The 72,089-nt window shown below is 37.0% G+C and overlaps 5 protein-coding genes and 1 pseudogene across 6 annotated transcripts; 3 read left to right on the top strand and 3 right to left on the bottom strand.

Moving 5' to 3' along the window:
• The first annotated feature begins 29,068 nt into the window (after positions 1-29,068).
• Positions 29,069-34,697, top strand: LOC116163047. 2 transcript variants are annotated; one of them, XM_031476982.1, is made up of 8 exons: positions 29,069-31,084; positions 31,137-31,337; positions 31,393-31,605; positions 31,779-31,826; positions 31,881-31,982; positions 32,047-32,130; positions 32,181-32,398; positions 32,456-34,697. In XM_031476982.1, the coding sequence occupies exons 2-8, from the start codon at positions 31,229-31,231 to the stop codon at positions 32,741-32,743; spliced, it is 1,062 nt and encodes a 353-aa protein (XP_031332842.1). In that variant the 5' UTR covers positions 29,069-31,084; positions 31,137-31,228; the 3' UTR covers positions 32,744-34,697. The 2 variants fall into 2 exon arrangements, with proteins under 2 accessions (XP_031332842.1, XP_031332781.1); XM_031476921.1 differs by having other exon boundaries at positions 29,069-31,337.
• A 3,300-nt stretch (positions 34,698-37,997) lies between these two features.
• LOC116160697 lies at positions 37,998-39,742 on the top strand. Its single transcript, XM_031473958.1, has 2 exons — positions 37,998-38,125; positions 39,052-39,742. Exons 1-2 carry the CDS (start codon positions 38,069-38,071, stop codon positions 39,658-39,660), a joined length of 666 nt encoding a protein of 221 aa, XP_031329818.1. The 5' UTR covers positions 37,998-38,068; the 3' UTR covers positions 39,661-39,742.
• Positions 38,125-40,003, bottom strand: LOC116160696 (putative nuclease HARBI1). The gene is made up of 2 exons (XM_031473957.1): positions 39,748-40,003; positions 38,125-38,978 (listed from the first exon to the last, which is right to left on the bottom strand). Exons 1-2 carry the CDS (start codon positions 39,994-39,996, stop codon positions 38,202-38,204), a joined length of 1,026 nt encoding a protein of 341 aa, XP_031329817.1. The 5' UTR covers positions 39,997-40,003; the 3' UTR covers positions 38,125-38,201.
• Positions 40,004-52,872: 12,869 nt separating this feature from the next.
• On the top strand, positions 52,873-55,911 carry LOC116158825 (annotated as a pseudogene).
• LOC116158835 lies at positions 55,094-55,915 on the bottom strand. The gene is made up of 2 exons (XM_031471686.1): positions 55,704-55,915; positions 55,094-55,553 (listed from the first exon to the last, which is right to left on the bottom strand). Exons 1-2 carry the CDS (start codon positions 55,884-55,886, stop codon positions 55,365-55,367), a joined length of 372 nt encoding a protein of 123 aa, XP_031327546.1. The 5' UTR covers positions 55,887-55,915; the 3' UTR covers positions 55,094-55,364.
• A 12,471-nt stretch (positions 55,916-68,386) lies between these two features.
• LOC116163817 (general transcription factor II-I repeat domain-containing protein 2-like) lies at positions 68,387-69,202 on the bottom strand. The gene has a single exon (XM_031477950.1). The coding sequence runs from the start codon at positions 69,200-69,202 to the stop codon at positions 68,387-68,389; it is 816 nt and encodes a 271-aa protein (XP_031333810.1).
• Positions 69,203-72,089: the final 2,887 nt, after the last annotated feature.

The raw sequence follows: 72,089 nt of genomic DNA, 5'->3' as shown, positions 1-72,089 counted from the left end.
CTACGTTTGTTTCAATGAATACTAGAATTTATTCCCGCCTCCTGCATCCGAAGAAAGTAATCGAATGAAAGTGAAGTTACCACACTTGACATCTGTCATTAATGGGGTGGTTGAAAGGACTTCCAAATCAAATTTTGAACGATAGTAGGATATTCTTCTATTCTCTCGCGCCATCTCCCTCTGGGGAGTATTAAAAATTTGTTAACCAACTTTCAGTTGTAATATTTTATTTAGGTTAAAGCGGCAATTAGTTATCGCCTCCTTAGTTTTTAGGAATCAAAATGTACGTTCATTTTCTGTACTGTACATGTAACGGAATGCGCCGCTTAGTGTCTGCTGAATTCCCAATTTTAAGTGAAACCTCAGTGGAAAGTAACACCCTAGTCGTGTAATCATAAAAATGTGTACTCAAATTACAAATCATTCCTGGAGAAGTGTAAAAAACTGGAAAAAATTTTATTTGGTGAGTTTTCAAAATTTATATGTCACTTTTCATGACTCTAAAATTAAAGAAAGCTGATCGTCTTGGGTCAAAAACCAGTAGACAACGTTGAGGAGCCCTGGAGACAAAGTGGCACTGTACATGCAAAGTGTGTTTGTTTTGACTGCGTTTACATTTTAGTCCCTTATTTTCTTGTAGTTATAGCTTTTTCACTTAGTTTTCTAAAACTTGAGTTAAAAAAATATATTGCCAGAAGTAGGGTTTAAAATTAAAATTATTGTTAGTGTTTCGAACGACGCCGACGTTTCGAATTACTAGTTCGTTTTTGAGAGCATTTTCGGGATACCGCATACCGACTGACAGCGTGCCGTAGCCACCGGTGTTCCACGTGTCTCCAGTTACTTACTAATTGCTATAACCTCGGTTCTAACTTAAAAGTAAAGTATAAAATAAATCGTGTAGGTGCCGTAGTGCGCCTACCTTATGAAACTATACTATATAATAACTATATAAATAATAATAATGTTATTGTTTGCATTTGGATTTCTGCGGATTTTAACTGCTTTTAGGGGAATTTCGAGTCCAGATATTCGTTGCAATAGTTAGTCTTCACTTTGAAGATACCAAACGGCCTTCAAATTTTCTATACTTAAGCGCACCGGAACTTGCTTATTTTAAACAGCGCACCCAATGTCATACACCTATGTTTAGCAATTTTTGACATATTTTTATTTTTATGTCAAAAATGACGTTTGCAGCGCAAACCATAATTGTCAATTTGGACAATTTGTGCTGTATGAAAGGGTGTTATTATTTAATGGAATGGTTTCCTTTAAGAAGAGGTTCCGCTTTAGTCCACTATGTTGATATTTTGTAAGTGTGTCTTATTAAGCCCAAAAAAATAAGGGAAAAGTAGAAAGTAATCAAATTCCGGTGTAACCAGAAATTCCACCAACTTCAAAATATTTTAAATGAATTCCTCTTCTCGACATTAGTATATTGTTAAATTTTCAAAATATTCAGAGGTGTGCTTTTCGAGCTATAGATAGCCCGCATGCGTGTTGGGACACCCTGTATATACCGCCAGTGGTTCCAGATAATTTCTTTATTTTGAATTGCGATCCTATTCACCATAATGAATTTCTTTGTTACATTTCTCCAGTTAAGCAACCAAATAGAATGCATATTATATCGTTATGAAATTTTTCACTTTTACTTGTAATTAGTATAACTAGAGCAAGATTTGTATTCTCTCTTTCTCTTTGCTGTTGAAACACGTACGATTTACTAAAATATTATTGTGGGTAGAAACGCGGCATCCCCCCCCCCCCTTCGAAACCCCACTTTGGGTCGGCAACATACGAGCGATGGTCCTAATTTCGACATGAGATACCATTCCTTTTAAGATGACTGCTGTGCTATAACTTTATTTCAGGAGCTGTTAACATCAGAAGTGGGATGTACTTAATGCTACCTTTAAAACAGTTCTTAATACTGTAAAGAAAATGAAGAAGCGTCCGCAGTGGGTCTGGGAAATTCAAAATATTGATCGTAAATTCAGCTGTTAGAAGAAAAATCCTAATATTGACTTAAAATTTCTCAATTTATTTAAGTCGGTAGCCTCGATCAACTTACGAAAATTCCAAAGAATTTATTCCGAAACTTTTGCTTGACACCTGAAATAAATCTTGGCACGAAAAGAAAAATCTGACTTAAAAACTCTTACCCGGGTCACACAATGGATTCGAACAAACACACAATTAATTGATTGATAATGACAAAAATGCATTCTAAGACAAATGAGAAAAACAATAACAAAAGCCCTTACAAAGCTTGTTTGGACAGATTACCCCGCACGGTCTACCAATAAAATAATACATCTTAATTTACTTACAATTTTGTTTAAATAATCTCAATAATCTGGTCGTCAAACCTTTGCGAAATAAGTCGCAATAAACTCACACAAACGCTTCTGAAATTCACGGAATTAGATGACAAACAAATCTGGCTTGATGAATAAAAAGAACAAATGTTCGGTGGCTGTTCGGGCGGTCGACACTTTTAACATTTAATAAGAAGAGAAGCTCAACAAAAGCTTTTTCAACTGAACAAAACCTTTTCGGTACTCGAGCAATACGCGTTAAACTGATGTGATGTGATGTACACGCTTTTTTACCATTGTTTTCTCGTTATCACCAGTATTTAAGGAAGCACCCTTTCCACCAACAAATAAACTTTTAGAATTTTCAAATATCAACACCAGCTTCTTTACCTCTTAACAGCAATAAAATATTTAAATAGTTGGTTAAATGTTATTATGCAAACGTAAATGACGAGAACTTATTTTCCTCCTAATAATGTTAATGCTATGACCGGGAAAAAATACGGTAGGTAGTCCCGATATCCCTGTTCCATTCTTTTGCAAATGAACCGCGCACTATCGTCGAAACCAAAAATATCGGTGCGCACGGACTCTTTGTACCAAGCCCTTTCAAATGAGTCCCATATCGTTCAAATCGGTTCAGTCGTAAAGAAGTAGTACGTGTGACGGGCGGACGGAAGTGCAGCCAATAGCGATTTTTCAGTTTGAGGAAAATATTACTAGACCTATCGAAAAGTAATAATGTAATGTGATTTATAAATTCGGGTTCGATTTATATCAATATTTATTAAACAAAACTAAAACACTATAAAAACTGTACAATTTGTATCGACTATTTATATCACACACTTCGCAATTTATATTTCCGCGCTCTATATTTCATCCGTACTCGATCTCGTTCGGTAGTAGACTGCCGCGATGTTCGGTCCGCAACCATTTATACACGCAAGCAATGTAAGTCCAGAACATTCGCGTAATTACCAGATACGTTGCAAACATTCCCACTATCGCGCGCCTAGCAAATTCCAGAGCGCCAAAGGCGACGTCATGTCTGGAGCGTTTCCGTTACAATAAGTTTGTAGGTGTTGAATTTAGGAAGACATTTGAAATATGTTTGAGAACTTGATAAAAAATTTTGATTTTAATTTTATAGCTCGATAAAAAATGATAATTAAAATCTTTGTGCCTCCTACATAAAATTTTGAGGTTTTAAGTTTCGGCAGATATTAAAAATAGGTTTCCCAACAAATTTTCCAAAAAAATAATTGCAAAAATAAGTTTAAAAAAAACAAAGAAACATTTTACAGAATATTGATTTAAGAATAATTTTTTTTAATTTTCCAAAAATTTTTTGAAAATAAAACCCAATTGTAATCATCTTAAGATAGTACTCAAATGGTACTACAGAGTAGGTACTGCTGTACTGGCTACCTTCACGCACGCAGAATAAAAGAATATAAATGAGATGGCGGTTATGTCTACCTCTACAGCAACCCCCTTCCCCCAATTTGAATTGCGTTTAATTATGAAACGGTATAAGTACAAAACTGTTCAATACAGGAACAAAAAATCACAATACTAGAACAAAATCTTGCTTTGATAAGAATATTTAGAAAAGTGGAGGGGCTTGTATGTCCCCCCCCCCCTCATTTGATTTTCATTACATTTTTAGGAACAAAACTTTCTAATAAAAGAACAAAACAGAACAACATTCTTTCTTGAAAATAGTAGTAAAATAAAAATTTGGAGGGGGAGCGTGTTATCGACCCCTCCCCCCAAATTCAAATTTGCTCTTATCTGACGCTTAGAACAAAATTTTTATTATTATAGGTACGTGAACAATACTTTAGATCAGTCATAATCATTTTTTCTGGTAATGGGGGGGGGGGAGGCTGTTTAATGAATGTAACTGAACAATAAATTAGTTTTTCTGTGAAATATCCTCGGAAATATCATTTATTAGTAATAATAAAGAACAAAATAAGACAGTCATTAAATTATAAAGTCTATTTGTACATCACGTAAAAGAGTAAACAAGTTAAAAAGTCCTTATGCAAACATAAATCTTCATTAATAAAAAAATTAGGATTGCAAATGCGTTAAACCAAATTTTTGACACTGCGCATTCGCAAAACCAAAAAATATGGGTATGCACGGAATCCTTGGCCCAAGCCCTTTCAAATGAGCCCTATATCGCCAAAATCGGTTCAGTGGTTTAGAAGGAGTACGTGTGACGGACAGACGGACGGGCGTCAAAGTGCAGCCAATAGCGATTTTTCAGTTTGAGGAAAATACTCTAAAAAACTACAACTTCAGTTTTTTGATTATTTTTATTTTGCTTTTTTATTAACTTTGGTATGTACGCAAATGTGGGGATCAAATCAATATAATTTTCTTAATGAGTATGTATACCCCTTTTGATTAAAGTGCCCATACGGTAGCGATTTGTGAGAATGAATGTACTATACTGCTTGTACCTCCTGTATAATACGAATTAATGTATGTACCTACCTGTCTTATCTATCAATAGTATCATACGTCGTTTGTAACTCTAGAATCCTTCTTTTATCCCCTAATTCAAACACCCATGGGCGAGCCCATGGGCCATGGGACCGTACAAAAACCTAGCCTATACAATATAACATTTATTTTTATTTTGATATTATACGTTGGCGCTACAATATCCCCAAACGATAGTAACGGCAACGGGTGTGCAAATTTAGGAAAAATTCAAGAGCTACATCCTGGAAATTTAATCATATTCGAATGAGTAATCAATCACGTTGAGCTCAGTGGCGGATTTAAATTTTTTGCGCCCCTAGGCACACCGAAAGATATGCGCCCCAAAATAATCTTTAAATTGCAATAAATTTTAAGATGGTAATAAAAATCAAATTATAACTTGAAATTTTTAAAACTAATATTTAAAAAAATACAGTATACGTAAGATTAAGTTTTCACACACTTCAAAACTTGCATTGTCGATTATCGTTCTTACAGTTTGTTTAAACTATATCTACCAATCCAATTTATTTCATAATTTTCATTAAAGATTTTTTCCATTTGTATAGGGGACTTATTTTAAAACTTAAAATGTTACCTAAAATAAATATAGTGCAAAAAAATGCCGCCCCTAGGCACGTGCCTAGTGTGCCTGTATGTAAATCCGCCACTGGTTGAGCTATATATCGTGATCACGTTTTTCTTTTCCTTTCATCGCATTAATATTACGGTGTTTTAAAAGCGAAGAAGAAGAAATGCCAGCAAAGATTACCGCATTTTTAATCCGATTAAGAAAAATTCAAATACTTTCTCGTTTGTTAAACTTTATCGTCATTAATATTACATGTCTCTGGTATAGGTAAATATGTGTATATAATTGAACCGCATTTATAGGTATAAATGCAGTTAGTCCAGCATTCGTTAACGAGAATAGCGGAATGTTCGTTTTATGAAACATTACTTTTACATTCTTCCCAAACGGGTTTCTAATCGGGTTAAATATGAAGATGATAATATAACTCATTAGCATAATTGTCACTGCTCTCCAAAAAGCTTTTTTATCTTAAATCTCGTAACGTCTGGGCCGGCACATAAGAAAAACATTAATGGATGACAGGTTTTGTGGTAAAATTTGCAATTCAACCATTGACATGTGATAAAAAAAACGAGAATCGCCGACTACAACTTAATAACGAAAATGTGAACGAACCGTAATGGCACTAATAGAATGGAAATACATAAATTTACACCTGCTCGCCCGTGCGACAAAACACACAAAAATGCTTCCATTTTTACCTGTTTCGCCTTCTTCCGTTCTCACCTGTTATTGTCACGAATTTGTTATAAACGTGTCGGTGGATGCCGACGTGTAATTATTACGGGAAGAAATGTACAAATAGCCTTTCTATTGGCGGAATCCTATTAAATTCTTTTCAACTGTAAAATTGTGAAATTTTCTACTACACGACCGCGTAGAAAGGAGTCTGGGTTACACGCTGGCGCCGAAAAAAAGACACAAAAGCAGGTAATCAAGTATGTGTTTGCAAATACCGCTACATTTATGACATCGTTAGGCATCGAGGGTAGAAACCTTTCTTTTGGGATCGAGAGGACAACGGCGGCTTTTGTCACCTGAAACTCCGTACCGAACTTAGAAGTCTTACATTTTTGGATTAGAGCAGCATTGACAGTTTCGGGGGGTGGGTTTACGCATATCTGAGTACGGCAAAGCATTAGAGCGGACAAAATAAGGGCGGCGAATTTATCAAGATTCACGAATATAAAAATCTTTTCAAAAAACTACTTCGAAATCACTCAATACAGCGAGCAATACAGTTTACATCTTCTTATTAGCGTACTTTCCTCAAAGTGAAAAATCGCTATTGGCTGCACTTTGACGTCCGCCCGCCCGTCTGTCTGTCACACGTACTTCTTCTAAACCACTGAACCAATTTTGGCGATATAGGGCACATTTGAAAGGGCTTGGTCCAAGGATTCCGTCAGGGCCGTAGCCAGACTGTATAATCAGGACAGGCTCACAAACATTCAGGACAGGCGGCCTATTCCTGAACTATGACAAATGAAGCAAGCATACATAAACGTGTGTTTTCTATGCCACTGGTTCAAGATTACGTCGAAATGGCGTTACAAACGTATACAAACTTGTTCCAATGATATCGAGAATATGCCTCCAGACTGAAATCTGAAATGTAGGTAATGGCATTTCTAGTTTTCAAAAAAACACTACTGGCTTTATTTTCATAAGCACTTATTTTATTTTGCAAATAACCACTCGGCTGGCCTAAATTAACAAAAAATTCAAAATTTACTAGGTTTGTGAACACACGTGGAATTTTTTTTAAATAATGAATAATAATCTAAAATGAAACCCTGAATTTCTCAGAGTGACCTATTACTACATTAAATGTACCCTGGAACGAATTTAATGCTCATCAAACAGCACAGACGATAGCAGATATCAAATGTCACTTACTTTTACACACTTGTTCTTTCACGGTAAGCAATCGCAATCCTCTACCTTTTATATTTAATAACATGCTCGAGAAAAATACATCAAAATAAAGTAGTACTTCGCATTTTTTAAATTTAAAAGTTTTTAATCACCGATTCTTAACCAGATTAAATTTTCTCAATCGTCCTCGTAATAGAAGTTAAAATTTTTCAGAGATTTTCGTAAGTAAAAAAGATGTCATTTTGCAGTTTGCGCATGCGCACATTTGATTTTTTACTACGTGTTTCCCTTTGCGAATTACATTTCTAGTTTTCGATTTTTACTAAATGTGATATGTTTTTCTTTACTAGAAGCATCTATGGTTACAAATTCGAAGAAATATTGTCATAAATAATGAAGTTGGGACTGCGCAGAATCTAATGTTTACAATATGAGATATGTTTGCCTTCGTTGAAAAATGCGCTAAGAGATCAAAGCTTCACCAAATATTTGTGATAAACCACCGACTTCACGAGACGCCCTCGGCCATTTGAGATGTTGATATATCGTAATTCTATACCGATAGACAGTGCAGCGTTGCGGGTTTTAAAAAACATGTTATACATAGATATGTTCGTTTAATTGATAACCGCAACATCGTCAATAGTAATAATTATATATTTTAGCACACTAGTAAATTACAATAGGAAATTCGGAAATCTGGCTAGGGCAGGCTTAAAATTTTTCAGGGGAGGCTCAGCCTGCCCTGGCGTACCTCTGGCTACGGCCCTGGATTCCGTGCATACCCATATTTTTTGGTGTTGCGCATGCGCAGTGTCAAAAATTTGGTTTAACGCATGCGCGATGCTAACTTTTTTATTTATGAAGGTATTTAAATGAAACTTTATATATAAACACTACGAATATAAGTAAAATTAACGACGTTTTCAAAATGTTGTTTTGCGCATGCGCAATGCCACCTTGCTTATTTATGGAGCGATTTAAATCAACTTTTATACATAGGCGTTTGGAATAAAGACAAATCTAACACCAGTTGCAAAATTTAGTTTTGAGCATGCGCAATGGCAACTTCCTTATTGACTGAAGCATTTAAATGATATTTAATACATAGGTACTTGGAATACAACCAAATCTAACACCAGTTTTAAAATTTGGTTTTGCGCATGCGCCATGGCAACTTTCTTTTTTATGAAAGCAGGTAAACGGAATATCATATGTAGGCACCTTGCATGAAACTAAAACTGATACCGGTTTCAAAATTACTGTTAACGCATGCTGGTATGTTTTATTTATGAGGGTATTCAATACAATTTCTAATGTAGACAATGCGCAATGCTATTTACGAAATCATTAAAAAGCGTTTCATGAAGAGAATGAGAAAATAAATAAATACGCTTTCATCATTTATGTTTGCATAAGTACTTTTTAACTTGTTTTTAGATTCTTACTGCTTCATACAACCTTACAAAACAACACTTCAACAATTTGAATTTATATGAAAATATAAAAATACCTAATTTACTTAATAATTCATTGTCTAATTGTGTAACTGTCGATTCTCATACTGGTATATATTTAGGTACTGCAAGATCCATACAAATTTTTGTGTCTTAACTTGGTACTAACTCATCTCATCTCAAAAAAGTGCACATACTGTGAAATGGATTTGCGCTTGTGCAGAACCAACTTGTTTATTTATAGAGCAATTTTTGTGAAATTTTGATATTATGTCCTTCTAATAAAAGCGAATATGATTTACTTGATCTACAGTTATTTACAGTAGAGAAATCCCTGAAGCGCACGGACTGTTCTGCTGATATGACTTCATAGGTTGACGAACAAAAAAACCAAATGGATGGAAACTTCTGGACCTCGTAAAGGAATGCAGTTTGGGTTTTTTGCGCGATTGCACAAAATTACGTAATCCGTCGAGAGACGAAAATGTCATTGAAAATAAGTTATCTGCGGGAGGCGCCGGACGTGGTGCAATGTACTTTAAGTCCACTTCCTAAATTCTTTTTTCGGAACTTTTATTTACACTGAAAAAGTTCAAGACTTTCATTTGCTCGTTTACAATTCACTTGTACATTTCGGAATTTTAGTAGTTACATGTCGAACTCTGCGCAAAATGGTTAGTTAGAATTTTTAATTATCAAAATACGAGGGGAGATTGGCAAGTAAGATCTCTCAATTTTTATTTGTAATTCAGGACGCAATATAAATTAATAATAATCGGGCTAAAAATGAAGTCAATTTATTTAAGTTTCAAAGAAAATTCTCATGTTTCAACATCACCGTTTATACACTTCTCCAAACGTGAAATCCATTTTTTTCATTCCGTTGACGAAATATTCTACGTTTTCATCGTCTGTTGAAAAAATGTTCTTTTAATTCGGAGAAAAGTCAAAAGTCTGATGGGGCCAGGTCTGGGCTGTACGGATGGTGGAGACGAAGAGAGTTTCAGCGAGCCACACCACTCCATTGTCTGTCAACTGCAGAGTTGGTGCGGTTAATCTCGAGCGCCACCAGAAGTTGTTAATCATCATGGTCGGCGGAGTGATTTCGGAAGCCACAGATGATTCAGTCGGAGAAACGGTCAACTCGGGAACCGGACGGATACTCACCGGTCGACCACTGGCGGATAATCTACAACAGAATCACGGCACGCGGAAAAGAACAATTTCCCAAAGCGAGAGCGGAAAAACTATTCAGATTTACAGGGAAACAAAAACAAAAGAAACTAAATCCCCCCTTACAATCAATGGAAATTAAAGTATTAAGTCACCTACCTCAAAATCAGACGGTATAACGCAAAAGATACAAAAATATCATAAATGAAAATATGCGCTAAAAATGACACGCAACCTCGCACGCAGCACATTTCAATCAAGCGACGTTTGCTGCAACACTTCAATTAGCTACCGGTAATTGGCTGTGTTAACATTTCTACATTTAGAAAACTCCCGTAATACGTTCTTGCGAATTTCGGATCAATCATAAGGTTCCGTTATCTTCGTGCACTTCGGCGTTTTTATCCTGATTTTCATTTAACAATAAACGGAATTGAAATCACGAATTATTAATTTTTTGTTATCTTCCAAATGACGAGCGCTTTCGGATGCTGCAAAAGTCATTTAAATATCCCCACGGGAACGGTTACAAAACTTCTCAATTATATACGGTATCCTGTTTTTACTATCATACGATGCAACAAGTTAATGCAATTAATTCTACACTCTATTGCCAACTCCCTGAAGATAAATAAATATGTATGTCCAGATATTACAGTTTCTAGAAATGTAGCGCCCGGTTGAGTTCATTTATATTTATACAGTGCGCTCACTAGGTTTGGTAGATAAAGTTCCAACTCTCGTATTTTATTTTCAAGGTAAACAAAGATCAATGACTTCTTGCATTTTTTTGGTACAATATATCTCATTTTCAAACAAAGGTCAATGAACCCAACTTTTTTTTGGTATCATATTTCACCAGGAACAATTATGAAACGCAAAAAACGGCACATTTTGGACCTTCGACTTGTAGAAATTGGATACCCTTGTCATAACCCAACCAAATAGGCGAGCAAATAGGTTTGTAAGGAATAATAGTATAATAATAATAACATTTATTGATTATTAAGTAATCAAAAGGACAAGATTCGACAAAGCTGGTTTTCAATCCTCCCTTTACTCACTCTATTTTTGATATTCAACCATCTAATCTAGGAAAATTATCTAAAAGATAACCGTTCGATAGAATTCAGCAATGTTGAAATCTCACGCGCATCTTGACCCGTTTCGAAAAGGGTTGTGACCTTGAGTCCTCCGCGCATATACAGGGTGTCCCATTTTCGATACTTGTAATTGTTAGTGGTCTCATAAAAGTAACGTAGGCGGTAGGACCGTAGAAGTAGCGGTAAAATCAAAATTAGAAAGTTTTCGCGCGTTTAAGAGATATGGAAAAATCAAAAAATTGTCCATTTGAGAATGACACTATATTTTCTTAAAAAGTGAGGTTACAAGGGATGCAGAAAATTGTTTCATACAAAAGTTTCTTTATAATGATTGTTGAATAATCTGCCGTTTTTAGAATAAGCAAACAGGATCAGGAAAAAAATTTATCTCACCTATCCTAATTTTTTTAAATGGGAAACCCTATAGATTGTCATCTAAAAAGATAGAATATTAAATTCTCTTTTCTAAAGTATAAAACACAAAAATTAAATAAAGATGAAAAAATATTCAAAAACCTTTTCGAATTTTTTTGAATCACTGCAATCTGTTTTGAATATTCTATTTTTGAAAAGAGAATATAATATGCTTCTTTTTAGATTAAAATACATAAAATGAGGTGAGGTCCGATAACTTTTTTGCCTGATCCCGTATAATTCTAAAACTGGCAGATGATTCAAGAATCATTATAAAGAAACTTTTGTGTAAAAAAAATCTTCTGTATCTTTTTTAATGTAGGGTTATTATGAAACAGGCATTTGTTGAATTTGCCATTTTCAGTTTGACCCTGTATACATACCGAGATACATCCCAAATTTCAGTTGCTTGATTACGCGGTTGATTTTGAGTCAATTGTTAAACGACATCCCGTAGTCGCTCTGCGTCGAATTTTTATTTGTGTTAAAAAATGGAGAATCAACCTTAAGAACGGCCACGGAATTTTATGAATGCTTCTGCAAGGCCAGAATTCTGCGAAAAAGGCGGTTGGCAATACTTGGCCAAAAAGTTCCCGTGCCGCAAAACCCTTCGTACTCTTCCGATTTGGCTTCGTGTGACTTTTTCGCCTGCATCGCTGCTTCCACCAGTGGAAATTTGAATGGAGTGATACACAGTAGGGACTCCTTCCCTACTCTATATCTACGAAGGGGTCGGTTTCATGTTTCATAATTTTGACAATAATAGCTATTTATATATCAAGTACAAAAACTGGGTCTTTATGGACGAGTCGTTTATTTAGCCGAGCGAGCTTGCGAGCGAGGCGCAAATAAACAAGGCGAGTCCCCATAAAGCCTATTTATGGACGCGATGTATACAAAGCTTTATGTACGACTGCACCAACCCTTAAAAATGAAAATGTCATGGAATTCAATAAACGATAAAATACAGATACAGATGTCAAGCATTTGTCAAGTATTTCTAAAATACTTGAATTTACGTTGGATCGACACCTAAGTACGATTGTCACATTATGACAGACGACCGTTTTACTTTATCATTATAGACTAGGCCATAATATTGCAAATGATGGCCAGTTCTGTTAGTTAATAGCGAAACATTATATATCACGATTTTTTGGCTATAGTTCCCGATTTTCTAATTTCAAACAGAAATCAACATAAGCATTTTGAATTAATTATCAAAACTTTGTTTGTTTCAGAAAATGGACGTTCCAATGAAATATTTAACTAAGCTTTTTATAACAGTTTAATATATTACACTGTTAACAACCATTTGTACGTTTGATTATTTACCTCTCACTTGAAACATAAGCTATGCAAATGCATCGTCATTAAAGATTTTTCCTGAATGACTTTTTAAATACAACTCGGTGTCGAAATATTGCGAGATTTATGATACCAAACGATGCGAGAAACGTCACATTTTCAGCTGCCAACGATTACAAATGCCCAATTGCATGGCACCGACCGGAACGTATTATAAATATATCGACTGTATTTTTACCAAGAAAGACCGGAAATTTTCTAAATTGATGTCTTTGAGGCAAACATAACTTTTATGGTTATGTGTTGTCAGTAATAGAGGATCAGTGTCTTTGGTTTATTTATATATTAACAACCTCGCCGTGTAAAAGTATAGGCAGGCATTTCTATACTTAAAACGAAAATATTTCAAATATTTTCGGAAATCTAACGGAGAAGTATTTCCAGTTTAATTATCGGCTATCGCGGTTGTGTAAACTGTACGACCTTCTTTGCGCTCTCTATTTTTATTAGATTTCCTTTTGATAAACGGCCTTAGGAGAAACTGTTTATGTGAGAAATAAACTTCCTAATCATTATTAATGAATAGAAGTGCATTTAAGTAGGCACCATGGGGTACCCCCTTCTAAGATAACGTCGGTTGGTTTCGTCATTTTTATACGTCCGTTACTTATTAGTATAATTAATAGAACAATTAATATATCTTAGTGTAGATCAAAGGTATGCACCAGAGAATGCAGTCATTTCCTTTTATCACGAACTGTTATGAATAATAAAATAAATTTTAAGACTGTCGCGACGTTATACCAACGATTTATTGTTGTCATAAGGCATTTCTACAACTTGAAATAAACAAGACCAGCTATTAATGTCGTATTTTGAAAATGGCGGCGCGTAACATTTTTATTACCACTGCGTATAACCCGAACATGAGTATGCTCAAGGAAAGGGGCCATAAAAAATACGAATAAGTTCAAACATTCTCTAAGGTTGCCTCGGTAATCAATTAATTGGAGACTAATTGACGGTTCAATTAATAAAATGTTACTGTTACCAAAAGCAATAATACTTACTTGGATACTTTGCAATTGCAACTTTTTACACGTTGTTGTGATCGCGATCTTCCACTTTTCTGTCGAAAGTGGCAAGATGATGAATATTTCGCTTGATGTTCTGCACAAATTTCAGAATTATTGTTTGCCATTTAATAATAATAACCATAGAAGATATGACGATGGTCAAATTGCAGAAGAATTGCGCAATTAAAAAGTTATAATCTTACCGTAAAGAAAACCGGAAAATTCCGATTACTTCCGAAGATATACCAGACAAACTGAAATTTGCCGATTTCGTTGTTATTTTATTTAAACAAATACACAAAAAAGTAAAAAAAAAACACTTCTCATTGCCACTATTTGATTGATTTCTACAAGACACCGTTGAAAGATTTTCAATACAACGTTTCCTCTTTTTCTGTTTTTGCTATTTTCCTTTTTTCTGTAATCGTTATTTAGTTTTCTCTGTTTCTATCTTAGTCTGATATTGCTTTCGTACTTTTATTGGTTCTTTTTACGACTTTCTTGCTATATCTGCATTTTCTTTTCTCCTCATTTCCATATCTGAACTTCGCCACTCAATTTTTTCCCTCTGTTGTTGCAATATATCTCGACCCCTTCTTGTTATTTCTTATTTTTGCGTTTGCGTTGTGAAATATCGTTATGTAAAGATGCAATCGTACTATGGGCGTAAAAGGCCTAACCTGATTTGTTTGAACAAAAAACGCCTACACAATCCACAAAACACCTGTCCAGCTAGCTCAAATTAATCAAAATTCAAACTTAGAATTTTTATAATTTCTCCTCGTACACTTCCGGAATCTGCTACAAAGAGAAATCCCAATGTTGATTTAAATTAATAATTTGGGAGACCCAGTGACCTTTATTAGCTTCGGAAAATTTCAAAGAATCGACACCTAAAATCAATCTTGGATACGAAAAGAAAAATCTGACATGAACACTATCCGGATCCCACAATGGGTTCGAATAAACATACGATTAATTGATTGGCATCAAACAAAAATTTATTCTGATACACATTAAATGAAAGGAAAAATTGAAACCAAATTCTTAGAAGAAAGCTTGTTTAAACAAATTACCCCGCACGTAGGCGTTCGATTATTAAAAATTTAAAGAATCTTAAAATTGCTTAGTTTTTTTCTCTTTTAAATAATCGTAATAATCTGGTCGTGAACGGTTTGCGACTTATATAAAACACACAAAAACACTCGCCGACAGCTTTAGGAAACTTATCTTTATCTTTAAAAAACTGGACTCGATAACTCGAACTAGCTTTATAAACAATATTCTCGGTGGCTGCTCTGAAGGTAGAAACTTTGAACTTTCACTAAGCAGACAAATGTTGACTCCCACTCCTTGTAACTTTTTGTCCCCAATTACGCCGAAAATAGTCCGCACATCATTGACCACCTGCATCTCGGCTCGGAGTATCAGCTCCAGAACCCCTGCGTTAATTAAATTTCATCCGATAAACTCCTTATCGCAAACACCTAAATAAAACCTTTTATAAAAAACACGCAAATTGACCAGATGTTTCTTGCTTAATTAATGAGTCTTATCTAAATCGAAGAATTAACACAAATGATACAATTTAAACACAAAAATTATGCAATTACAACTAAAACCAAAAGGAAAAAATAACACTGAGGCACAAATTCAAGTAAAATGAACGAATGAGGAATCAGCGTGGCGCAGTGGCACATCAAGAGGTGCAATTAACTGAATATGAATAGTGTGGATACGTCATCTCTCGCCTTCTTAGCTGCCGGTTCCTGTACGTTATAGTTTGCCTCGATATTAAAGCAACGGCAGAGTAACTGAAGGAGACTCCGAAATCTATAAATAAAAATGGATTGTCGAAATGTATGTACGCGAATAACTGCAGAACGACTGCCCAAATTTGATAATTTTTTATTGTTGTTTGTTATTATCAGATTTACGGAAAGATGTAAGAAAATATTACCTACTCTGAATGACTTAAAAAAACAATTTTTCTTATTTTGGTCATTTTAAATCGTATTATAACTAATAGATAGCGTCAAGGCGAGATTTACTACGGCTCTAGAAGAACTCGCACAATCGACTCCAAGTGAGAGGCGAAAAAATAGATGGTCAAACGTATCAATTAGGTATGCCCGCGAAGGTTACCGATAAAGTAAAACACTTTCCGAAATTCCCACGTGACGGGAATAGGAAAAAAACAGGATGACCAGAAATTTTCAAAAGCATCTGTCAATTCCAAAAAAAAATCAGTACTTGCATTCTCAAAAATGTGTAAACTCCTACAGTAAGTACGTGTTACTAGCACGATTAGCCGTGATTTTTTGAAATCGGATTTCCTAAAAATGAAAAAGGTACAATGGAAAGTAATTTTCCAACAGTGAGGTACATTGAATTTTGAAAAAGGTACATTCGATAGGTACTGGGAACTTAAACAAATTCATAAAAACCGGAAACGTACAGCACACACCAAGTTCAACATGGGCCCACCTCTATGATTCTTATTGTAGCGAATCTTCTAGAAATCCCGATAGATGCGAGGCGACATAAAAGATTAGTCATCGGCGTGGGCCGACATGGGTGACATGTTTGTTCGAGAAAATTCTAGAATGTTCGGAAACTTTCGAGAACTTTCGGGAAAGATGGACATGTGCAATATAAGCAAATCGAATTATGCGTCAGGGAGTTGCCGAAGTGAAATATTAGTGATAAATGGTTCGCCCTCGTGTTAGGTTATACATTAATCCATTTCAAAATGTTATAAATTGACTGTTAATTAATAGTAAATAAATAAATCACGTAATTAAATAACTATTTCAGTTTTGTTGTACACTGCATGTGTACAATTTATACCTGTTTGGCGACAAGAATGAGAGATTCATCCCAGAATCGACTTTCGTTATTAGAAATATCAAAACCCTGGCGCTGATCGAATGTAAAGAAATAATTTTTGTGTATCGCTTTTTTAGTCAGTTTTATTAGTTAATTTATTAAATAATAATTAATTTATAATCATGAATAAATGTTTTATGTTTATTGCCATCGTATGTGACTTTAATGTAGGTATATTCTCAATTTTAATATACTATTATTGGCATAACACGGATATGTAATTAGCATAAGAGTTTATTTCCAATATCCATTACCGATTTTATGTTTGATTGAAAGATAAGAACAGTCTAATTTATTCATTTTGTTTCAGGTATGTGCTCAAGCAGTATACCCGTTACGTTTACGGCAAGTACCCTAAGGTTAGTACTTGATCTTGGTGGTTTATGTATATGCACAGCCGTACAGGTTGCTTGCGGTTTTCTTGGTGAGCTGCTCATCAATTTTATTGGTGTTGCATTTAAATAATATTCTGGAAACATGAGTTGGCACTTTTGTAGGGTAATTAACCAAGGCTTATGTTTAAGAAATCACGCCCTATGATTTACCCAATTTCCAACTCGCATCAGATTGTAAGTACTAGGTAATTACGAAATTGTAATTCAAAGAGCATTCATTCATCGTTAAATTCTACGTACTAATTCAATTGTTCTTTGATTAATGAATTATTTGTAATGCAACGCACTGATAGTAATGAACCTTGATCTCATCACACAATTTCCATTCTAAAATAAGAATTTTCACTACTCGTTCTAATAATACATCCATATATAAAAATAATGACGTAAATAGTAGTAAGGCAAATGGACAGTTTTTTTTTATTTAAATATTTCCGATGGAGTTCATTAACTTGTTCGGGTTTCTATTTTTTAGTTTTAATTTTTGTGTGCGAGGATAAAATATAATTTCCGTGTGGTGATGGCGCCAAGATTCGGCACCTTAAAATTTATAGTCTGGTGCTTATGTTGCTAACGCGAAGGGTATTATTTATTTCGAGATAGTTTACCGTGTTTTGATATATTGAAACTAGAGCAGGTGGCGTGGGGCGAGGGATAATATATACCCACTTTACTGATTTTAGTTAATTTATGGTCTGATAGATTTAATTTAAATTTTTGAAGTTGTAGATATTGTTACGACAGTTTCCGGACTATTTTAAAACGAATTGCCTTGTATATAATCAGAATCACCGACAGAATTAATGGGCTCTCGACGATGCTTCAACTGCATCAGGATAATCAGGATGCTAGTTCTACGATAATTTCTTCTTTCCTTATTTCGGGTGAGGTACTTGAGTGTCATTAATTATCATTGCGCCAAATTGGAACCTATATTTGATTAAATAAAGCATAAATTCACATGTCAATTTATTTTTAATATTTTGCTCCTATAAAAGGTAATTAATTCAACTTGCATAGAAAAATATACTCCTTTAAAACTTTTTGGGGCTGCATTACTGAACGTAAGTTGTAACATTTATAAATAAAATTCAGTTTTCTGATTTTGTGGTAGAGGGGACCAAAGAAACATTTTTTTTTCCAATAAATCGGGGGTGGAAATGCTTCGTCGAGAAACTACCCTTAAAAAGTTTCCAAAATTGCATTTCTTTTTTAAGCTTACTTATTAGGCGATCATTACTTTTGTCAATGATCGTACGTCCGATCTATTAAAGGTAAACGTAGTCAGAGATATATTAATATCAAAATAGTCCAGTCTTTCATTTCGCGGGAGTAGATTACTTTGGATTTTGACCATGCCAAGTGAGATAAAATCGATCAACGGTCAAGAGATACTGAGTTGTATTTTCCTGTCTTACCACAAGAGCAATTCACTTGTAAATTGCTGAAACACTCCAACGACATGATCGACGCCTTAATCCGCTTCATCGACATCAGAGGAAATCCTGCTGAAATATGGAGCGACAACAGGAAATTTTTTGTCGGTGCAGAAAGAGAAATTACGTGAAAAATTAAATAAATTTAGTCAGTTCAACATCTCTAATTTTCTAACAGGTAATTTTACATCATATGGGAGAAAGCTGGGAACGGATGGTAGGACTCGTCAAAAAAATGTTAAACGAGCAACTTGAAGGAGTGGATCCCAAAGGAGAACACCCCAAGAATATTTTTTTTTCAGAAGTTATCGGTATCCTCAACTCCCGCTCGCTCACTTATACCTCAAAGTCACCGGATGACAACGGTGTCATTACCCCAAATCATCTGCTGAACAGTCTATGTGTAGAGGGCCCAAACAAGTGGAAAATCGTGAAATATTTGTGCATTTAATTTACCCAAAATCGTCCTGAAACCTTCATTTTCATGCCTACTTTATGACAGGAAATTTTAGTTTCCATGACAGGGTCAGAGCAGACTTCATTTCCTGCCGCTTGTCACTTTTCTGGCCGCACCTGTCACTTTACCGGCCGCATTTTTGACATTTCCAAATGTCTATAATGACTCCTGTCATCACTGACAGATTGACATTAATCAAAGGTTATATATACAAATTGAAATTTTATATTAAAATACGATTTTGGGTAAAATTTAATACAAAATCCGTCAGTAAAATGACATTACCTGACTTGGAAATTAAAGGGCTCGGCTCCAGAGGGGCCTCGCACTTCAATAATTCCTTGCCAGTAATGTATCATTTTCTTGACTTTTATGTAAATAACTATTTATTAATTGTTTCCTATTGGTTTGTAACGGGTTAAGTGCTTATTTTTCCTCGAAATGAATGAACATTATTTGAATAGTGAGCTAGCAAACATTCATTTTGACTTATGGTTTATATAAAATAATTTTCCCAAAAACGGGAGGAATTTAAACAACTTTAGTGTAGAAATAGTAGCCGCTTCTAATTTATAGCCTGACTGACCGCATCGACATTTAAAAATAATTTTACAAAGCATCAACGCAATAAACTAATATTCAACAAATCTTTTACGACTTGACCATTATTAATTCTCACATTCAGAAATCCACGAAATTATTAAAAGAATAAACACATCTATTTTCCCATCCCTACGTGTGATGGTTTTTTTTACATTAGTGTAGAATCTGCAGTTATAAAATAATTTTCGGAATTACATAAATTTTTATAATGACGAATGGCTGGCTATCATTTTATAATTTATTCTCCAATTTCAGTCTATAAAATTCCTGTCAGAATTATTTTTATAATTTAATAAAAAGTGATAACTATTTAAACGTGTATAATGGAGATATAAAATATTTTATAGTCTGGGATCTCACTTTTTTTCATTAAAAATTATGTTAGGGATATAATTTTGAAACGTTAAACGAAATTATTGTTCACCTGCTATGTTAGAGGTATATCAATTTATTACTTCACGATTCGAACTTTGGATGCTGAGAGAAAATTGACCTACTATTTTTCATCGGTTTGTAAAATTCGGTTAGAAGAAAATTTTCCGACCACCCTAATAATAAAGTAAATAAATATAAATCACATACACAAAACATGATTGCAGGTTAAAGGCAAGTTGCAAAACAACGAAATGGTTGGGGTACAGGCAGGTAACAAAACAAGGTAGCTATACAAACACTCAGGTGACATACTCTTTTGTTACAAATAACATGGAAAATTACATGGCCTTGGAGGGCAAACGGAACATGTGGAAGTGAATCGCAACTCATGTCGCGCATAGATTATAAAGTATAAACCGAAAGGTTTTGTATTAGCAGAGTCTCACCCCGAGACAGGTAACAATGGGCCCTCGTTCGGGATTTCCCAGCCTATAGTTAAGAGTCGAGAACAGTCCCGGCATTAGGTGTCGTAACTACAGATATTTACCTCCTCCGTGACCGTCTCTTCAACGCGTACACATACACACAGAAAACAATTCAATAACTTCCACAAATTTAAAAGAATGATCAAAGTTTATTTAATATAAAATTTCCATTCCTCGAATTGTATTTCCCTCCAACTTGTTATATTTTTATTTTTTCCTCATTATTTTTTGTTTTTATTTCCCCGGATTTGGTCTTCGTATTCTTTTTGTTTCTCAATCTTTTTCTTTTGTACTTTTCTGTTCCCGCACCTATTTCTCCTCTATTTACTCTCTTCTTTCTTTCTCCATCATTTCTTTAATCTCTTTCTCTCCCCTTCCCTTCAGTTATTTATTTTCACCTTATTACCGGCTTTATGGCTTAATGGTAGAGTGGTGGGGTATAAAGTCGGGTGTTCGAACCTGGGTTGAGGTGAATTTTTCATCTGTGGCAGAGATGGAAATTACCTTAGACCAGCAGCATTCTGCCGGCTACTCCGAATTAGGTTTTCCTGCAGTTTTGCTAATTCGTAAGGTAAATTCCGGAGTAGTATAGAACAAATTAAGACCTTCTGCAGAGGCACCTCTAAAAAGCATTATGCGGGTCACTCTGTAATTGGGCGCAAGCCTGTTGAGGGCCCAGCACAAGAGAGGGATAATAAATAAATAAATAAATAAATTTCTTTTTTAATACCTTCTTTATATTGTAACGGAAATGCTCCAGAATTCTCTGGAATTTTCTACGCGTATTCGAGAATGTACTGGACTTACATTGCTTGCGTGTATAAATGGTTGCGGACCGAACATCGCGGCAGTCTACTACGGAACGAGTACGTATGAAACATCGAGCGCGAAAATCTGAAATAAATTGCGAAGTGTGTGTGATATAATAATCGATATAAATTGTACGGTTTTTATAGTGTTTTAGTTTTGTTTAATAAATATTGATATAAATCGAACCCGAATTTATAAATCACGTTACATTGGTGTCAGAAGTGGGATTAATTAAATTAATTAAAAGTAAGACTAAATTAAGTGCTTCTGCTTGTGTATGCCTGTAACAAGATCTGCTGCAGCTAAAATGGAAGAAACGATGCTCAATTTGCTCCAGCAAATCCAAAATGGTCAACAGGTGTTGCAACGAGAAAATGAAGAAAATTCTAGAAATATTCAAGAGAAGTTCGAGAAGTTGGAAGAAAATTCTAGAAAGATTAATGAAGAAAATTCTAGAAATTTTGCAGAGAAGTTCGAGAAAATGGAAGAAAATTCTAGAAAGATTAATGAAGAAAATTCTAGAAATATTCAAGAGAAGTTCGAGAAAATGGAAGAAAATTCTAGAAAGATTATCGAAGAAGTCTCTAAATCAATTGAAGAAAAAGTTGAAGATAGAATTACGGAAGTTTCCAAAACATTTAAAGCATCATTCGTTGAGATTGAGCACAAGTATGAAGAGCTGCGCGAGCAATTCTTGCGACTGACTACGAAAAAGCGTACTAGTAGTGCCCCAGATGAATTACTGATGGACCGTCTTCTTGAGGTGCCACAGCCTACTCATTACAAGAAGGTTGACCCAGAAACAAATACAAGAGTAGAAGGCGACGTTCAGCAAGCCCGAGTAAAGCCACCTACTTTTGATGGTAAGATTCCTTGGACCACGTACGTTCGACAGTTTGAGGCAGCGGCTGCGGCAAATAAATGGACTCTTCAAGACAAAACTACAGGCCTGATTCTTGCTCTGAGAGGAGATGCTCTGGATGTGTTGCGGACCATCCCCGAGGATCAACAGAACTTCCAACAAATAGTAGCGCGACTCGAAATGCGATATGGCATTAAACACCTTCAGCAAGTTTACTATGCCCAAGTCAAGAACCGAATGCAGAAACCTGGAGAAAGTTTGCAGGAACTTGAAGCGGACATCGCTAGACTGATTTGATTGGCATATCCTACGGCACCGGAGAGCTTTCTTGATCAACATGCTGTACAAACATTTATCGATGCCGTTCGTGATGGAGATGCCCAGCAGGCTTTGAGACTGGCTAGGCACGACAAAATTGAGAAAGCTTTGGCCCATGCGTTAGAATTCCAAGCCGCCAAGATAGCTAGTCATGGAAGTGCGCGAGTACGTATGGTGGAACCTCGCATTGAGAGCCGGGTAAGAACCATCGAAGAGGAAGGTGGCTCTGAAAGTTTTGAAGAAAAGGTCAGTAAAGAAGTGGAAGAAAAGGTCAGTAAAGTAATGGAAGAAAAGATCAATAAAGCAATACAGTCACTGGCAAAGAAACGTGAACCACGGCGAGATTGGACACGTTCGCCGCAACTGCCAAAAACCATTGCAGCAGTCGGAAAACTAAGAAAGGTCGACAGGAAGGGGCTATCCCCGACCTGCAGAAACAAAACCCCAATCTTCACTGTAAACATTACGTCGTCTGGAAAAGTTCACAATAATGCAGACGCTTTGTTAAGAAGACCGTGCAAGGACAACTGCACACATTGTTCTAAAATAGAAGACAAGATTGGCCATCTGCGACGAACAACTGTAGAGAGTGAGGAATGGAAGCCAAGCGAAATCAAAACGGCCCAAGAAAACGACCCAAGTATAAAAACTGTTCTGAATTGGATGCGCCACGGACAAAGACCAGGCTGGCAAGACATTAGTGCCACAAGTCCTGAAGTAAAGAGTTATTGGGGCCAATGGAATAGCCTGACTCTGAAAGACAACCTGTTGTATAGGACCCTTGAAAGTGAAGATGGCACCGAATCGACGCTGCAATTAGTAGTACCTAGAAGCAAAGTGTCGGAAGTATTGCGAAAATTGCATGACGGCGCTTCCGGAGGACACTTTGGTATTACGAAAACGTTGCAAAGGGTACGTGAGCGATTCTATTGGGTCAACCGTAAAGAAGATGTCCGGCGATGGTGTCAAAAATGTGAGTTGTGTGCTACTGGAAACGGCCCAGTTTCCAAGAAGAAGGCACCCATGAGGCAGTATAACGTTGGTAGTCCGATGGAACGAGTTGCTATCGATATCGCAGGACCGTTTCCCGAGACAGATGGCGGAAATAAATATATCCTAGTCGCTATGGATTATTTCACAAAGTGGACTGAAGCTTACGCCATTCCAAACCAAGAGGCAGCAACAGTTGCAGAAGTGTTGGTAAAGGAGTTCTTTACACGTTTTGGTGTTCCTATAGAAATCCATTCAGACCAAGGAAGGAACTTTGAATCGGCTTTGTTCCAAGATGTTTGTCGATTGGTAGGAGCCAATAAAACCAGAACAACACCTTTGCATCCTCAGTCAGATGGAATGGTGGAGAGAATGAATCGAACGATGGGTAAATATCTTTCAAAAGTCGTGGCAGAACATCAGAAAAATTGGGACCAGTACCTCCACCTGTTCCTTATGGCATATCGATCAGCCGTCAACGAGACCACGGGTCAGACTCCTGCCTGCCTTATGTTGGGTCGTGAACTACGCCTTCCATGTGACCTCGAGTTTGGGCGTAAACCCCATGAAGAATATGTCGCAGGTGAAAATTATGTTGACCAACTAAAGGCGAAGATGAATGACATTCACGACTTGGCTAGAAGTCATATTCAGATTGCCAGCGATCGCATGAAAAATCAATACAACCTCCGCTCGGCCAATGAAACTTTTGAAGCTGGAGATCTGGTATGGCTGCACAATCCACAGAGACGAAGAGGTCTTTCTCCCAAGCTACAAAGACAATGGGAAGGTCCATATGAGGTGATCAAGAAAATAAATGACGTGATATATCGTATCAGAATGAACCACCGGAAACCGAAAGTTGTCCACATTAATCGACTCGCACGATATGCCGGATCCAACAACCACGAAGAAGTTAGAGGTATTCGAGAAGAGGAACGCAGCTTTGGGACCGAGCCAAACTTTAACGATTTTATGTCAAATTACGCCCAGCGGAAGAAAGCTCGATTTGGCGTTACTCAGGAAATTTGTCAAAATATTTTTGAGCTTCCGGTTAACGTTTCCATCGCCCATTGTGTCGCCGAAGACCTTCGCATGGGTAGAGGTATAGCTTCCGTATTCCGGAAAAGATTTGGAAGAATAGACGAGTTGATAAAGCAAAGACCACGAGTGGGTAAAGTACTGCGCTTGGAAGATAGTCAACGCTCTTTGTTCTACTTGGTTTCAAAGAAAACGTCAGAAGGCAAACCCACCTATGAAAACCTCTGGTCTGCTTTAAAAAAACTTAAAGAAACTCATGGCATACTATGACATAAATAGCTTGGCGATCCCGAAGATTGGATGTGGTTTAGATGGGTTGGACTGGAAGATAGTGCGAACCATGATCGAAGTGATTTTTAGAAACACTAGCGTTCGAATTACAGTATGCTGTTTCAACCCACAGGGGACGACCCTCCGCAAAACTGTGGACTGTTACTTTTTCAAGAAAGGTGTTTGTCGAGCAGGCTCTGACTGCAGATTCCGACACGAGGCATTAAAAAGTAATACTAACGCAGTTTCTGAACGAGACGTCCAGAATTAAGAAGGGGGCAGTGTAACGGAAATGCTGCAGACATGACGTCGCCTTTGGCGTTCTGGAATTTTCTACGCGTATTCGAGAATGTACTGGACTTACATTGCTTGCGTGTATAAAGGGTTGCGGACCGAACATCGCGGCAGTCTACTATCGAACGAGATCGAGCACGGAAATATAAATTGCGAAGTGTGTGTGATATAATAATCGATATAAATTGTACGGTTTTTATAGTGTATTAGTTTTTGTTTAATAAATATTGATATAAATCGAACCCGAATTTTATAAATAACGTTACAATATTTAATAAAGTACGCCGTACTGACGATTGCTTAACACTACAGAATGATTTGAATATCTTGCAATCCTGATGTCAAAAGAATAAACTTTTTTTGAACATTAATAAATGTAAAGTGATGACTTTGTCTAGAAAACTTGTTGAGCGTCCTTTCGTTTATACAATTGAATGACATACCTTTAATTAGCGTCAACACCACTTGTGATCTTGGAATCTTTTTTGACAAGAGATTAACTTTTTCCGTGCACATAATGCACGTAATTTATTTCAAATATGAATTTATTACCTAATTCAGTATTACAAGTCACAAAAATAAATTTATAAAACAGCATTAATTTTCAATTTCAGATTGATTGTTGCTCGGCTTCGGTTAGGATAGAAATTTATGTTCTTCGTTTATGTCGACCACCATTTCAATCAGCAGCTGTGCGTAGGCAGATTTTTATTACGGTGGAGACACCATGGTGGGTGGCATTTTTTGTAAGAGGGTTTCTTCTTAAAACAACTAAAATAAAATTGAAGTGTAAGAAGTGTGCAGTTCCAAAATTAACATACAAAAATCAATTTCGTAATGGTTTTGTACCGTTATAAGGAAAATTTATTGGACCTGACCAATTACACTATAGTGACAGTTGATGGCTTATTATACGTGTCAATATGCGTCTGACAATGTCATTGACACCCTCACACAACAGTCAATAAAGAAGAAACCTGAAAAAACACTTAAATAAGACCAAGAGAAGTTTGTAGTAAACATCACTGATTACTACACTTGATGAAAATGGTTGGTATACCTCACAATGGGTTAGCTCGATTAGGAATGGTAAATACGCGAAATCTCCCCACGCATCCAAAATTTAATGACAGTTAAAGTTGACAGGTAGTACTGATGAAAAAACACGACATGTTTCGGAACGCACCTCGTTCCATTATCAAGTGTTACATAAAATTATCATTACATAAGTAATTGCTAAAAAACATTAAAATTAGACCTAACTCAAACATAAGTAAAACTTACCCAGAGGAAAAACAGATTAAAATTAAGTTGACGACACGTTTAACTTCCAAACATATTAATTAAGGTTGTTGTGTCTGAAGGACGACAAACAATCCTTTTTACATAATTTTGATTAAAAGGGGGGGGGGGCCCAAAGCGGACCACAGCTTAACAGGAAGAAACGTCTAACAACCTGGTGTTTTTTTTGTAAGACGGGTTATGTGAAAGTTTGAAAATTACACTAGAAAAGGCGGCAGTACCAACTTAAATACCAACTAAGATAAACAAATACCTAGATCTAACAATTCTTAAATTTCGTACACAACAAATCCGGAGGGAAGTCTATGATTTCATTGAGTAAACCAGGGTCGTTCTTGTACTTAAATCTGCGTAATTTTGACTATGGAATCGAGTATTTAGATCGCTTAAAGTTCAAGGTTATAAGGTGTTTTGATGCGAACATAGTAAATGACTCATTTGGTGTCCGCTGTAACATAAATGAGTGTCGATTGTAACATGTTACAACCGACACCATCGTAAAATCTTACACGAATTTTTATCAATTTTATTGTTTTAAGCGATTTGGAAACATGAAACCGAGGCAAAGAAAAACTAATAGAGGTAATGTTCCCCAAGAAGTTTATGCATCAGAAGCTGCAAATAAAGTTATAAATGACAATATATCCGTAAGAGCTGCATCAAGGCAATATGACATTTGTCACGCTTCCCTACATCGTTACGTTAAATCTTTAAGAAATAATACGCAGCCGCACGTTGGGTACTCGGCCCATAACAAGGTGTTTTCTGTACATCAGGAAGAAAAATTAGGCAGGTACGTGCAAAATGCAGCCAATTTGTATTTTGGTTAGTGCTCGTTTATTAAGAGGGGCGTTCGTTTCCTTGTTTCAAGACCTTCGCGGAGACGAAAAGAAATTTTTTAATTATTTCAGAATGAGTACGTCATCATTTGATGAACTGGAAGGAAAGCTTCATGACAGCATAAAAAGCCAAGATACTAGATGTAGACTGTCAATACCTCCGATTGAAATGTTAGCTGTTACTCTCAGGTAAGCATTACCTAAATAATAATTGTAAAATAAGTCATGTTTATATTAATGAAATGTTTAATATAATTAATATAATTTAATGACCAAGTGAAAATTGTTAAATAAAAGTAATTCTTAGCATGTTTTGAAAATTGAACATAAGATTGTCATAAGTCAAATTACCGTGGGTAGTCAAGTCATTACTGAATACGTCCATGGAGTCTCCACAATTTGAGGATATTGAAGAACTTCCATAAGGGGAAAGCATACCCTCACCTGACGAAAAATTTGATTGATGGATGTGATGCCCTGTAGTGGGAAATGTATTTATATATGTAGAAGGGTATGTTGTACCTGCTGCGTTAAATTGGCCTGTTTGGGGGTAGGACGAAATGGCCGAAGCATTTGTCACTTGACTCTTGAGATTCTGCAGAGGGAATCGGTGCTATAGGGACCTGAACGACCGGATTACCAAAATGTAAAGTATTTTCATGGGCTCCACTCTTAATGGCTCTGTACCGACTTATCAGTTTCATGACTTCGCATCTGAATTCTAGCTTGTGGTCCAGAGCCAAAGTTTTACTGCAGGAATGATGGAATTAAAAAATGACTTATCTTCATCCGGTAGTTGTTGTTCTGTAGGAGTTGGCGCCTGAACTTGTGGTTTATTCATGAAATTTAATAGTGATCTTTCTATGATCCGTCGCCGTTTAGATGCTGGTATTTTTTCAAAGTTACGTGAAGGATCATCGGGCGTCTGATCAATAAAATTATCAGAATTGTTGTTTTGCATAGATGTGTTACCAATATTGTGATCTTCAGTTTCTCCCTCGTTCTCGCCGCTGTTTTCTGTAGGTACCGGTTCTGTCGTTGTTTTAAGAAAAGACCGCTGTCGTGCATACAGATAACGTCTTCCTGACCCCCCTCCCTGTCCTGATTTATCTTTCTTTCTTTCAGTTTTCTTGTAGTTGTGTAGGATATTCTTCCACCGCTTCATTAGTTTTTTCCCTCAAACAGACACAAATAATAATGAATAAAATGAAGAGATATACAAATGACAGTCACAGTTTTATTTTCAGATACTTGGGCAGTGGATGCACAATGATTAACCTTCATTATCAGTATAGACTTGGACACTCAACTATATGCAAAATTGTCAGAAAAGTTTGTGAGGCAGTGTGGAAAGTCTTAGTGAAAGAGTGTATACCGGAATTTTCGGAGCAAAGATAATAATAATAATAATAATGTATAGCGTTGGCTATTGTGCCCATCAATAGGTATGTTGGTAAGTACGAATTACATACTATCCCCAGATGTCCAATGTAGGTGTGTGATTTTAATTTTTTGTTTTTTTTTTTACATACATAACTTCACCAGACACAGACACTAATCGTTACTTGATTTTAATCCGTGCGATTAGTTAACCAGGCTAGACCTGAGTTCTCACAAGAAACACCGACAATAATAATAATATTTAATTGCCCAACAGAACAAAAATTATTCCAATTATAGGACAATATTATGTAATACTACAGACGGCACATCAAAATAACATAAATTAAGCTACCAATACATATATATATATATATATATATATATATATATATATATAAATTGATTCAAAACCCATTAAAATCAACAATCATATTTAATACAATTATAACTAAGAGTATCTAATGCAAAATAAATGGATCAATGCAACTTAGTAAGTTGTTTAAAGCAGAACTGAAAATATCCTTATTTCCGCAAAATTTATTATATATTCTAGATGAATTAAAAATCGGCGACATAAATAACACATTAGTTCTTGGTAGTGGGAGATGAAATGGTAAACTATTGCGAGAATGGTAAGGCGGTACAAAAAAGTTAATTTGGTACAGTAAGTCAGGAGCATCAGTCCTGTCATGCAGGATGTTAAATAGAAATGCTATGTTACATTTTAACCTTCTAGCCTCTAAACTAGCGACATGAAACTGGTTTAACAATGCAATACGGGAAAGATGGTTGGAAACTGCTCAGGGATTTCAAAAGGAGACAAATTTCCCAAATTGCTTAGAGGCGTTAGACGGGAAGCATGTGCGTATTGTGAAACCGAACTTTGCTGGATCCCAGTTTTTCAACTACAAAAAATTTCACTCGGTAGTGCTGTTTGTTGTTGCCGATGCATACTACCGGTTCAGTTATATTGAGGTGGGATCTTGTGGACGAGAATCAGATAGCACCATATTTGAAAAGTCCAAATTAAACACTATGTTGGAAAACACTGAAGCTTACATTCCCAACGAATCACCACTACCTGGTACCGAGGGGCCAGTAATGCGGAATGCCTTACACTGTGTTGAGTGTTCTGGCAGTGTAGTTGAAATGCTTCACATGTCCAACACTCCTCATGCCCCAAATTGGCAAATGATATATTCATTTCGGCGACTTGCTTACGGTACAGTTCGTAAGATATATTAATAGCAGGATACTTTTCTTTACAATCTTCGTGCATTAATGTAATACTCAAGTCACTGGGAAGATACTTCCGGCGAGGCGCATGTGCCCTTCTATAATGCGAAATAGTAGGAAAAAACGTATTAATATGTTCTATAATGACATCTCTATCCACTTTTTTGAGGATGGATGTCCCAGTTTAATAGGATGAGGTGTTAACTGTGAAGAATCATTATTTCTTATAATATCTCTGATCCGTCTGTCATTTTGTAGTGTATAGCCAAACGTACCGAGAAAGAATTTTTTACAAACTTTAACGTCCATCCCTTTTTCGTCCTTTAGAAAATAAAGTATTGTATTGTTTCTTCTGGAATTTTCAGACGTTTTCCTCTTAGAGATCACCTTTTTTGCTGCGCTAAAAATAAACTGTCTTTGCGCCTCGTCTTTTAAGCCCCAAAATTCGTGGTTTATGTTACTCTGCCGTTCATAGGTAATTTTATCTGCACATTTAAGTTTGCATTCACACGAAGGGTTTTCTACCACATGATGGTTTTCTTGTTTTTTAATTTCTTTTATTTTTTTTCGTTCGACTAATGAAACTTCATATCTTTTACGTTTTCTCGGTTCACCTTTTTTAGTGTACATTTGTACCCAGCTAACACACTGACGTTTCATTGACGTTGACATTGGGTCATCTTTATGCCGAGTACGTCAGTATGCCCAATAGATGCCGTCATTGAAACGTTATGAAAATGATCATTAAATGACGATACTGTAATGACATATATTTGACGTCAATTAATCGTCAGTGCCACAGACGTACAAATGAATTATTTTATTAAACTTCCAAACAAATCTACTTTTGTATGATACTTTCGAAAAATGTTTATTGAGTCGTTTTTCCACGATTTATAAAAATGAAAATATTATTTTAAAAGGTTGCGGAAAACGCGGGACATGATCGATTTGATTCGAGTTTCTTCGTTTTCCCTCGCCATTCTGATGTAAATGACCGTGACCGTGTAGAGAACGCCGTCGTTGATATGACAGACCTGAGACCGCCATTAACTTAAATTATAGTTAAATTATTTGATGAATATTTGAGAAGTGTTGACAGATACATTTACCGTGTATTGAGCAACAAATACATCGGTTAATTAGAAGTAGTTGGTGAATAAAACAGACGTACCACCATTACAAAACAATAACCTAACCTGTAAATGTGAGTATGCATGTTCGCGCCAATTTCTCTTGCCTTGCAATAACGTGGTTTTGGATTCTTAGGTAAGTGTAAAGAGTTATTACAAAAGTAGTAACTAATGTTTAAATTTTTTAGATTTTTGGAAATGTCCTTTGTAGGTGTAGAATTCCACGAGGGTGAGGGAGTAGCTGTAGTTTCAAGCACTTGGCTCACTCCACAAAAAAATAATGTATTTTGGCCCCCTTATAAGCTTCAAAGCTGTAAAAAAAGGCGAAAGACCATCCACTGAAAATAATTGGAAGTTATTCGGCATTGCACGTACATTCTTTGAATGTGGTACGCTGTCCCTACAATTATGCATATGACCTTTCTAATAGAGTATGGTTTTTAGATGATTATAATGAAGCAGTGAACAAGATCGAGCAAGCCCAATATACTTCTGACATTTGTACAGAAATCGAAGAGGAGTTACCTCCAGAATTACCCCCCAAAAGAATAAAAAAAAGTACGAAAAGACTTTCGTTCTCGTCTGATGAGGAAGTTCGTTCAAAGAAAACAAAATTGTCATTAGTAAGGCCCGCCCAAATACCAGCTAGTATTAGAGGTATGTGTGAATACAGTCACGACGGGAATACCTATTACGGTCCATTCAACCGTCTCATATATATGCTATGATGTGCAAACAACCTGCACAGGTAAACAGTAACGTGTATAATTGGCCAGCACTAACTCATCAATGTAGCTGTAAGTAATATTAATTATTGTTTCTTTTTTTAGATACGTTTGGTAATTGTCAACGGAGCTCAACACCAAATCTTGGCAATTGTAAGCATTTTGTTAAGGTATACAATAATTTGTTTAATTTTGTGTAATTGTTAGACACACACATAGTTTCGGCATCCTCTACACTTACCAACCGAAATTCAACTAATACACCAATCCAAAGTTTGCAAAACAGTACACCACCAGATCGTAGCAGTTGTAAGTATTTTGTCTCGTATTTTGTAGAATTATAAAAATTTAGTTTACTTTTGTGTAATTTTAGATATACATTCAGATGCTGCCTCTTCTACACCTACCATACGAAATTCTGTAACACACACTCCAACCGTACATAATCAGTGTGATGGTATATGATACTTCTTATTTATAATTATTTTCCTAAATTAATAATTGCAGCTTTCCAAAAGCGAATAATTACATTATTAGTTCAACTCAAAGATCAGAACAACCAAATCATAAATTTCTTAAAAGAAAACTGTACTGGCAATTCGACTTCCACAACATACTCATATCAACGACCAGACAACCTGCCCTTTCAATTACCTTCAACATCTGTTAATGATGTACTTGAATTGGATAACTATCTCAGGGATAAAGATAATTTTAATGGCATGGTGAGTACAAAATGATTTGATATTTGTTTACCACCTTCAAATTTTGTTTTATTATAGATTCGTTACTTGTCTACACTTGGGGGGAATGGTGTTGTAGGGAAAACTAACCGAATTTTGAAAGAATTATTAACGGATCAAGTAGCAATTCATTTTAACTATTTTGGTAAAAAGAACAAACACCCATTTAATGACCTAAAAAATACAAAAAGTGCATTAATTAATAGTGTAATGATCACTAGTGATGGTGCAAACGAGAAGACAATTCAAGATTCGATTAAAGTCTGGTTAAAACATGCCCCACAAAGGAACAAGAACAAATCACAAGGGCAAGTTACTGTAGATTAGACCATGCATGTATTCATTTTCTTAGCAGATAAGTCATTTTAGTAGTTATTACTTAAATATGTACAAAAAAGTAAATGTTAAGACTACTGTAGGTTGGCGGCAAGCATGCAGAAGAATACGAAATAGTGTTAATGACATTTTAGAAAAAATAGAAACAGGCATAAATGAACCTGCTCAAGAACAATCTTTTTCTGCCAATAATTCTCATAATACAAATAATTTTGATAGTGTAAATGATCTACAAAATAATGTAACTGAAAATGCTGAGGTTTTTCATCATTCCCAATCAGAATTAAGTATTGATGGTGTTGAATTTGTCCCTGATAATGTTATAGATTATTTATATTCGTCTGATTAAGATGAAAATAACATTTTTCATGATATTCCACCTCTGAGTAATTGTATTGATAATGACCAATCAAGTGTCAATTCTCACCAACATTTAACCGACCAATTAAGGCAATGGGCATCATCAAACTTACAAGTTCCCCAATCATCTGTAACTGCGTTATTGCACATTTTACAACAATACCACCCATACTTACCTTTGGACTGTCGAACTCTGTTACGTACACCTACTGTTACAGTATGTAAGAAATTATCTAATGGAGAGTACTTTCATTTTGGCATTGAAAGTACTTTGAGAAATGTTTTAATTAACAATCCCAGTTATACTGATCCTACTTTTAAATTAAGTTTCAATATTGACGGTCTCCCACTTTTTAATAGTTCATCTAAACACTTTTGGCCGATATTAGGGTTAATTAAAAATGTACCACATTGTGAACCTTTTCCAATTGGGATTTTTTATGGTACGGGGAAACCAATCCCGTTAATCTTATTTTTGGAAGATTTTATAAGCGAATTAAATAAGTTAAGTAATCAGGGTTTTATTTATGCTAGCACAACATACTTTGTTTCGGTTTACAATTTCATTTGTGATGCCCCTGCACGGTCATATATTAAATGCACTAAAGGCCATGCAGGATATGCCAGTTGTGACAAATGCACAGTGTACGGAGATTATTACAATGGACGTGTCATACTAAATGAACTGAATGCTTCACTAAGAACCGATTTATCTTTTTTACAACAGATAGACGAAGACCATCATTCTGGTACATCTCCTCTAAGTGTGTTAAATGTAGGCTTTGTAACACAGTTTCCAATAGACTACATGCACGCTGTATGCCTTGGCGTTATGAAAAAACTTTTAAATGCGTGGGTTGGCGGAGATCTTATAATTAAGTTATCAAGTCACCTCGTAAATACTATTTCTTTAAAATTATTTGATTTACAATTTGCAATACCAATAGAATTTAATCGTAAATGTCGTTCTATGTCAGAATTGGCTCGATGGAAAGCTACGGAATATAGATTATTTTTATTTTATATAGGACCACTTGCTTTGAAAGACGTGCTTGATATTGCTTTATATGAGCACTTTCTGCTTTTACATAGTGCTCTTACAATTCTTTCATCAGAATATCATTTAGAAAACTGTGATGCTGCCAATAACTTTTTACATTTGTTTATTTCTCATTCAGAAAAACTGTATGGAAGAGAGTTTTTAATCTATAATGTACATCTTCTTAGTCATTTATCATCGGATGTGAAATTATATGGGCCTGTTGACAATTTTTCAGCCTTTCCCTATGAAAATTATTTGGGTTGGTTAAAAAAACTTTTAAGAGGTTCTAGATTACCGCTTCAACAGGTAGCTAGGCGAATAATAGAACGAACCCGTAATGTATCATTAACGTTTAAATCACGTGAAAACCTACTTTCACTACAGCACTGTTTAGGTCCATTGGTAGATCTGGTTGAATGTGAGCAATTTAAAAAATTTTATTGGGCAGAAAAAGATTGTATTTTTACCAGTCATCTGCATTCTGTTAAAGATTCGTACTGCATGTCCTATGATAAAGTAGTGATTCAAATTCACAATGTTATTAAAATCGATAACGAAATATTTTTAATAGGAAAACACTTTTGCTCATATAGTTCTTTTTATACTTATCCAGTAAAATCATCTAACTTTGGAATATACCTTATTGATAATTTATCTGTTGAGTTAAGTAAGTGGCCTTTAAGATTAATTAGAACCAAATGTTTAGTTTTACCTTTACCGGAAAAGTATGTATCATTTCCTATGTCACATACAAATTTGTAATGTTTGTTTTTTTTTTGTAAAAATACCTACCTTATTTGCAAAATAAATGAATTGAGTTTTCATTGGAGTATTTTTTACCCTGTAAGTAACGTAAATAAGACGCCTTTAAAAAACGTCAAAAATACGTCTAGGATATTTACACTGTGACGTGAAAAGTACGCGTGTGTATAAACGTCCGAATAGACGTTATTCATGATACGTCATTGACACCTGTCACATTTCCGTTATTTTGACGTGATTGTTGACGTCAACAATGCCGTAATAATGACGATAATTGTGGCGTGTTTTTGACGTTATTATGACGGCATGCTGTTAGCTGGGTAACGAGTGGTTTTTATTGTTCATTTTATAAATGATGCCACATTTCTGCTTTTGTTGGATTCCCGCAGTGGGATTACAATATGGGGACTAATAATTGCATTACATTAAATTAAATAATTACATTGCACGTAATATTAGGTTTATCGGCGCCGATGAACCTCGGTGATTCGTTGGGCGGCGCGGCCGTTTGGTTGGGTCCTCGGGGGTTATGGCTGCTCCGGCCTTCGCTTCCATACGGCAGCCATAAAATTCCGATGCAGCGTGCTTCCCCACTTCAGGCAGGAATGCACGCAACTGGCGCGCAAAGATGGCGTTATGCGCAAGGTGTCGGCCGTTTCGGTGTTGCATCTCGGCCATATGCCCCTCGCACCCAGGATGAGCGGCAGAAAACGAAGCCTCTCGCCCGACCACCTCCGCTCGGCAGCCTCCCGGAACCTAGGATTGTCGTAGACCACTCGCTTGGCCTCCCACGACTCCGCCAAGGAGCGGTCCGTGCCCTCCCAGCAGACTTGGACGTCTGCCACGACGATGTTATGGCCCGGCATATGGATAACCAGGTCCGGCTTGTAAAGCTGCCGATCGGGGTGGCAGACTCGGGGCTCCACCTCTACCACCCACCCATTCCGCCTCGAGTGCCGCGCCACCTTCTTTACGACTTCGTCGTGCCTTTTGATGCGGTCGAAATGGGTTACGTGGCACCTCTGCACCACGTGGGATAAACTCTCTATTCGACCACATCCTCCCCTGCAGCGCCGTTCCCCCTCGGGGATGTGAGGGAGACCTTTTGTGGGGAGATTGGATGTTCGCAACTGGACGGCACGTACGAAGTCTCGTCCGCTCCAACCCGTGGGGGGGGAAGTTGATCCACGATCTTGAAGAGGCATCATGAGCCGCTTCCTCCAGTCCCGCGCTGAAAGGCCGCGACGCTACTTCCTCGCGCCAGAAGGCGTCGGGCGGGCCCTTGACCAGATGTTCGGTTCTTTCCAGCAAGTCTCTGGCGGGACCGGGGCTCTCCAGTATGGCCGACGTCAAGGGGTCGTTGAGGCGCTGAAGAGTTGCGAACCTCTTCGCCAGAACCCATGGTATAAGGCGTCTTAATTCGGGAACTCCAAGACCTCCATCCCTGCTGCCGGCGTGCAAAAGTTGGTTCCCGGTCTTAGAACTTAGGTGGAGCATCTTCTTTGTCGATCTTCGGATCATCCGGTCCGCCTCGGTAAGGAGTGCCGCTGTCGTCCTAGGGTTCTGCAGTCCGTATACCATCCTGGGAACCAGGTACGTCCGCAGAATCCCATACTTTTGGTGGGGCTTCAGTGGAGCCCTCTCCAGGTTGCTGAGCCACGATGACAGGTTGAACAAATTAGGCTTCTGTGTCCCCGCTGCGGAATACCGGTGGCCTAGGTACTTGAAGGTATTGATCGTACCTAGAGATGGAATAGGCTGGCCGGCAATCGTGAAGACAGGCTTGGTTCGGGGGACGGAGGTGCCGCGCACACGCACTGCGCTGATGGAGGTGCACTTTTTCGGGTTGATTTGCATTCCTCTGGCCTGGAGGAATGTTTCCGTCTCGTGCAGTGCGCGTGGCATATCCAAGTCCCTGTCTTCTAGGAGGACTAGGTCGTTATTTTCCGAATTAGTGGCGTCAGTTGCAGTATCTATTTTTCTTGTATTGCCATCGATCATGGATTAGTCTAACAACTCGTCCGTATTCTCGTCATTGACGACATCATTTTCAAAATCGCTATTGTTTGATTCACACGATGATAAGTCACTATGATGTGGAACATAATCGTTATCAACTTCAGTGTTCTGAATTTTTGTTGTTGTCGTGGTAGTACGATATTCACTAATTCTGTCGGCTAAATCACTGTTAAGCGCTAGAGTCACTAATTTTTTTGCCCTCGATTCCATTTCTACAATTACGGCAACGCGGTAATGTAGCACAGACACAAACTTTAAAAACGTTGTTAAATGTGAATCACGATTAACAGAACAAACAAAATAATGTTCAAACCTCCACACGAAACAGCATTGGAACCGTCAGTAGCCGCTTTAAGAGGAACTATTATATTATTGCATAACTCTTTAAAACATGTACTCGTGTTTAATGACATTATTTTTAGGTTAAGTTGCACACATTACATCGGGGTTTAGTCGTATCTACAACAAGGTTTTGGCGCCAAATGAGTTCCACTACATCAAAAAGTCGTATCTGCCTGTATTTGCGCAGATACGACGTTTCAGCTTAAGTTAAGGCGAATTTACACGAGGACAGTAACTAAAGCAAGTGACTAAAGCAAGTTACTTAATTTAGCGACTGGCTGCGTGTAAACGTCCGATTTAGTACTTGAGACAGTAGGAAATTTAGTGGAAATTTTAGTCCAGTAGATAGAAGAGTATTCTATTTACTAAAGCCAGTAGGTACTCCCACCACATCATTTCTTTACTAAATCATGCACTTAGCACATGTAAACAGCTTTTCTTTAGTAACAAGTCATTGTTGAAATTGAAATTACGTATATATTTACAAAATGTCCACTTTGGCACGTTGGAACGAAGATACTACATTAAAATTCGTGCAGGAGTACAGGGTTAGAGAATGCTTGTGGAATACAAAGGCGGTAATATATAAAAATAGAAATGCTCGCGAAGCAGCATTCCGAGAACTTGAAGAGGTAATGGGAATAGAGGGTTTCGGTGTTAGCGAAATCAAAAACAAAATAAAGGCTTTGCGATCTACATATTCCCAAGAATTTAAAAAAATCAAAGATTCTAAGAAATCGGGAACTAGTGCAGACAGCGTGTATACACCTCACGTAAAGTGGTTCCAAGAAATGCACGCATTTCTACATTGTCTGGATAATAAAAGACCTACGCAAGATAATTTAGCGGTAAGTACATTTCTATACATAATTACAGTATTTTATAAGTGTTAACATATGTTCGTCAATACATATCTATTAATATTCAATATATCATCCGTTCTTGCCACGGAACAGCACCTTCTCCCACAAAATAATCACACAGCATGTCTCTTATCTGTCGTGCATATCTAGAAGAATGATTGCTTGTGCCTCCGGAGGTGGATCGAGGGATATTGGTAATATCATTTCTCCACGACCCTTGTGTAATGCAACCATTGTCGATATCCTCCTCGTCTATAGATCCCCTGGGCATATAATTGCTTGCAGACGTTATTCTTAACCAGTTATGGAGCGCACAACAAGTTCTAATGATTTTGTCTACAGTTGATGGTAAACATGACATGGGTTTTTCAAACACTCGAAATCTGCTCACAAGGATACCAAATGCATTTTCAACTATACGCCGCGCTCTAGACAGACGATAGTTAAAAATTTTTTGACCTTTGGTAAGCGATATCCGTGAATACGGTTTCATGAGATATTTTTTTAAAGGGAAAGCATCGTCTCCCACTATAAACCCATCGGCTGGCAATAAATCATTTTCCAAAGCGTCGTATAATAATGAATTGAGAAAAACCCCTCCATCTGATTGTCTTCCATTACATCCAATATTGATGTAGGTGAAACAATAATTGTAATCCACAACGGCCATCATAATAATGCTGTTAGTTCCCTTGTAATTAAAATAGTCGCTACCACAGTTAGCTGGTGCCCGTATATTGAAATGTTTCCCATCGATTGCCCCATAGCATCGTGGAAAATTCCATCGTTGACGAAAACCATTTTCAATTATTTGCCATTGTGTGTGGTTTTCTGGTACCTAGAAAAAAAATTATCCAACAATATTCTACGTAATCTCTTATTAATTTTATTAATTGCGTTATGGTTTTAAGATTGCAACTTCAACGCCAAATGAGACCTCGGACGCTAGTGATCAGGATTCTCCTTCCGGAAATGCTCAAGATGGGGAAGCAAAAATAATGGCAAGTGGATGCCAGAGTCACCCACAAAGCATCGCTGCTTTTGAACTTCCAAAAAGTAAAAAAAGGAAATCTAATATAGAACAAGTTTCTTCAGCAATTCATGATCTGAAAAAAATTGCAAAAGATGTGAATAAAGAACCTCTGGTGGAAAACGAATTTCTGGTTTTTGGTAAATGTGTAGCAGCACAGTTAATGAAATTAAGCACAGCTAGTGCTTTATTGGCCCAAGAAAAAATTCAATCAGTTCTAACACATTTTAGAATCCAAGAACTTGAAAAAATGTCTGGCACACCTTTGCGTCCTGTTCAATCACTTCATAGTTCTTTGTCTACAACGCCGATAGCATCACCATCGCCTTCATATTCAGACACGCATGAATTCCAACCATCAACATCATTTTCTTCACATCAATTTGGAGAACCAGGCAAAGATCATAATACAATGATCTTTGAACCAGGTATTAATAGTTACAGTGATATTGTGGCACAGGCGATATCAGCTATTCAGTATAATCCCTAACTTTTTGTACCTTCATACACATATCATATTGTACATCGTATTGTATCATACATACTTGTAACAATAAAAATATAAAATAATACTTACCTTAATGTATTCCTTCAGTGCGACATATATTGCGTCACATACTTTGGGAATAAATTTTGAAATGGCTGGTCGGGAAACTCGAAACTGCCTTTGTAAAGTTCTAAAACTATTTCCGGTTGCTAAATACGTCAATGTGATTTCTAGCTTTATCTTTGCCGGAATTGCATCTCTCATAATTGTATCACATGTTGTGATAAAAGGACTAATCTTGGCTAACAATATGTCAAATGCTTCCTTAGACATTCTCATGCAATTTCGGTATTCTCCTAAACCTTCCTCAGATAATTCTTTCAGCAGCATAGAAGAAAATCCATGGGTGCTTCGACGAGCTATCCATTTCCTAACCCACATACGCCTTTTTTTGTTTTGTTCGCGTCTTATTAGATCAATAATTTCGTCACATAGTACTATAATGCACTGGTTTACTGCGACACGAAGACCTACACTTTCAGTTGCTGCCATTTTAAATTAGTTACTAAATGAAATGTGACCTAAACTAGTGTAGACAAATACTAAATGCGTATGTGCTAAAAATTAGTAACTTGCTTTAGTCACTTGCTTTAGTTACTGTCCCCGTGTAAATTCGCCTTTAATGTCAGATACGACCAAATACGACTTTTAGTATTAGGAAGTGATACAGATAATGCAGATACGACAAAAGTTTTTAGTGAATTATACCGTACTTGTTATGATGATACGACTTTTGAACTTACCAGACGATAATATATGCCGGCAGCTATTGCACAATGCATTTCACTCAAAATCGATATTTTTGCAGATCCGACGTTTTGTCTTAGGAGGGCAGAATCAGTGGTGTAGTCCTATTAAAAAAAGTGGGTATACCCTGACAATCTCTCGAGGCGGCATTATATACTTACGTTTTATGTTAAGTTAGGTAATAATAACTTAAATTTTCTATTATTTATTTGTTAAAAGCTATTTTATTAGACGTAACAATAATTTTTCGCCTTTATCCTTTAGGCTTTACGTTTACACCAACTTCCACAAGTGCGTCAACGGATTTTCTTCATTAACTTTTTTTGTGCGAACCTTACGCGACTTATTGGGCCGTATGAATAAAAATAAGCAAATGCTTATACTTACAAAATTCAACGTAAATACTCGTAAGTGTCCCTTTATACTGGTTTGTTTAGCAGCGCTGCACTGCGTCCTGTCCTTCTGCTTAGCAGCGCTGCTAAGTCGCCTAGTGCGAAGGAGCACTTACGAGTATTTACTTTGAATTTTTCAAGTATAAGCATTTGCTTACTTTTATTCATACGGGCCATTGTCATTTGCACTTCTATGCTTGTGCAATCAAGAAGTGACATAGTGCTGTGGATTGAATGCATTTAAAGGTGGGCCATTATTTTTTAGCATAATTAAATTGGCAATGTTTTGGATTAATAATGTTGATCTTAACTTGGTCGCTATGATATTCATTGCTGAAAACCCTCTTTCACATTCTGCTGTACTGCAAGGGAATGTTTTTACCAGTTTTTGCAACTCTTGCAAATCATCTGGAAAAATATTCGAGTCAATATATTTTCGCATGCCATTAATTGCTTTGGATTGGTCCAAGTTAAATCGTGTACATAAGTTCTTGATTTCCTTCTCACCATATCGAATTGATGGGTTGGATGGCCACGATGTCTTGTCGAGTACCTGCAGATCCATTAACAAAGAAGTGTTACCATTTTCATTAGTTAGCCGTGATTTGATGTTATTTATCAAAGTTTGTAAAAACTGATTGGCATTGATTTCTTGAACTTTGCTTGACTTCAGCTGCACGTTCTTAAACTTGGCACTAGCAACCGCATCTAAAATTTCTGATAATTTGTCTCCTGGTTCGGTTTTAAATGATTCCAAAACTCTAATGGTGCGTCGCACATGTTCGTCTGCTTTTTTTAAGGAAACATCTCGCCTTTGCAGTTCCAAGGATAAGGTGGCCAGTTCCTTCAAACAGTCGTACATGATAGCCAAACTTTTTAGAAATTGAAAACTGCCTAATTTCTCAGCAAGGCCTTTAAACTTTTGCCTTGTGCGCCCGTCACGAGCTGCATCTTCACCAGCATTGCAGAAATGCACATAAAGAGCAGAGAAATTATTTAAAATAGCGGAAACGGTCCTTTAACTGCTTGCTACCCAACGAACGTCAAACACTTTCCCAATTTTAAGAAGCTGGACATCTAGTTCAGCTGCAGCTTCCCTTAATTCTTCCTGATTTTTATTTGACTGGCTGTATAATGAATAAAGACAATCTAATAATGACTGAAAATGGTTTGTTGCAGTAATACTTTTTAGAGCATCTCCCACTGCCATTTCCAACCTATGACTCATACAATGCCAACACAAAATAGCTGGAAATTTACAAGTAACACGTGCAGCGACTCCAGACTTTTTTCCTGTCATAACGCTTGCACCATCGGACACAAAAGATACCCAGTTTTGTAACAAATATTCATTAGAAAACCCATATTTGGTTAGAGTTTGTATCAATGATTCCATTATGTGATCAGCAGTTTGACTTTTTAGTTCCACTAAATCCAGAAATAGAAAGATTGGCTCAGAAAATAATACGAAAGATACATATATAATAAGCACACTTCTACGTCCGAGGGTAGACGATTCGTCTACAAGTACTGATAATTTGGCGTTACTGGCGATTACATGTGAAATCATTTTGTTTTTCATTTCGCTTGCTATATGGTCTACAATCTGTACAGCACTGTAGCATGAATGCAGAATTAGCCCTAAATTTATTCCGTTCAGCTGCTGAAGTTCAACTAATCCTTCGTGATCGCTAAATGGGCGGTCGGATTTAGCCAGATAGTAGACTGTCCGAAAAATCTTTGCAGTAGCATCGTTTGCTTCTTCACTTTCCTTCCGTAGAAGTTCTTCGACCACATGTTTTTCGGACTGTTTTTTAATCTCTTGTGCCATTTGATGGTGCTACGGGGGTTCCTTCTGGACTTGAAAATTACCATCGGTTCCGCCCGGCAAGGCAAACCGTCTTCTTCTTAGGCTGCTCAATCGATAAAAATAAATGCTCCGGCTAACTCAAATCGGTGGGCTTTTAACTCTTTTGAAACTGCGTAACAACCTTAACCTGCCGCCTACCAGTCTCCTGCCTCAACTCCTACTCCTCCCTTTCCTTCCCCTCGTTCTTCGTTAAAGACAGGCACATTGAAACCAAATAGATAATATATTGAAATGAGATTAGCGATACAAACAATTTACAGGGATCTAGCAGTTCTTCTCTTCTACTTGTAAAAACACTAGCTTAACAATGACAACTACTAACTAAAAAAAATCCTAACAGGTGAAACTAATTTACTCAAGGGGTGGCCATCCTCTACAGTTTGAAAATTGCAACAACAGGTAATCGGTTTCTAATCCAGCCTGGGCTGGGACTTATTTAAATAAACACAAAAATTTATCCTACTCTTTGGTAATCGTTCATTGGACTTTAATAAACAATCAACTCAAAAATTTTTTTACTATAGCTTAATTACCAAAAAGTGGAATTTTACAGAATATTACAAATTTAATTAGACTAACCTTTACAACATTTGTACAGCCGATCTTGTGAACTGCTCTTTCCTCTGGTACAGGGTGGATGTGATCTGACACTTAGGTCTCTGTGACTTCCTAAGGGTTGGCTTGAATTTAACACACGGAAACCAAAAATCCACGGTGCCTATCCTTCCTCGGAACGAAAGCAAAGTTTAGTGTTTGAACGGAAACTTAGTCCCGGAAATCCTTCGCGTGGCGAGTGGGAGACGGCTAGTTGCCAAAGTTTCTACACAGCACAGTGTATTTAATTTTTATTTTATTAGTTTATTAGCTTTGACCGCCTGCGGGAGATGAATTTTTGAGTTAGCGGTACGGCAGAACACAAACTTTTATGATCACTATCCGACGGTAAACCGCGATGGTTCAAAGTATTATTTCACCAGCTCTTCTTGGGGCAAATATCTCTCCGAAACGCAGCGCTCCTTCGACAAATGACCTTACGGCACTAGTAGGAAATTCCACCTGGGGCGGATCCCGAAATTCTGCGCCTTGAGGACTAGGGCAGCACTTTGAATTATATATCCTCGAGAAAACACAACGTATCCTAACGCGATTCACTGCATCCAAAGTAAACTGGGATGAAGCTCAAGGGTTCGCCAAAATATCACCTGATTGGAACCTGGTCTTCTTCGCAAAAAAATCAACGCGCAAAGAAAATAACACTTCGAAACGGGTGCAAAAAGCACGCAACTGCGAGCAACCGAAATAAGCCGGTGGCTCAAACCGCCAAGTGTACCAAAACTATCGCTCAAGGTACGTGTTGACCGCTTGAAGTACTAACCGCGAGTCTCTTCTAAAACGCGATCACTCAAAGTACGTGTTGACCCCTCGACGTACTAACCGCGAGTCTTTTTAAAAACGCAATCACTCAAAGTACGTGTCGACCCCTCGACGTACCAACCGCGAGTCTTTTTAAAAACGCAATCACTCAAAGTACGTGTCGACCCCTCGACGTACCAACCGCGAGTCTTTCAAAAACGATCCCCTTCTTCAGAATTGAAATGAAAAAACCACACCCAAATTACCATAAAACAAAAATGGCTCCCGCTAGAACTTCTCCCATTGGTTCAGATAAATAAGACTTAACCCACTCTAACTTCGTCATTAACCTCAAAGAACTGCTGACCCAACTGATCTCACGGTTTTCTGCTGATGACGTGGAAAGGCCTTATCTGTTGACGGCTCGATGCTACATCCGCTCCTTTTCTCGGTCCAGACGGCGCCAATCGTTGATAAACTAACGACAAACAAACTCGCATTACTCATGATGACGTCAATCAGCTTTGCACTCTTCCCACGACGAAATTAAATCTGAGCGAAATTAAATCTATCGGACCATAGTCTTGAGCGAACCGAAATGCCCAAACACAAAATTTCTAACCGGAACAAATAATGAAATATACAGGGTGACCTGCACTATCATGACAAGAAATTCGAAATTTTTAATGAAATTTGGCGCGAAATAAAACCACTCGTTACAATGGGCTTTGGATTCACCATGCTTTTTTAGTTTTACACGTAAATTACTTAGTTGTGTAGACCGCTTTTCGTTTAATGATGGCCCAACTCTACACTCGCACCATTCTGCAGAGAGATATACTCCTTGCTCTTTGAGTACACCTAAGCCCTTAAAAAAATCTATAATTATTTTGGGTGAAGCCGTGAAGGTATAAGCAAATTTTAGTGAATTAAAATAGATTTGTCTTGTAATAATTAGTAGTAACAGTTGTATAAAGAAAAACCGCAAACTTACCTTTACATTTACTTCTCTGCATAACTTGCAACCTAGTTTTCCTTCTCCAACTTCGAGCCATGGATTTTTATCGCTGAAATTCTTGTACTGATCTGCTGACCAAATTGAAGGGTAGGGTGTAAGTGTAATCACTGTAGGATCTTGATCTGAATGTGAATCTGAATCCTCTATTTGATCATTTTTATCGTTTACTACTTCGTTTTCACTTCGTGTAGCTTCCATGTGCTGAATGGGCTGAACGTCTTCATTAGATTCTTCATTCTTCCTCACTTTACTACAGCCCCGTATCTACGAGGGGGCAAGGTGGGGCCGAGCCCCCCCTAGCAGTTGCTCTTGCCCCCTCTTCAGTTAATTTAAAGTAGGTAACTTTAAAACCTTTCCGCGTTATCGTTATCGTATCACGTAGGTAAACATATACTCAGCGCAAGGATGAACAATTTCTATATAACATCAAGAATATATTTAATACAGTTACAATATACATACAGGGACATACCTACTTGAAAATGAAACACGACGTTCCAAGAAGTCTCACTTTCCGTTTCCCTTATTGCTAGTGTCTATCAAAGGCGCCGCCGGCCGCGCCGGTCGAAATACGATATGATACGTGACGAACAATAGACTCCTTATTCTTACTCTCAAAATAAACTAAACTACGAGGTAAAATAAAATATATGCAAAATTGGGAACGGACAGCGGAGCGGATGTCACAAATTCTCTCAGTAAGGATTAACCAACAATGGATATGACAAAACAAAACAGACAGGTCATTTTATTTTTAGACTTTTAGTACCTCTACTTGTACTGTAGTCCTGTCACCTGTGCTCATCATGAAATAAGTTGAGCAAATTCTCATTTTCAGTTTCAGTTTCAGCGTTGGCATTGTCACGCGACAACGGCGAATATTTTACGATTGTTTTATTTTCCATTAGTCAATAAGAGCAGCGGATACTTGTAATAACTCTCGTTAATAGGTACTAGTACTTAATTGTTATTTTGTGTTGGTTTGTGGTTCGGGCAGTGCAGTGCTTTTAAAAACTGACAAGTCGAGCTGTTAATCTTAAATTAAGAAGTGAACAATTTACAATGGATAAGTTTGTTATTCGAAAAGGTGCTATTCTACCCGGTAAAGGTAATGAAGATATTCCTTCTTCGTCAAAGACGCCAAATCTGAACACCTACACTTGCGTGAAACCTTGCACGTCTTTGTCTTTTCCTAATGATCTTGCTGATATTGGCAAAGAAAAAATCCATATAAAGTTACCCGGATATCCGAAAGGTAAAGACGGACGTAGCTTCAAAAACGAATGGTTCGAAAAGTTCAGTTGGCTAGAATATTCTCCATCTAGAGATGCTGCCTTTTGTTACGCATGCCGTCAATTTCAACCAACTGCCTCAAAAGAAAATATCTTTACTACCGTTGGATTCACAAGCTGGAAGTCTGCTTTGGAAAAGTCAAAAGGCTTAGTTAGGCACGACTTATCTAAAGTCCATATGTCTATGTGGGCTGAAAAAATAAAACGTGTTGCCGCCGGTCAAGAAATTTGGCTCCGTTAACTTAGCACCACCATTTCAAATTTTTGACTAAAGACAGATTGCGCTAGAATCTCTATGGCTAGCGCCAGCTAGCGCCACTTTGAGTTCAGCTAGCGCCATTATAGATTTTGCAGAAAAGCCCTTGATTTTCGGGGGGTGCTATGTTAACGCTAGCACCACCATTGCGTTCGATCATTTCCAAAAGCAAGCGCTGTGTTCGTCAGACCTAGCGCCAGCTAGCGCCACAAATTTTAGAGCTAGCGCCACCCCCCAATAGTGCAGGGGGCAATTTTTCCTAGCACCACCATTTTGTTTTTTCGAGTAAAATTTTGACGTTTTGTGTTTTGCTGACCTAGCGCCAGCTAGCGCCACAAATTTTAGAGCTGTCATCACCCTCCAATAGTGTGGGGGGAGGGGGCACCACCATTTTGTCTTTTCGGGTAAAAATTTGATGTTTTCTGTTCTTTTAGACCTAGCGCTCAAGTTCACCTAGCGCAATTATAAATTTTGCAAAAAGCCTTTAACTTTTGGGGGTGGTTTATTAGCCTCTAACACCACCATTGTGTTCGATGACTACCAAAAGCAAGCGCTGCGCTGTGTTCTTTAAACGTAGCGCAGAGCTGTCGCCCAATCCCCAACATTGTGGGGGTCCTTTTTTTTATAATACCACCGGTTTGTTTTTTCGTGTACAATTTTGCTATTTTGTGTTTTGCTGACATCTCCCAGATAGAGTCAAAATCTTAAGAGTAGGCGCCACACCCAAGTAGTCTGGGACAGTTTTTCGTAGCTTTATGACTTGGCACCACTGAAATATTTTGGATTAATTTTCTAGTAAAACGAGTGGTGTGGTAGCTGAATCTGCGGTAAGTATTAAAATAAGGAAATACAGTTCAATTATTATAGAACAGAACCATATTTTTATACCTTTCGCAGTAGAGACATTGGGACCTTGGTGTAGAGAAGCTCGAAAATTTTGTGGAATACCTGGGAAAACGCCTATTACCAATATTACTGGGGAACCCCGAGCTACCACTTACTTACGACAAATTTAAGTATTGCCATACAACGTGCAGGTAACGCGGCCAGTCAGTGTAATGGGGACCACGATCCCCATGGAAGAAAATTATCATTTATTAACGAGCTCCTAGCGAGTTTATAATTTTGCGGTGTCTGTCCGTCTATCCGTCCGGAGCGATTACGATAAAATTTTGTAGGTGGATTCTTTACGAGATTCTTTATCAAATTTGTAGATCGGAGTTCGTGAACTGGCAATGTAACCCAAAAAATAAGGAAGGCCCTTTTGACATCTCCGTAAGTTGAGGTTAAGCCGTTTTGTCGACTAATTGCACCGTACCATATTATGAATTTTTAATTTTAAAATTTCCATATTAGGTACTGTTTCTTGTGAAATTTTTCTGTTTTGTGCTCTACTCACTAAACAATTCTTTTTGTAAGTCACAGTATTAACTTCACTACCACAGTATTGCGAGCTAAATCGTTTAGAACACAGCGCAGTGCAAAATTTGAAAATTTCAACGAACGTACCTACTCATAACCTATATAAAGTAGTTAAATCAATCAGCATATTTGTTAATTCTGCTAAAAAACAAAGAAGCAGTTCTTATATACAGATGTGTAATTTCCGTAGCTAACTAATTTTTATGGTGCAAATAAGGCATATGTATTTTATATGATTAATACACTCCATTAATATACGACCAATCAGCTAGGTGATTGTTTCAAATTCTAACCAATCAGATGATTTTTTATCTGATTAAACGCTAGGTAGCTTTTTACAGCGATAAAAATGCGTGTAGGAATACGTAAAATATGTAGTGGTTGTAAAATTTACTGTCTTTTATTAATCTCCCTAAAATACACTCGACCTTGGTCAGGATAATTTTATTTTTAATTCACTCAAATTTTGTTGTCTTCTGGAAAAAACTCTCGATCAAAAGCATAATATTAATAAAATCGCTCCAGCTAAAACGGTCGCGATTTTATCACACTTTTGGTTTCGAGTTTTTTCCGTTGCAACAAAACTTTCGTGTAAAAATAAAATTATGCGATTAAAAATCAAGCTCTCGTGTATTTACTCTCGATAAATTACCTATATACCTATGTACGTCACGTCGACTACTATCTAAAGGTGTTTTTTTAACAATACAGATTTACCAACATTCACACAATTAACGCGCCTGTAAACCCTTGATGTGACAAATAATTTACAACTTTTGCGCATTCATAAAGGATTTAAGTAAGTTTGTACCTGCATACCTCACCGTCAGTTTACTTCGAAGTGAAGGGTTACAATCTTGCTACTTTATATACAAATTTTAGTATTTTTATTGGAACTTTTTACTTTAAACAGAACGATCAATCCAAAAAGTAAAGGATTTCAAATTGAAATAATTTGATTATTATTTCCGACCTTAAGAGGGACAGATTTGCACATTCGGGTTTAAAAAAGGTAAAGAGTTTGACCATCCCAGATGCGGTGTCTGTCCGTTAGCACGATATCTTGATAACGATAACGAATTGACCGTTTACGATGAAATGTTGTAGTTGGATCCTTTATCAAATTTGTAGATCGAAGTTCGTGAATTGGTAATGTATCCCAAAAAATAAGTAAGGCCCTTTTGACATCTGCGTGAGTTTTGAACCGAATGGCATAAAATTCAATATTCGTATAGCTTAAGCTATATAACACGCAATTCCAAAAATTGAGCCTAATCTATCAACATTCACAGTGCCCTTTTCGCATCGACGTGTAAATAAATATAGAAAACGAGCTCCTGGGTATGGCTACAGCATGTACAAAACCAAATTTTGAACTTTGTGTTAGTTTTGCTTTTATTTAAAGTGTATATGTATGAAATTTCATTTAATTGCTTCCATAAATAAGAAATTGGCACCACACATCATGCACAAAACCAAATTTTGAAACTGGCGTTAAATTTGCTTTTATTCCAAGTGGCTATGTATCAAATTTCTTTTAAATGCTTCCATAAATAAGAAAGTTTTCAATCCGGTTTGTAAATGGTCGAGATGCGAAAAGAGCATTGTGAATGTTGATCGATTAGGCTCAACTTTTGGAATTGCGTTTTATATGGCTAAAGCTATACACATATTGAATTTCATACAATTCGGTTCATAACTCACAGAGATGTCAAAAGTGCCTACTTTATTTTTTGGTCTACATTGCCAACTCACGAACTCCGATCTACAAATTTGATAAAGAATCCATCTACAGAATTTCATCGTAAACGGTCAATTCGTTATCGTTATCAAGATATCGTGCTAACGGACAGACGGACAGACGGGAAGACACCGCAAAATTATAAACTCGCTAGGATTTATAATTGCGCTAGGTTAACTTGAGCGCTAGGTCTACAAGAACAGAAAACATCAAATTTTTACCCGAAAAGACAAAATGGTGGTGCCCCCTCCCCCCACACTATTGGAGGGTGATGGCAGCTCTAAAATTTGTGGCGCTAGCTGGCGCTAGGTCAGCAGAACACAAAAAGTCAAAATTTTACCCGAAAAAACAAAATGGTGGTGCTAGGAAGAAATGCCCCCCGCACTATTGGGGGGTGGCGCTAGCTCTAAAATTTGTGGCGCTAGCTGGCGCTAGCTCTGACGAACACAGCGCTTGCTTTTGGAAATGATCGGACGCAATGGTGGTGCTAGCGTTAACATAGCACCCCCCGAAAATCAAGGGCTTTTCTGCAAAATCTATTATGGCGCTAGCTGAACTCAAAGTGGCGCTAGCTGGCGCTAGCCATAGAGATTCTAGCGCAATCTGTCTTTAGTCAAAAATTTGAAATGGTGGTGCTAAGTTAACGGAGCCAAGAAATTTCTACTCTAGTTAATGATGAGATGCTACAACGGAATCGCTATTATGTCACGTCCATTGCTGAAATTATACAATTCTTAGCAGTTAATGAAATGTCAATTCGAGGAACATATAATATCGAAGAACATGAGGAACAGAGTTTGTTCAGAAATTTGTTTGAATATACATTACGTAAAGATGAAAAATTGCGACACTATTTTCAAAGTATCCCAAAAAACGCTACTTACCTTTCACCCGAAATACAAAATGATGTTATTCAGGTATTAACAGACTGTGTTAGTGAAAGCATCGTTAATGACATTAAAAGTGCAGATGTGCCTTTTTTCACAATTCTTGCGGATGGAACTAAAGACAGAAAAGGTCGTGAAAATGTTGCTATTGCAATCCGCTATTGTAAAAATGGCAATATTTACGAATCGATTTTGTGCATTAAGAGCACCGAAGAATTGGATGCGCAGGCCTTGGCGGAATTGACATTGACTTTAAATACGCTTCAGGAAAATGAACTAAATCCAAGTCATTTGCTTAGTCAGTGTTATGATGGAGCATCTGTGATGAGTGGGAAACATGGAGGACTTCAAGCCATATTACAAAAACGGTTGAATAGATGTATACCGTATGTTCATTGTTGTAACCATCGACTGCATCTAGTTCTAGTGAAAGCTATACACGACGTTTCTACAATTAAACAATTCTTTGATCAATGCTCTATGCTGTACATGTTCCTAAAACGTGGACGAGTTGCCAAAAATTATGAGGGAAAAGCATTAAGTCGTCTTCTAGAACAAAGATGGAGTGGACACCTTCACGTCACTAACATAATATTCATCAATTACAGGGAAATCAGCAACGTACTAAAGTTGGTTGTAGACAGTAAAGACTATGGTGGTGAGGATGTAACGGAAGCTATAGGTTTACTGACTGTGGTAAGAAAACTAAATTTCCGGTTCTGCTTAATTTTTATGAGAAAGGTATTACAAACCATTGAACCAGCTGATTCACAATTACAAGCAAGGGAAACTTCTCTTCATGATTCTGTTAAAATAATTGAAGCAACAATGGAATCGTTAAAAGTTATGCGAGAGCAAGAGGATTGCTATGAAGAAATAGTTCACCAAAGTAATTCTGGAATTTTCGAAATCATAGAAGAAGAATATCGAGCAAAGCGACGAAAAACACCCAGCTCTTCTCTTAAAAATTTTGTTATTATGGAAACTACCGGAACTAACCAAGAAATACAAGGCGATGTCAACCTATTAAATCTAAAACAAATTTTTGTTGAGGTGCTCGATATCATTTTATTAGAAATGATTAGAAGGTTCAGCGACAACAAGGAACTAATAACAGCTATTGCCGCCGCCGAAGAACTCGATTATGATAAGTTTCAATATTTGTCTTCTTTGGGAATAGTCTTACCAACTAAAGAAGAAACTGCAGTCGTCAAAGCATACTTAAAGAACATTGAAAACTGTAACATTTTTCAAGAGATCTATGAGCAGAGAATCGCGTTTAAAAATACGTATCAGCTACTAGCTGCTACACGAATTTTTGGGTGCAGTACAGCTATATGTGAGTCCACCTTTTCTGTTTTAACCAGAGTCGATCGCCCAGCTCGTTCAATGATGCACCAAAGGTTGGCAAATTTAGTTCTTTTGGCATTTGAAAAACAGCGTACGAATAAAATAGACTTTGATAGGTTTTTACGACTATTTAATAATGTAAAAAATCGACGATTGCAATTGTTTTAATTTTTTTAAGCAAATCGAAATTTATTTCAGGGTATATATGTTATCTTATTAATAAAATAAATAATAAAAAAAACTTGCCCCCTCTAACGATTAGCTTGCCCCTCTTTTGTAAGTTTTCTAGCTACGGGGCTGCTTTACTATTGTCTTTTAAATTAAAAAACTATATAAACTTCTTTGTCTTTTCATGATGTAGTGTTGTAGAAGCACCGATTCAATGATTCAAACGAAAAAAGACCGAGCACTCCCGTTAGTTTCAACTACCACTTCGAAAATCAGCAATGTGCGCGCTGCACCACAAGGTCCACAAGTGACTGACTAGTGAGACTTGAGAGGTAGTTGCCACAAAGTACGCTGACTCAGCTGACTGGTGCTATACGATGATGGCGTGGGAGTAAAATGAATGTTGTCAAAGAGAGCAATATTTATTTGCTTATTTTGATGAATTCGGTTTTAAAACACGAAATTATAAGTGTATAAAGTTGTTACACAATCGAGCGTAAGCGTATACCCAACACGCTTGAGGGTATAAAGTGGTTATACGCATTTCTTCAAAATAAAATAGTTATTATACGGCGTATACCGTCCGTATACCCTCGACTACACCACTGGGCAGAATACTCATCGTCAAGTGTTGTTCCGTGCTTCACCAAGGCGGGCAACGGTTAAATGCTAGAAGGAACGTTTTAACAGATTATTTCGTTAGCAGTGTTAAGGCGCGCCCAGACATGGCGAACGAGCGCGAACAAGCGTTGGCGAACGCAAACAAGCATCGACGAGCGGAAAGCAGAGAGATTTTCTTTAAAACGAGCGCGAACGAACAATTCGCGGCCATTTTACCATTCGTTTGTGTTCCACAGTTTTCTGTTTTCGAGCATGGATTCGACTCGAAAGAAAAAAATAATAGTAGCAAGTGCTGCGTTTTTGTTTCTGAAATTAAACGAGAAAAAACGCAGAAGGCGCCGTCGATGGTGGATGACATCAATATTTAGAGACAGAGAAAACCGTAATGCTTCAGAATTATTGCTTACCCTTACACAAGAAGATTCCGGGCATTTTACAAACTTTTCCAGAATGACTGCCACTGATTTTGAAGAATTGTTGCAATTAATAGGACCAAAAATAGAAAAAAAAGGACACTTATTACAGAGAAGCTATTCCAGCAAAAGAAAGACTAAGTGTGACTTTAAGATTTCTTGCAACAGGGGATTCCTACGCCAGCCTTAGTTATCTATTTAAATTTTCAAAACAAGTTATTGCAACGATTATTCCTGAAGTTTGTGCTGCGATAATAGACGCTCTACGACATGAAATTAAGGTAGGTAAGATACTTTTTTATATTTATTTCACCAATTGCTATATGCATAGGTTAGGGATAATGTTACAAAAAATATTACATTAAAACTACCGATGCCTATTGAAAATTTGTGAAAAATGTAAGTAACGAGGGTGCTGCAGATTCTTCTGTATGTCTGTCATTAGACTCGTGAACTGTAGATCCCATGCTCATTGCTGAAACTTGTTCTGCATGTTGCAACGGAGCTGTCTGCATAGGAGTTGGAGTTATCTGATGGTTACTCGCCGGTAGGCTTTGATTAGTTGAAAACTGTTGCTGAGAATTTTGATTAGGATTCCCAAGGCTTAGTGAAGGTGAAGGGAATGGTGTCACCGTTGTTGAAGAATGCGCAGAAGCCGAGCTGGAATACTGAGGCTGGAACTGTGATTGCATATGTAATAATGGCTGCCTAAATCTTCCCATTTCAGCGTCAAACAGATTTTGATTTATATAATGCTTGGCTACAATTCTCGAGTGACTATCTAATGTTCTCAACGTTTTCGCAACGTATTCTCCAAATACATCATTATCATCACGAGTAACTGGACGTTCTGATGCAGTCGATTTCAAAATACTATAAACTTCATCTATTCTAGGATCTTCTTTAGGCCTCTTGGCACACGATGATTTTGAAAACAAAGGTTGTTTTAGAGTGCTTTTTGTAGTCGTGGTAGATAAGGGCATCTCACTTTTTTCTTCGTCACATTTGCTTCCAGTTTCCTTTGAGGTTGCTTCCTTTAAGGTTTTATCATTCCTTTCTTCATCTTCACCATCGCCCAGGATTTCATCGTCACCTTCACCGAGGAGCTGCTGGGAATCCTAAAAACCAAGGAAAAACATACAAAAGGTTAAGTTACAAAAATTAATGGTTTTATTAGTTTTGTTCGTGGTCTTGGTGATTAATTTTGGTTAGTTTGTTTATCGCCGCTCTTAAAATTATTTTTGAGTATTACAGAAAATAAATATCTATCAGGTAATTCTCTTTGTTCCAGACACCAACTTCCAGGGAAGAATGGCTCAAAATTTCGGAAGATTACTACAATTTATGGAATTTCCCCCATTGTTTAGGCGCGATAGACGGGAAGCACATAGCTTTACAAGCACCTATCAACAGCGGTTCCGACTACTTTAACTATAAATCGCACTTCAGTATTGTGTTAATGGCAGTTGTTGATGCAAATTACAAATTTATTTATGCAGACGTCGGTTGTCAAGGACGTATTTCCGATGGTGGTGTGTTTAAAAATACTAGTTTCTATCTTGACATGGAATCAAATTCTTTAAACTTGCCAGAAGAAGCGCCCCTCCCAACAACCAATTCTGTCGCACCTTACGTGTTTGTAGCAGATGACGCGTTTCCGCTTATGAAAAATATTATGAAACCCTATACAGGATCCTGGGAAAAAGGTACAAAAGAAAGAGCTTTCAATTATCGACTGAGTAGAGCGCGACGAATTGTTGAAAATGCATTCGGCATATTATCGTCTGTATTCAGAGTGTTCAGGAAACCAATGCTGTTAAATCCTGATAAAGCAACTCTTGTTGTGCTTGCATGTTTATATCTACACAACTTTTTAAGAAATCGCAAAAACTATAATAATTTTACCGAGAAGTCAGGTGTAGAAAAAAAAGTACGCAAGGGAACGATTACCAAGAAAGATCGGCGTTTAGCTCTTTTCGATGTATTCCTCGAAAAACAGCCGAAAATGTAAAAAAAATCAGGGATACGTTTGCGGAATTTTGCAAAACAGAACGCGTTTCATGGCAAGACGATTATGAGTAGGTTATCTATATATTGTTATTAACTATTATTGTTCGTTACGGTAAAATATGTATCTGAATAAAAATTCTTACTTCTGAAGTATTTTGTGTTTTCCGTGGAGTATAACGATCTGACATAAATGCCAAAGCATCATAAGCAAACCAGGTGGGAGTATATTTGTCAGCTGTCGCCATGCCTGAATGAGTAACATCTTTGACTTTTTGTCTCTCCCTTCTATACGACGCCTAAAAAAAATAATAAATATTACATTACCTACAGACCATATACCTAAAAATAGGTACCCACCTATGCAAAAATCTGGAACTTTTAAGTTCAATTAAAATTTTAATAACAAAGAAAATTAAGGAACAATGTTTAATAAATCATTAACTTACCTGTAAACTCTTCCATTTCTTTTTTACTTCTTCTGGTGTACTATTGTAAGTACGAGCTAATTCGGACCACGCATCATTCTTTTTCCTTGTAATTTTGTAAAAGGGATTTTGGCTATCCCATAGCATTGCCAACTTTTCCACATCTTTTATAAAAGAAATAACTATGTCGTTGGACCATTCCATGAGGCTTAACACGCAAAATCAATCAACACTGCTAGTTTAACTCAACCTGTTGACTCAACTGCCACTTTTCGTTTGCAAATGCAACAGCGACCGTTCGTTCCCCGTCCAGACCTGACGATCGCGATCAAACACGAACGAGCATTTTCCTTTGATGTACCGACCGACGGCGGATCGCGTTCGCCGACGTTTGTCGTTGCTTCTTCATGTTCGTTTGCGCTTGCCGCTACATCCACACTTGACGAAATTCTCGTGCTCGCGAGTGCTTGTTCGCCATGTCTGGACGCGCCTTTAGAAATCTGCCAAGGCAGGATAAATACGTTTAGGCTCCTGAACATTATAACTTACTAGCTTACATAAAGAGTACTAGCTAGTACACATAACTTTTAAGGTACGCGTACACGCGGCGACATAGCAGAAACTGGCGTCTTCAAAAAAAAAGTCCGATGCACGCTGCTTGCAAGCAGCTTGCCCGCCGCGGTTCTGCTGGAGTGTACTGCGCAACTAGAGCCAATGTACTGCTAAACCGTCGGCGTTCGCCCGACACTTGCACGCGGCTTGAAAACACGCAAATGTGCATCGAGCCTTAGGTGCTACTTATTTTAGACAATCATTCTTCCCACCTATCCCTTCCCGTAATCGATTTTTGTCAAGATTTCATATCACTTCTATCATTCCCTCCACACACTTCTCACAAGCTACAACCGCTTGACCGTACAGTATTTGGGCCATTCAGAAGATTTTATTTTTCACTTTATTGTAATTCAATGATAATTCCTTGGACACAAGTCCATAACAACCAGCGCGTAATAGGTTAATTATATTCGTGAATTTTTTTTTATTAAAGTCAAACTAAATACAACTTGTAATACAAAAATTAAGCCCAATTACCCGCTAATATGAAAATTACAATTTTCAAACTTTCCCGAAAAGTAAGTAATATTTTTGTTAGAAAGGCCAGGGACGTTTATATTTTTATCTGATATGGATGACGACAGATCCAAGTGATCATCTGAATATGATGTAAGGCTAACATTATTCGAGGTTTCGCCTCCAGATGAACCCACCGCGCTTGCAATAATGCTAGATATTCGATTTTTGGAAATTAGGGTACGTGCTCTGCACCACCGTATTACTCTTCCACTTGCCGTGCATTTTCTGAACAAATTTTGGTTACGTGTTCATCTTTAGTGCAATTAGAAAGCAAATTTGACGTTTCTAAGTAAACAGTTTATTTTATTTCATCGACTACCATATTATTTTATTGTATTTACGGAAAGAACGCGTTCACCTCGGCGAATCAAGTAACTAATTCTGGATTGTTCTTTAAGAATAAAGTGAAAAATAAAATCTTGTATGCACCACGGCGACTTTACCAGATCATTACGCCCATCGAACGATATCCAGCTCTCGGCGCCATTATTTCACTTGTAGGGATTTTGCTCCTTTTACCTTTAGGATAGAATTTTGACCTAAGTCCCCCTTTTTTTAATTATTTGGTGGGAATACTCCCGGCTAGCCCTTAGGTCAGTTCTTCCTTACTGTCCTAACAAACTTCTCCTTTGTGCAAAAATATCCTCCAGCGGAAAATTGTACGTTTATGGGAGTACCCAAACTAAACCCAGAGATTGAGGCTGCTTTCACCGAGGCACTTAAAGGACGGGAGCAAGGTTGTCTAGGCAATTTGGGAGCGGCTTTAGCAGCCATTGGAAAAGGGATAAGCCTTAGTCTGCAAGAAGGGGAGGGGATACGCTTCCCTCTACCGTTAATAAAGTGTCTCAGCGATGCTTTACGGCTAATAGCCGATTGCCATTTTCAGCATTCGATGGCCCGGCGTTTCACTGCAACGTCGAACATAAATAAATCTTCTCGGGCTACATTGACCAAGGCTCCGATTGGAGATTGGTTGTTTGGCGATGCCCTATGTGAGAGAGTGAAGGCAGCAAAAGTGCTAGAGCGAGAATCTAATGACCGTAAAGTTCAGAAGGTGACCTCCACCCAGTTTCGTAGTAAGAGGCCTAGTTCCTCGTTAAACTCGAAGGACCTGTCACGTTTACCCGACAACAGTCGCCGGGGTAGGCCAAACTTCTCATTTCGTCAAGACCGTCAACCACAACTAATGTTGTCCGGGACAAAGAAGCATCCAGTGCTGCAAAAGCGGCTGCGATGACAGAACAAATCCAGACAGTACCGTTAGAGGTAAGACGATACTGTGGACGTCTTGGCACTTTTCTGCGGGCATGGAGGGCCATCACAAGTGATACAAAGGTGTGGTCCTGGATTCAGGGATATAAAATCCCGTTTATTAAAAAACCAGTACAATTCTCCATCCCTAGGGAGCATGTTTGGTCTGCGTCTGAACAACAGAAGGTTCGCTTGCATTTGGACAAGCTTATATCTATAAGAGCTGTTAGTGCTTCTCGTCATGAGAAGAATCAGTTTCTTTAGAATATATTTTTAGTACCAAAAGTCGGGATTTGCTTTTGATTTTATATTTGCACAAAATCTGAAGCAATACGTGATTACCCTTTGCAACTTAAGACAAACTAGAATATTTTTCAAATATACTTTCTAAAGCATTTGTGACTGTAATGATTTACTATGTTCCTTTAACCAATTGTTTTAAATGTGACCACTCCTTTTCAGAGTGCTTTAAAAATTGGGGAGCTTCTTTCCAAAGTTTGCTAAGAATTAATTTATTTGGGGTTGATCCTCGGCATGCAATATCAGCGGGGTTATCTTTTGTGCTAACTGTAGCGTTATCGCTTACCTTATTAACTCCGCGAGCGCGTCACTCGAAGTCCCCTCGTCGTGGCTCTTCTCGAGCTGTCTCTCTTTGGCTCATGCGCACGGTCACACCGTATAGCACATCCCCCCTTCTGTAGGGTGTTCGAACCGGACATCATGTTCCCGACTTGTCTAAAGGCCGCTACTCATTATTCGTAACTTCGTTTCGTTAATGCGATTCGTCGCTTCATCTCGTTAAATTCGCGCTTCGACCATCTGACGCATTACATCCTACTCATTATGCGTGGATTCACTTCGCTTCGATGGTGCATGGAAATTTCCATTGTGCGAAGTGCGACCAAAAAACTGCCATGTTCTCAGAATCAAAATATAGTGGTCAAGTTTACTACTTCTAAGACAAACATTTTGTGTGTTTTTTTAATAAAACATTTTGTGTTTTTTATTGCCGTAAATGAATTGTGAAGAAGACCTGCTTCTTCTCGCTTGTTATGTGGTTATTTCGAATTCAAAGAAAAAAAAAAAGAAAAAAAAGGTGGTGGACATGTTTCTTCTCACATAATCCCTCGGAAACACCTTCATGAAATATCTTGCACCCTATGGCATTAAATGCAAACTATAGGGCTCCAATAAGATGCAAATTTTGCAATGACCTGGACAAAAACGATACTAACACATTAATATCATACCGTGTAAAATTGCAAGGTTCACATTTGAAAGTGTTTAGATACTTTGTGTGATCACATATATTTATTATTGATTAGGTACTTATTGCATACTCAGGCGGATCAAATTTAAAGTCTTAAGAAACTGTAAGTTATTTACTTTCAGATTCGATTTATTAATTGTTTCAAAAAGGCAATGTTCACATTTAAAACGTTCGCAACTTGTACTTACGTTATAGCAGAATATGCAGTCTCTAATCCTAATCGAACGTTTCAACACGTTTTTTTTTACTTAATATTTGTTAATTTAGAGGGAAACTTCAAGTTATACACATCAGATAATAATCGGCTGCGACAGACTACATGTAAAAGCGCGATGTAAACAAAAGATCTGGTTCAAACATGGCCGATTTCAGAACAACCAATAGAAAGTGAGACCACATTATGGCCACACTGTCAATATAGAGTCACTGTAGCCACTTACGACAACTCCCGCCCGTTTTTGGTCGTTTGGTGTTTCTACTACCGTCAACAAACTCTGGAGATATTTTGGGAAATACTTTGTGGGCAAATTTTAAACTTTATGAATTAGAGGAAATCATGCGTCATCGTGGGCAGCATGCATTTTGCATTGCTTTAAATAACATGGCGGAAGGACAAATGACAGACGCAGATGTAAAGCTGATAGAAAGTAGAAAAATAACAGATGATAACCAGCCGCCGCTTAATGCCATTAGGTTGTTTCATCGAAGAATAGACTGCGATGAATACAATGTAGCATATCACCAGAAGTTAAGTACGGAAGGAATCTGGGCATTAGCACACGATGTTGTCAGCGGTAAATTGAACTGTTTTTTTTTTTGGAAATACTGCCACCCATTATATTGTAGCAAATATAATTTAAAATTTTAATAAAATGAATTTCTGGATCAATAGGAGAAGGGTGCAATGCGGCAGCTGCTTGAAAAGGCTAAAATAATGGACGCTCCGAACGCTGAAGGACTTCCCTACAAAACACATTTACAAATAGACGCCTTTATTTTGTATTTTGAAGAGAATTGATTATGGGACTAACCAAAAACACCTAAAATACAAAGACGAAGTACTGGCGTTAAAACTGATGTGACGTCACGCCTTGTAGGCCTGCGTATACTCAGGCTCAGTACTCAGTCACGGTGTGTTAATGACACAACTCAGTCACTAACCGCCGGTATTACATATGGCGGCTAAATGTTTCGGCTAGCTATCTCTCGGCCCGGAGATAGCTATCGGCTACCTTATAAGGTGTCATACGACATCATACCAAGTCATAGTTAGCTAGCTGAACGATAGCCATGACTGCATTATGTTTTCAGTAACTTTCTAGATGTGTTTTAGCACGTTGGTAGTAAAGCGAACTAAAAACAAATAGTTAGGCACAAACTTCCGCCTTGCGCTGTCATAATTTGATATAAAATTGAGTTATAGATTTGAGTCACGAAAATGAACAAAAGGTCCGCAAATTTCAGTTCTGAAGAGTGCTTCTTACTCGTGGACCTGGTCCGTAAGTACCAAAATGTTGTTGAAAATAAAGTGACGAATTCAAAAAGTTGGCAAGATAAGGTTGGTGCATCTTTTATATACTTATTTGTGAATTAAATAAGTTCATACAAGCACAACATTTTAGAAAAAGGCATGGGATGTAATAGCTACTGATTTCAATTCATGCAGCGGCACTCCGAGAACCGCTGAGCAATTGCGATCGAAATTCGATAAGTTGAAGAAGGATACTAGGAAAGTTTTTGCTGCTGTTAGGCTTAATACCATAGCCACAGGAGGTGGGCCATTTGAAAATCCAAAAATTGATTTACTTTACGAACAAGTTAAGGAAATAATAAAATTTAGCTGCGATGGCCTCCCCCCTAATTTTGATGGTGATGTAATAAACCATAATAATATTGTCATCGACTCGAATACAAAAAAGGTATGTAATTAATTTTGTAGAAATGACGTTTGTTTGATCTGATTCTAAGAATTTATTATTTGTAGAACGTAGAAGAAGAAACTGTTGCAAACATTGGCGATGCATCAATATTGATTGAGGATGCATTAACATTGAATGATTTACCAATAGATATGGAAAACATTCAAATACAAAACGATATAAATATAGTCGGACCGAGTGGCAGCAGAAGAGAACAATTTAAGACTGCAGTCAGAAAACATTCGGGTAAATATAATTTCATTGAAACATCTATTCGCGTTTATCATCTGGGAAGTGTATGTAGAATACTAGCATTAAAGCAATGAAAATGAATGTAATCGTTATATAATCCACTTTTAGGAGCGGTTAAGAGGACAGCCAAACCGCCGTCACAAAACCAGGCAGTTATGCAATCGTGGACAAAGGCCCGAAGAGAATTGGCAGACCTCCAAAAAGACTTATTAAAAAAGGAATTCCAGGAGCGGGAAAGCAGATAAAACATTTTATTCGAAAAAGAGAAGCAAATTAAGGATCTACAAATTCAAAAACTAAAATTAGAGATAAAGTATTTAATGTCAACTGATGGTTAAAAACAAAACTAGAATTTTTTAATGTTCAAATGGCTGGTGTTCGGGAGAAGGGGAATAAGTCGAAAATGTCATATTCGAGAAAAACGGGTTTAAAGTTTCGTAAGAGTAATAATTATGTTTTGTTGTTTTAAATAAGTTTGAGTTCTAATTTTTTTTATTAAACGCTTTTATTGACTCTAGTTTACATAAAACATAAATTTACATTTATAAAATGATTACATAATAAAAAAAATCAAATTGTTCCCTTTTTCTCAAAAAAAATATTTTTTAAACTCAACAAGTACCCTTTTACACAAATATTAGCATTAATTTTCGCCATCATAATTCTCGTTTTCTCAATCGGAATCAGCAATTGGGTTAGTTTTTCTTAAAAACATACATCGAAATGGTTCCTCCCTATCTAATTTTGTCTTGTCTACCAAACCAGGATTCCTAGAATATCTGAGCCATTTTATGTTCCTCCATACATCCAAAGGACATAAAAATGGTTTTACTATTTAAGTGCGATAGTGGGAAAAATAGGTACCTACATGTCTACATATCACCTTTTTCACAAAACAACATTATAGCGTATATGGTAATAAGTCGTCTTATACCACTTTTCACAAACATTGTGGGCTCAATGTATAGACATAAGTGCACTTACATCACTTTACACACAAGAATCCTTTGCAAATCGACTTATACCCCTCAACACTATATAAATTCCTTGGATAGGATTAAGCTAGACTTATACCCGTTTTCTCATGCAAAGAACTCTACATTTTGAAGTATATGACACACTTATCTCATTTTACCCAAAATTGGACTTATACCCCTTTTCCCGAACACCAGCCAAATGTTCTTGCATAACTTGTTATTGTTGTATTAATCTATTTCTAAAATATTCTAAAAAATCTACATTTATTGCATTAATGTTATTATTAATATTGTTTTCAAGCGGTATATCTCCAGCTTCCACCTGTTCTTCTAAGTCGCCATCCATAGGAGGTTCGTCTTCATTATTATCTACTCCAATGTTGTGTAACACAGCACAAGCAACAATGATCGCTTGTACAGTGGTTATCTGTAGCTTTAGTGTTAATGCCAAAACGGGGAACCTTCTCTTTAAGATTCCGAATACTCTTTCTATTGTATTCCTGGTTCTAATATGCGCATTTTGGTATGCGTGTTCCTCCGGACGGACAGGATTTCTTAAGGGAGTTTTCAAATATCTTGTTGCCCCATACCCACCGTCACCAAGAAGAACCCCGTTTCCGAAGTTCCCATTTTCAAACTTGTTTAATGTTAGAATTATTAAAATATGTCTGATCATGACTTGATCCAGGCCAACGTGCTACAATGTCTGTAATTTTTAGATTAGCATTGCAAATGGCTTGGACATTTAAGGAAAACCATCCTTTTCTATTTCTAAAATCTTCACTATTTTCTCCCCCAGGTGATCGCAATTTTACGTGAGTGCAATCTATTGCACCAATAATTCGGGGGAAACCACCTATTTGGAAAAACTGTTGTTGTTGTTCCCTTCGTTCCTCATCAGTAGACGGAAAAGTAACAAAGTCTTCTCGAAGTGCTGCAATTGCTCTCGACACTTTAAAAATAACTCGAGATGCTGTCGCCTTTGCACTCCTGTGAAGTCGCCTACCGTTATAAGCATGTTCCCACATGCATAAAATCTCAACGCTAACAAGAGCTGATTCAGTGATGATAACCCATTGTTCCTAGAAATATATAAAATATTAGACGTATTTTACAATGTAACGTAAATCTTTAGCGTTTTATTCTATTACCTGTTAGTTTGAAATTTAATCTGATCCACCAATTGCTCGTGAAGCGCTGCGACGGTTGGTTTTGTAAGACGAAATCTCATGAAGAATTCGTCGTCGTTATATTCGTCGAACAATGTTATAAGTTGCCTGAATCGTTTTCGCGCTCTCGTCTTTTGCAAAAACCCTTCTAACATTTCATCATCACTATCACTATTTACATTTAAATGTCTCAATAACGCCATTTAGTGGTCGATTCGATTCGAAACGATTAAAAAACGATTAACTGACAGAAATGCGTTCGATGACAACAATTATTCTGATTGAATATTGCCGGCGTCTCATTGGCTACGATCTGTTGGCTCAGAGATAGCAGGCACTTTTGGTGACGGCTAAGCTATCTGACGGCTATCTCGACAACCGCTAGCTAGCTCAGTATTGTAATACGCTACTTTTTGTTTAGCTGAGAGTTAGCCGTAGCTCTTACAGCTAACCCTACTTCGTAATACCGGCCGTAAGTGATCTAAATTTTACCCATTATTTATCATTTGAACGTTTTATTTGATCTTTTTTGTACTTTCAACAAACCTCAATAGAGTAGTAATAAATGTACTTGATCGTAATGCTCCTGAAGTGTTGCGTTCTCGGCTGTACATGCAATTATGCAAGCGGTGAGAAAGTGCGAGTGTTTTAGTTTCCTGTAGATGACGTAGAAAATGGCTAACAGCTATTCCCTACGAAAAATTTGTGCCGAATAAGAATAGCAGAGTCTGTGAATGTCACTTTGTAAAGGAGGATTTCATCTACAAGATTTCCCAACAGGATACAAAAACGGGTGAGATCGCTTTCATTACTTGAACGTTGCCACGATTAAAAGAAACTAGTGTACCAAGTAAATTTCCGAATTTGCCAAAATACTTGTCGAAAAACATATCATATCGAAAAAGCAAAGACGAAAAACTTGGGAATTAGATGAAATACGTTTTAAACAAGGACTTGAGTTACTTCGACAACAGCTTCCCTTAATAGCTGCTATTGCTACGACCATCACAAAGTCTCAGGGATCTTCAATTCCAAATGTTGTTTGTGTCCGTAGGCTTGGAACCCGGGCCTTAACCAGAGAACTACTTTATGTAGCGTGCAGCCCAGCTACAAGCTTAGAAGGTTTGTACATCGACGGTGATTTCGAAAAGCCCAAACCACCTAAAACCGATTCAGTTACAGCAGAAATGAAACGGCTGAGAGCAATTGACATTGAGTATCCATTTTTCTTTCTGCAAGATTTTAGTGAAGAAATAACACTCTTTTATATAAATGTAGAGTATTTAATGAAACACAAGGAAGATTATATCAAGTGATTTGTGCCCTGCATCAGCAACGTTTGCGGCGTTTGTGGAACCACATATTTTGGACACTGATATACAGTGAGTTTTTTTTAAATGCGAACATAGGAGTTTACATGCAATGTAATTTCCCTATGTTCGATTTTTAAAAAAACACATCAATCTATGAGGTGTGCGCGGTTCACCCTCCCAAATCGCGCAACTTGTGTGACTATGAACAGCAACTCTAATAGTCTTTATGATGAAGAGCACTCGGTAAGATTTCTTGTGAGGCCACAGCAACTTTAGGATACATTTTTCTGAAACTTACGATAACTTGCCCTCACAGGCCACGCACTGACACCACAACTCATTGTGAACCAACCTTCAATTATTTGTAGGTCATGTGCACCTGGTATTCTACTAATTTGATCTATTCAATACATAAATGATGAAAATAAGAAAATAAATACCGAAAACAATTACAATAAATGTTCGAAGTGTCCTCCTTGACATTCTAAGCAATAACCTAACCGATTTCGTAATTAAATTGGACGACGGTATTTTTAAAAATGTGACAGCTGTCAATTGTATCTACTACTCATTTGAACTACTCAATAGATTGATGTGTTTTTTTTTTAAATCGAACATAGGGAAATTACATTGCATGCAAACTCCTATGTTCGCATTTAAAAAAAATTCACTGTAGTTGATCTAAACAATTTTGCCGTTGTTCATCGAACAAATTCGATCTCTCGGCAAATGTCAAGACGGTAGCGTTGTATACCAGAGAATTGGAACAAGTGCTGTTCATGTGTTGGAGAACTCTTACCAGCAGTACAGGCCACTGTTTAGCAATTTATTGGAATTTTCAAAGCGTCACATATGTTATGATTTACAGAAGTCTACAGTTTTCAGTTGTTTTATTCAGACAATTTATTTCGAATATAATAGAAAGCGTATGTAATATTATTTGGTGATATAAACATTGATCTGACGCAAAAGACCAACCACAATTTTCTAAATTTTTTCAATAACTGTGGTTTAAAAGGCACTCTTGACATTAGCAGCCCTACAACAATTGCCGGATCTCATATTGATTGCTTATTCTCTAACGTTCCGAACTTAAAAGCATCAATTTACGATATACATTTTGGTCATCACAAAGGTATTTCTTGTATTATTCCAAATAATAATTAGAAGAGGATTGATTGTTATGTAATGTATATATTTGTACATGTGTTATCAAAAAATTTTATGAAATAAATTTACCAATATACGAACAAATTACATGGATGCCATTTCATTAATCGGAGCTCGTTTGATATATATTGGTTGTCCGATTTTATTTAACAAAAGTTATCGGTCACACGGACAGATAGATGGACAGACAAAGGAACAGACGGACATACCAACAGACAGACGACAATACAAAATTATGAACGATCTCTAGGATCTTTATTAAACGGAAAAAGTGTAAAATTATGGAACATGTAAAAAGTGTTTTTTTTTTTTGTTTTTTATAATAACTATTTTTTGTAAGCGGTACAGAAAAAATTCCTTCCTTGGTGTAAGCCTTGACACCATAACGAACCAAATAGCGAAAAAAGTAGAACAATAGCTCTTAAGATAAAGAACTAGTAGCGTCCCAAAGGATGGCCGGACGGACAAAGTGGCCACAATAGCGCATTTTTTTTTATTTTTGTGGAAATGCGCTAAAAATGTATGTTTATAGATGATACTGTTTTTCCAGTATCTAATATAAGAGTAACTTATTAAATGTGTATAGGTATAATAGCAATAACTACTGTTAAGTGATAAATGTTTATGAGTGCATACTGCAAAAAAACTAAACAGGTAGTTTATGAATCAATATTAAGCAAGAGACAGTCTGTATAAAATTATTAGGGCAGCTCATCATTCGTTATACCTACACGTACCAGCTGCTTATAAACATCTTCATTTGATAGAAGCTTTTCCAGTTCCTGTATTTCTAAAAGTGCGCTACACGGCAAAGCTTGTTCAACTAAAACGAAATGTTCCATACTTTACCCTTACAGAATTTTATTACTTACAAGACGTATAGTGCGGGTTTCCAGTGATGACTACGGGAGCAGCTAGTATGTCTATGGAAAGTGACCTATGATGGCCCCCCTAACTGTAATTGGTTGTAATTTTGATAATTATTGTGTTTTAAGACAAATTGGGTCAAAAGGAAGCTAGTATAGGGACCCTTGTAAGATAGCATTGAAATTTTCAAACACTTCTTCTTTACCATGAAACCATATTTTTTTTTAAAAAACTTCATGGGGGCCATCATAGGGCCGCACAGACTTATTAAGACTAGGGGCCACTCGAGCAAATCATGAACTGATGGCGGGCCGCCAGAAGTATAGGTAATTAAAGACAATAAAGAATTGATAATAATGTATTAAAATTAAAAAGGAATTTATTAATTTGAAGCGTGGCACTGCATAGTGCTTACAATCTTTTTTATATTTGGCTCAAATTTACTTGTAGCAACACGTAAAACTGCTTCCAAACTTTCATTTGCAAGGCGGTTTCTATTTTTTGTTTTATTATTATTAAGTATTGAAAAAGTTTGTTCACATATATAGGTAGAACCAAATAAGCTGGCACATTTCAGAGCGTTTGTGCGCAACTCTGTACATAATTTTATCAATGCAGCGGTAAAAGTTCAGCAAGTCCCCTTCGTTGAATTTGTTGCGTAAATCTTCGTCGTTTTGAATGTCGATAATTTCTAACTGCATTGACTCTGGCGCATTTTCAACTGAAATCGTGAAAGGATTGCTGAATATGTCCAACAGAGGTTTCACTTTTTTCAACTCCTAAAATCTGTCTTGAAAAGATTGAATCAAAATATCCAGCTTTTTTACATAACTGAAATTAATCACAGTTTTGTTGAATTTTTCAGCCATTTTCTTATAATTCGGAAAATGATTGTAATTTCCAGAATTCAATTGCGATCTGAAAAGTGTCAGCTTGCATTGAAAGGATGATACATGAGCGTAGAGCTGGGATATCAGTTGATTTTTACCTTGAAGCCGTGTGTTCAAGATATTCAAATGATTTGTAATGTCAACTAAAAAAGCCAAATCACACAACCAATCAGGATTTTTAAGTTCCGGGACATCCCTTTGCTTTTCCGCCAGAAATATTCCAATTTCTTCTATTAAATTTAGAAATCGTTCCAGTGTCAATCCACGACTTAGCCACCTTACTTCTGTATAATACAGTAAATCTCCATATTCGCTTTCGATGTCATCAAGGAATTGTTTGAATTGCCTGTGATTGAGTCCTCGTGATTTTATGAAATTTACAGTCGAAACTACCACTTTCATGACATTTTGAAAATCAATTTTTTTAGCACAAAGGGCTTCTTGGTGTATAATGCAGTGAAACTGCATGAGATCTTCAGCCTTTATGTTTTTTTAATGCAGATGGTTTTTCAGCAGAGTAACTAGCCCGGAATTGACACCTATCATCGAAGGAGCACCGTCAGTCGCAACTCCCGCTAATTCTGATAAGTCCAAGTCAGTTTTTGAACACTCATCCAAAAGTACATTGAGTATATCAACTCCTTTGGTTTGACCTTTCAATGAACACATTCCTAATAACTCTTCTAAGACTTCAAAATCTTGAGTAACACCTCGTATGAATATGAGAAGTTGAGCTGTGGAACTAATATCAGTGGATTCGTCGAGTGCTAATGAAAAAAATTCAATGATCTTAGTTTTTTCAGATAATTGTTCCGAAATATTACCCGACAAAGACATAATTCGTCTTTGGATAGTCATACGATTCAGTTGAATTTTCTCAAATTTTTTTGCTGCTTCTGGACACATTTTCTTAGCGGCAATTTCTATGCATTCTTTTACAAAATCCCCATCATTGAAAGGGCGACTTCGCTTGGCTATCATTTGAGAAATTTCATAACTAACTTCTGTAGCTGTTTCTGAATCTTGAATGGGTTTTGTAAACATAGCTTGCTGACCAATAAGCTCCCGTTTTAAAGACAACATTTTTTGCTTTCTTAATTCGCCTGTAAACTTGGTAAAAGAAGGATGCTGCGTTTCATAGTGCCTTTTTACATTATATTCCTTTGCAATCGCAACAGAATTCTTGCAAATTAAACAAACGACTTTGTTATGCGACCATACAAAAAAGTATTTCTCAGTCCAAATTTCTTGAAACTGCCGATTTTCATCTTTAACCTTACGTTTTTTACTAGGTCCTGGTTTGTCCATGTTGTTTTCTAATCCTGGCTAGGATTAACACAGCACCTAAAAACAATTACAGTACCTACTTAAATTACTCATCTTTTTTTAAATTATCAAAAGAATTGATTAAATGGGTAGGGAAACACTTATTAAAACAGAGTTTTACTTACGATTTCACAACACAATTATACACGGCACTTGACGGGTTAACACTGCAACAGGAAATCTACGTTGAATGTGGATCAAAATATTGCATTCTGTTGACACTTCACTCAAATTAAAACCGAACTGTCGGTCACTGCCGATTAGCGTGGCGCGTCGGAAACTTGAAACCGACTCTGGAAGCTCCGTGTATCTACGCGAGCAATCGTCGTTGCGCCGCCGGCCGCCGCGCTTCTTCAAGCAAACGAATTTAATCGAGATTTTTTTTCGTTTTATTCTGGAATAGAATTCAATATTTTTCGAATGTACGGGAGTATTATTTTTGCTGTCGGCGGGCCACCAGTATTCGACCGACGGGCCGCGGTCTGTGCATCCATATATGCCTATGAGCACATAGTTCCTATGGCGGCCCTATATATTTTAAATGGGTAAAAAAGCCAGATTTAGGAAATAAGTAATATTCGTTATAAATTAAAAAGTGTTTCCCATTTATTTATTGCAAAAGCGAAATATTACAAAATAAAAAATAATTCTTTCTAAAGGAATATGTCTTCTAAACTATAAAGTTGTATGTCGCTATTTGCAAAGATCGCAAGTAAACATTTTAACCATCCTAGTGGCCCCAGCACATTCGGTGGGGCACCAACTCTTGCATTTTTGGCATTTTATCCAAAAATCATTTCTACGTGAATGGGAATACAATTCATTGCAGTATAAGCATGCGGCATCTGAGTTGTCATCAGAGACTTCCCCAATACCTTCGTTGTCGCTATAACTTTCCAGTTGTTTATTGATTTTCCTCTTGGCTGCGTTGGCGGTTTTTCTGCGGATTTTCTCCAAAAATTTTTTTGCTATAGTGCAGCACCGAAACGATGTACCCGCACGAAACTTCACAGGCGCACTGCTGTTGCCACGCGGGCTGCATTGAATACTAAATATTGGCAACACACCTTGCACTTAACAAAATATGATAAGAGGGCCATCAGAGGCACAGGGCCGTCATAGGTCACTTTCCCCTAATATCTATAAAGTAAAACATTAACATGTTATACAGCAGATGATATAAACCTTCATCCCTGGATTCCATAATAGAAATCGTTTCTTGTCTAAAGTTCTCTACAAAATCCTCAATTTCATCCAGTGGGGATTGAGAGTCGGGAACTTCACCTAGAAGAAAGTTTTGAACATGCAATACACAAATGAAAATTATGAAATGCAGCAATACAATCGCCTAGTTTACAGTATGTATGTGCGATATTATGTTAAATAAATACTATATTATTACCTTCTTCAGAACCAGACGTCCAGACCTGGATACAGAACCTATTGACGGTGGAGTCTCCAGCTGAAAGTCGATATAATGTTTTTTTTGTTTTTGTCTCCTTCTCACAACTCTTTGTTCTGCTTCATCCATTTCGGACTCGGTGTTTTCAGTGGTCAGAAATTTTTCCTCTAGCGCTAATGCATCTTCATACGTTTCTACAAACGCAATTTAGTATTTTGAACCATTTCATTTACAAGGTACTTACGACACTGTTTCATAATTTTTACTTTATACTGAGGCCAACTACGGGATGCAGCTTCTGCACTTGCTGTTTACTGCAGATCCTTGGCCAATAGCAGATTGCATTGTCATCATCTTTGTTTATTGTTCAACTTTCAGGAATCACTGCTATGCTTTTGTCGCACTTAAATTTAACAAGGCAAAAGTTGAACACCTGAAAGAGTTATTCTGTTAAAAACCTATACCAGCGGAAAATTCCGCAGTTTTGAAACATACCTCCAAAACACAAAACTCCCACTACTCTAGCTCAGCAATCAAAGGAACTACAATCTCATCATCAATTAACATGCATTTGACAAGAATTTCGCTTAGTAGCACCATAGCTCCAGTGGAATTCTTTATTTTGGCCTTACATATATGGAAAATACTCGCATTTGTTAAATTCGAAGATACAATACCGCTTGATAATGTTTGTAGTAATCTCCTTATATGTTTCTTATTAACGCAAAGGTGCCGTCTTTTAATAATAACATCCCATTCCTTTTTGTTACATCATACAAAAACCCATTGTGGTTGATTTTTGAAAAACTGTCGTACATAATGTAACGAGTAAAAATTCTTGAACTCCATAATTACAGTTCAAAATGGGAGAATAATAAGTCTTTTAAATAATAAAGTTGCCTTTTCGTGAGCAACAATTTATCGAATTCGTTATTCAGATGGCCCCACAAGGTTAAATTTGAATATTTACAAAATTTTGAGAGGCCTTGACTGATAACGCGTGTGGGAGAAAGGAATGGGAAAAATAGCGGATTGATAGAGGGACTCTCAAGTGAAGAGACATTTTTGAAAGTAATTTTTATATTATTGTGTAATTGGCACGTTTAAAACGGTCATTAAGTTTAAACCCTTATTTAATAAGGTAAGATTAATTTTTTGATTCCATTCTCTCACACGTCCATTTCAGGGTTTTTATTGTAAGGCGTTATTTTAAAATAAAAATAATTTATTAGTACGTGATTGGGCATCTACTGACGTAATTAGCTTGTGGAGCCTGCAAAATAATCAAGCTGTCTGTGGCACGAAAATCTGGACGCATATTGGCTACCGTAGAATCTGAGGGATTAACCAGTCAACCGTAAGCAGCAATGAGCATACTACAGTAGGGGAGAGTGGTACACAGTGGACCAAAAATTATAAAACTGTCCATTGTTGCCACTATTTCAGTCAAAATTGTTCAACTTGGAG

The sequence above is a fragment of the Photinus pyralis genome, unplaced genomic scaffold (assembly GCF_008802855.1).
Source record: "Photinus pyralis isolate 1611_PpyrPB1 unplaced genomic scaffold, Ppyr1.3 Ppyr1.4_LG1, whole genome shotgun sequence".
In the NCBI taxonomy this organism is placed as follows: domain Eukaryota; kingdom Metazoa; phylum Arthropoda; class Insecta; order Coleoptera; family Lampyridae; genus Photinus; species Photinus pyralis.
This window is presented reverse-complemented; position numbering and strand designations above follow the sequence as displayed.

Coding starts and splice junctions, on each gene's coding strand:
- LOC116163047 (XM_031476982.1), top strand. CDS start 31,229: ATGTATTTTGGCCCCCTTATAAGCTTCAAAGCTGTAAAAAAAGGCGAA. Junction 31,338..31,392: donor ACGTACATTCTTTGAATGTG/GTACGCTGTCCC, acceptor TATGGTTTTTAG/ATGATTATAATGAAGCAGTG. Junction 32,131..32,180: donor CGTACATAATCAGTGTGATG/GTATATGATACT, acceptor TAATAATTGCAG/CTTTCCAAAAGCGAATAATT.
- LOC116160697 (XM_031473958.1), top strand. CDS start 38,069: ATGCACGCATTTCTACATTGTCTGGATAATAAAAGACCTACGCAAGAT. Junction 38,126..39,051: donor CTACGCAAGATAATTTAGCG/GTAAGTACATTT, acceptor TATGGTTTTAAG/ATTGCAACTTCAACGCCAAA.
- LOC116160696 (XM_031473957.1), bottom strand. CDS start 39,996: ATGAGAATGTCTAAGGAAGCATTTGACATATTGTTAGCCAAGATTAGT. Junction 38,979..39,747: donor CACTGAAGGAATACATTAAG/GTAAGTATTATT, acceptor TTTTTTTTCTAG/GTACCAGAAAACCACACACA.
- LOC116158835 (XM_031471686.1), bottom strand. CDS start 55,886: ATGGAATGGTCCAACGACATAGTTATTTCTTTTATAAAAGATGTGGAA. Junction 55,554..55,703: donor AGAAATGGAAGAGTTTACAG/GTAAGTTAATGA, acceptor TATTTTTTTTAG/GCGTCGTATAGAAGGGAGAG.
- LOC116163817 (XM_031477950.1), bottom strand. CDS start 69,202: ATGGACAAACCAGGACCTAGTAAAAAACGTAAGGTTAAAGATGAAAAT.